The following is a 72,089-nucleotide window of genomic DNA, read 5'->3' as shown; positions in this document are numbered from 1 at the left end:
GAAAAACTGTTTTATTAAAGGAATAATACAGTTTTTCATTTTCGTAATATGTTGTATTATAAATTAGATAAAGATCAAATCAATAAATTACCTTATTTAATTTATATATCAGAAACACCATCCTATCGTTCTTGGCGGGAACAAACAAGATCACGCAAAATCACGCATGTGCACCACCTGCCTGTAATCATATGCCGACATTGTATGAATTTCTAAGTCTCAACAATCCTGGATGTCAGGCGAGCAGCTTGAGTTGTTTTACTATTGGTCAGTTGCGTCTTTTGTGGATTAATTTGCGTTATCTCTATGAACTGCTTCTCGTTTCTATACATGTGTCTGTTGATCCATTATTGAAATACCATTCCTCCTTTTTTTACAGTTTGAGGCAAAGATTCAGATGTAGCTACTGTGGCTATTTTGTTAGGTTCTATTGAAAATGTGTCGTGTTTTTTCTTTTTGTTCCACAATCAATCAGAGGATTTGTGTCCTTGTTTTCGCAGCCTAACACTTAAAAGACGATTGCGTCTTTTTCTTAATGTTAAGTTGATCATTGTCTTTATTTTCATTTGAGTGTCCCATGAAGGCTATCAAATAACTTGTTATTCTTCCCTCTCATGTGTCCTCTTCTAGAAGTTTTACTTTAATATGTTAGGTTCAGGAAATTGATAGCCGCGTTCAATTGCCACTCTAAAATTTTCATATTTATCAGAAAGTCCACAAAGGACAAGAATGGAAAAAGTCATCGATAATAAAGGGGTTGAGACAATCTAAAAGTGAGGGGTTGCAAAACAAAAAAAAAAAAAAAAAAAAACAAAACTGTCCCGCATTGGTGTGCACTTTTACCCTTGTGTCGGTGGAAACAAGGTGTAAAACCATAGGCTAGAAAATGAATAAGCTCGTTATTAGGATAAAGCTCTTTCTTTCGACTGGACTCTTGTCATCTGTTTCCATTTTAAAGAAGACATAACATAATAGCTAACTACAGAAAAACACAACAGGGAACACATGCATCAAATTCTGCAAATTTATCAAGTGTTCTAAAGAAGGCATCTAAATAATTTTTCATACTTTGATTTCGCTTCATTTTCATTTGAAGTAACTGTTCCATAAGTCTTACTTTAGTAAGTAGTCCTTTCGGCTGATGTATTTCTTTTAACTTGTCCCACGCTTTCTTTGATGTGTGACATCTTTTAACGTAAATTCTTTCTTAGGATTTTATACTTAAAATAATTGTTGCTAAAGCCTTTTGAATTTTATTGCTCCATTCTAAATCAGATTCATCATTTGGTTCTTCAAGATATTTTCAAAGGTCCTTTTGGATCAAAAGCATTTTCATTTTCCAGCAATCATATTTGCTTATATCTAGAACAGAAATCGGCAAACTATGGGACGCAGGACGATTTTCAGTGGCACTTTAATTCAATAGAAATGTAGTAAAAATTTTATTTTAATTATTAATTATAGTTAAATGGAAGCCATAGTTCAGTGTAGGCCGTGGTATATTAAAAATGTTACTCTCGACTTTCCGCCATGTTGAACACCACAAAATAACCAGCATGTTTAAAAATGCGCTGATCTCACGGAATAACCGCTTATGATGAATTACTCAGCGGTCCTACCCGTTGGAATTTCCAAATATGCCCTAATCTCAACACTATGAACTGAACTTTAATTTTTGAAATAAAAAAATGATGTTTTTTTCAATAAAACAGGTTGAATGGAGAATAAATCAATTTTCTACTTTACGTATTTTAATAATAATACAAAAATAACTATTAAGAAATAAGTGTTTTGTTAATTGTTAAAGCGGAATAAACTAAAACTAACAAGTAAGAGAATTAATTTTTTTAACATTTTATAATAATGTGTCATATGAAAATGCAATTGGAGAAACCGGGAGCTATAGGGGTTTCCTATTAATCACTTAATCGGTAAGTCTGGCAAAGACCACTCACGTTATCTGCGGATGGTTTTTGACTATGCGGAGGCCAAAGGTCGCAAGATCTTTGTGTGAGGCCCGGAAATTGGTTTAAAGAGAAAAGTGTAAAATTTGTTAAGGTCAACAGTAAAGAAAAGTAAAGAAAACAAGTTGTATAAGTGTCGAGTAGGAGACTCCGGACTTTGACGTTGATGCTCATAAAGAGTAGCGGAAAAAACAAAATTTTAGATAAAGAAAATTCAAAAAGGAAAATATTAAAAATTTAAGACGCAGTTTAGAAAGCAAAACGAAACTAGAAAAATTTTAGAGTTAGCATGGGTGTCATCATCACCGATTAAACGCGATCAGAATCTAAAAGATGATGTCGGGTAGACCATCTCTAGCCGACCTTTCCCGCGCCCGAAACGGAGCTCCATTTACACCTGGAGACAAGTGGGAGACTAATTAGGAAGCGAAGAGAAGAAAGTTTAGCCAATTAGCAACAAATGAATCTCGAAAAACTTATAAAAACTCCGACTTGAAGGTCAAAAAAGGAGTCTTCCTCTCGAGTTCACCTGTTGTGATCGTCGCCCTCTTTTCTTTGTGCTCGCGCTTGTCGCTGTCCTGTGTTTTACATTTCTACAACGAACCTTAACTTGCTGCTGCCTCGGGGCTAGCCCATCGCGAGAAAAAGAAGTTGTCGAAGACGTCGAACAGATAAAACTGTGAAGCTTAGAATCTTCACTATATGTAAGCATGAACATCAGAAAAAAAAATAAACGGTTTCTTTGTGAAACACTTGTTTCTTCCTGCCTCCTCAAAACCGCCACCCGCATACGTATAGACCTTAGCCATCCCGACGGTTGGGAATAGAAAAAAAAACCATTTCGGCGAACTTAAATTTGTCCTGACAGGATGATGACACCAGTTAGGATAAGTTTAGGATAAATTAGATCGCGTCCTAACTCGCGATTCTTATCGCGATTTAGGAGTAGGAGGGCTCGTTGTTAAATGGGGGGATCGTAGATACGTCGACAGGGTGACAGGTTCCTGAGTAACAACAGGTAGACAGGTTACAAACAAAACAAATTTAATATAAAACATAAAGAGGTTGATTACTCAGGGGACGTTACGCTTTATACTACTAATAACTAATGAGCCGAGAGAGTTTACAAATACTGTCCTAAGATGATCCTCGTGATGATTACTCGCTGTTCATGGATCCTGTTTATGCATCGTCCTGAAGACATTCGCGGATCTAGCTGAGAATCGGAAGTTTTGTAGTCCGTCGGGGAGCTGGCAGGTAGAACTTCGTCTGTAGATGTTCGCCTCGACGATCGAGTACAGTCCCTTTTTATATGCGTTTTCGTGGGAGAATCGACTGATGCAATTTATGATGTAATGCGTTCTAAGTTCGATTTGTGTCCGGGTGTTTCAGATACGAGCTGTCAAGAAGCGGATGTATCGACGATTTATTGACATTTTCTATCCGTTATTGTGGTTCGAATCACCTCATAAATTTCGTCTGTTTGACAGCTATTATTATGACTAATTATCTGGTTTGACTAATGTCAGGGTTTAGGTTACGACCTGAGTAATAATTGTTGACCTGGGGGATATTTGAGCGGTTTTATCTGCTGTGAGATAAGCAGAGGGTCAGGGGTTATCCTCGCTGACCACTTACACTGCACGGGTTGGCAAAACCCGATCTCGTTGTCGTTTCGGATGGCTAGGAGGGCAAGAAAAAAGTGAGTGGGGAGGTGCGTCGGTAAGTCGACAGGCGTCTTGGATTGACAGGAGACAGGTTAACAAATGAAACATTTATTGAATACCTAGAATAACATATAAGGCGATTACAAAGTATTCTACGATAGACTGAGATTAAATGCGGTTAACATACGCTTGAATGCAACTACAGTATATGCAAGTTTACAGATTCTACAGACGGCTATGCGTTAAGCCTATTGCCGCTGCGGGAGGGAGAGTTTACAATGGTCCTAACAAAATACCTCGATGGGGTGAAATTGGACGATAATATTCGATGTATGGCGGTCGCCGACGATGTGGAAGAGTTGCTGTAGGTCTTCTCCGACGGGACTTCGTTCCTGGGCATGGAGACGGACACAAGTACAATAATAACTTCCTATGTGAGCGCTCAAAGTTCCGGTTGCGCGAGCTTTTATAGAGTTAGTGTGGGAAGCTGTCGGTTGTTGACGATGACTTGCGAATTCCTGACAGCTAAGTGTCAACTTTCCCACCTAACTGTTGTTAGTTGCGCGAGGAATTGTTTCTCTCGGAGATTGTTTACACTAATTTGTGAGGAAAAAAAAATGAAAGTTTTCTTTCATTTACACCGATTTTCCCGCTAAAATCCGCGGTCTCACACTGCTAAGAAATCGCGAAAAATAGGGTGTGTGTGAATTTTTCCCACTTTGTCATCCTTTTTCGCTTTGACCTTTACTCGGGAATCGGATTAAAATATTACTTTAATTCCTTAAATTAATTGCCCCTCGAATGTCACACAATGATTATTCCAAGTTAGTCAAAACATTATAGGCAATTTTTAATGTCGATTATTGTGAATTGCCTTCTCTTTTAAAATGATTCTAATTTGATTGTGATCACCTCAGAAGTCTTTCTACTATTTAAGTGAAAAATTACCCAATTTTTATCTTCCAAGAATATATGTAAATTTTAAGAATAGTAATTATTAAATATGATCGAATTTTAAGATTTTAAATATAGAATTCTCTCAAATCTATGTAGATTTTCGAAATTTAAATAGACTAGTTTTAAATTTTAACAAATGATGCATTTTCCTTATTTTATTTTGATATTTAGATGAATAGTAAAGTCACCTTTACACAAATACATAAAAGTTTTAAATCTAAATTTTCCCAAATATTCATATTTTCATAGTACAATAAATCGAAAATATAATAAAAATATATCCCATGTTAAATATTATTAATATAGTACAGTACATTAAATGTTTGTATAACGAAACATATATTTATTTCACAATTAAACTATCTCCATGATTAGTCTTTCTTAATTTAAATCGATATTATAGTACTATAACAGACCATTTAACTGTTAGATGCCATAATAGATAATTCCAAACGCGTTACTTTAAATATAATAATAATACACGGTTCTTTAACAATAAACTTCCTTAAATTATTTACATTCTGCCAGTTTAATTCTTTAGTCAACATAATAAAACGCTTTCATTTAATTCTTACCTGAATTACTTTTGGAAAACCCAATTAAAAGCGTACAAATTATACTAAAGATAATCATTCTGCATTTTCTACTTTTCATAAAGTGATATTACTGGTACTTATTGTTTAGTTGTACATTAAATATGATAAGAATGACATACAAGGTTACAGATGGTCAATACAGAGAAAATATTTATTTGATTCATCTGAATCGTAGAAAAAATTTATTGGCAGAAGAAACATAATTTAGAAAAGTTTATTAGAAAATTTACCGAATATATATGGCATGAATTTTTCTTATATCATTTCTAAATTTAATTAAACTACTTTTAATTTATTAAATAAAAAAAAACAGTAATCTTTGCAAGTTTGCTTTTTTTGTTTAATTAGCTGCATGCTAATAAAATTTATCGAATTTTCAGCTACACTGTAAATAAAAGCTTCTTATTGTAACTGTCTACAGTATATTGTGCCATTTGTATAATATTGTGAGATTTCCCGCCCTATCTAGAATTTTTACATGCTGATGTTAATTAATTTCCCTCTTTTCTCCGAGTTTTCTCCGGAGAGGTCAAGAGGATGACCCATTTGTTTTCCCTTTTTAACATGACGCAGTAAAGAAGTGACCTCATTTTACGCCAGATGTCCCGGGTGTCCGGGAAAATTCCTCCCCTCCCACCGAGGTTTTTGCTATCTGTATCCACCTTCGGAGGACGTCGTTTTAACCAATTATCATGTAAGATAACCAAGTCCCTCGAGAAAGAGTAAGAAAAGGGTCACCTTGCTGAGAGGTTCGAACTAAACTTTCCCACCTGCGACTAAACCGATGATTCATAAAAGAACAACAATCACCATATAACTTCCAACATAGAGCCAGTGGCGTAGCGTAGTGGGGGCGGCACTTTTAGGGGGCGGCATTTTCTCACAATAAATAATAATAATATCTTGTAAAAATTTGAACCATTTCATTTCATATTTTTGTCGCACCTACGATTCGGACCGATTGAAATAAGCACGGAAATTTTCATTACTTATTCTGTGACGAAACTGGAGAATCCCCTTTCTAAATGAATGTATAATAATGACATCTTGCTCATTGTAGCGACTGACAACACCGTCTGTACTGACTTGTAGGAATTTTCCGTATTTTATTTAAGGGGGCGGCGAAATTTTCCTCCACTCCGGGCGGCTGACACCCACGCTACGCCACTGCATAGAGCTTAACCTTCCGATCCTTCCATCCAGTCGTGGAGAACTAGAAACTTCGATTCGGGACAATTGATATCAACAATTCTTAGTCACATGTGCGCCCATCATCTGATGAATTACTCACCCTCCGTCCAGTCGGATATAAAAAGGGGTCCGATCACGGCCTCCGGGCGGACATCAACAGCGGACATTCACCAGGTACTTTGGCCCGCCATACATTGACCGGAAGACATTGACTGCCGACTGCGGACTTCGACGGAAAGACACCGGCCGTCCCGCCATATTTGCCAACGCTCATTCCCAGCCGACTCCGCCCTAACTTCCGACACACCTCTCGATCCGTGAGGATTCCACCGTCCCCGCATGGGTTGGATCAATTATCAGAGGTACAGATTTAAATTGTAAGCTCTTTCTCGGAATCGGTTTTAAGATAGATCTAGAAATTAGTTTATTGTACGGTTCAAACGACCCGCGCTGTAGTGTATCGACGCGCCGATTGGTCCGTTGGACTTACGAGCGCTTTACATCTTTGTATAGTATCTAGTAAGGATGCACCGATAAGCAAAAGGGCCGATTACCGATTACCGATTAATCGGTCACGCATTATCGGCCGATACCGATTAATCGGCCGATTAGTGTTAATATTTTATTGTATTAATAGGTAATTATATCATGATTATTATCACATGAAATTATATATTCTTAATAAAACTATAAAGTTTTATACGATAAAAATAATTTTATAATAATTTGTTATAAAAATAATTTTCAATATGAAGCTATTTTTTTTCTTTTACTGAGATTCTACGTAATTAAATTAAAATGATAAATTATTATTTTAAAAAACTTTTAAATTTTAATTAATAGCCAAATCCAAACCCCTCACGGCTTCCAGTATTGCTTGCAAATTTTTTACGAAATATAAAAACGAGAATATTTCTAAGTTCAATTTGTGCCTGGCTTCTATATCGAGAGGTGGAAAAAAATGCTAAAACTTTGACCACTAAAAACATGATAAATCATCTGAAAAAATGTCATCGTGAAAACTTTTTAAAATAAACTTAAAAGATGAAAAAGAAGTTCCGAAACGAAAGAAGCTGGATGTTTATCAGTAACAACGGAAACTCATATCCAAAGACATGCCACTTTAACTCAATTAATAGAGAAGAAAAAATTGTGGGATATAAATTATCAACGATTCAAAGACGTTCATTACTTGATTAGAGAAATGATAAGTGTAGATATACAGTCATACTCTGTTGTGTCTGATTTAGAATTTCAAAGATTACTAAAAAAATCGTTCCTAATTATAAGATTCCCAACAAAAAATATGTTTCTGAAAATATCACCCTTGATATATTTCAAAAAGTTCAGTCAAAAATTCAGAAAGCTATTGATGATGCAAAATATATTTCTTTAACAGCTGATATTTGGACAGCAACTACAAATAATTCTCCATTTTTAAATGTAACAGCCCCACTGGTCGAAGGATGATTTTCAGCAAGAAAGAAAGCTGTTTTGTGAATTATTAATAGCATGGTTATATAATTATTACCTTTGAAGGTTCCCACAAGCTACACGAATCAGTGAACAGATAAACTTTGTTCTTGAATAGTATAAGTTGAAAAGTGAAAAGATATTCTTAGTATTGAGAGATTCTGGAGCAAACATGGTAGCTGGAATCAGGAATTGAAACTTAGAGGCATTGTCATGCTTTACACATACACTACAGCTGACACTAAATGAATGCAAATTTTCTCAACGAGATGTGAAAACTATAATCACAATTAATAGAAATATTGTCACAACATTTTAATCGTTCTGTTGTAACTATAAGCAAAATTGGAAGATTTGCAAGACAAGTTATGTTTGCAGAAACAAATTAATTCAAGATGGAATTCTCGCTGGAATTCTACATACTACATGTTGCAAAAAAAAAATTTGGAACAGCAAAAAGTCCTTGTCACGTATGATATAGATAATAAAATTTCCACGTTGAGCACATATTAGTGGTCTCTCGTTGAAAAACTTGTTTTACTTTTAAAACCACTCGAAGAAATTACTGTGGAAGCCAGCAACCGAGAAACCACCTCATCTTCAATAATTCACACAATACAGACTCTGAAATTATTCTTATTATCAAAAGCAAAGGGCAGTAGTTCCTTTAGTGACATTAATACTACAATAGGACTAGAAAATTCGATTTAAAAAAAAATTTCAGCATATATAGAAAACAAGTCTTTATGTTTGTCATCTTTATTAGATTCAAGATTCAAAGTAAAATTTCAAAAAAAAAAAAAGATATGGTAGAGGAAATAAAAAGATGGACAATCGATAGCTTAGATAATGTTGATAATTCAAAATCTCAAGAATTAAATCCTGAAGCTTCTATTTCTGGAGATGATCAAGATGGAGGAGAATCTCTAAGTTTTTCTAATTTATTTGATGAATTAGCTTCTGGTAAACGAAAAAATGAATAAGAGCATGTTTTTAAAAAGGAAGAAAAGAACGAAACAAACGAACAAGCGTTTCGATCAAGAATTAGAAAAATATTTACATTTATCTCTTATACAAAGTCATAGTGACCCATTTTTGTAGTGAAGTTCAAAAGAACTTTTTCCTAATTTTAGCAAAATAGCTATGAAATATCTAAGTGCAAGAAATGGGCTATGCTCTGAAAATGATGAAATTCTCATGTTTTTGCATCACAATTTAAGGGTTTTAAAGTTTGAATATTAAATTTTTATTGGTTTTATATATTTAAAGTTTAAGTTTTAAATAAAGCGATAGCTTTGAATAGGTTATATTATACCTTATAATATGTATTAATAAAAGAAATAATTTAACTTAAAATCTTCATAATATTCAGTTTCTGTTATATATAATAAATATATAACAGAAATTTATTATTTTTTATTACTAGCCTTATACCTGACATTCTAACAAAAATATTAAAATGCAAAATTGGCCGATTATTTAAACCGATTCATCGGTGAAATGGCCGATACTGATTAATCGGAGAAATGGCCGATATGGCCGATTACCGATTACTTACGGATTAATCCGTGCATCCTTAGTATCTAGTTTGACGTATATACCCGTGTAGCCATACTTGTATACTCCTATATTATCGTAGTATTAAATGTTTGTTTATGTTAAACCCCTGTCTCTTTCTTGATTACGGACAACCTGGACACTTTACTCCCGGCTTCCCCACTCACCCCTTTGCCTTCCACTCGAAATTTCGCCATCCAGTGACCCCGTGACGGATCTCTCCGATCCGAGCCGATAAGTGGGGCCTGAAGCCCGCAGCTTTTACCCCCCCGGTTCTCACAATTTTATCAAAAGCATTGTAAATTATTAATAAATCGATAATAGAAAACATTAGATCCCAACAAACTTCGCATCAATTTATTTTAAAAAATCACTGATTTAAAAAGAAATATTAAGTAAAAATATTTCTAAATCCTTCAGTTTTTATGACGTAGTGTAAGGCCAGGAACACATGCGTAAAATTGTGTGGCAGAAAACTGAATCAAAAATCAGCTTTCGGTTCAGTTTCTGTTTCACGCTTTTATGCCAGAACACACATACGTAAAAATTCTGGCAGAATAGGAAACATCACTGCCACTAACAGTGCTATTTTTATTAATTTTTTCCTCTCATATATCTATCCCTTTATACCTTTCACTTTTTCTCCGCTTCCTCTGCTATAATATAGAAAATTTAAATTAATACACTTGTATTCCGAATTCAAATAAAGAACGTGTGATCTAAACACTAGGCCTATATATCGATTTTATAAGACCTACCTGTTGTTTGAAATTTTGCACTTACAGCCATCCATAAACGTTGTTTAAATACAGTGTCTTTATGCATGACACTGATGTGGTCGAACGGATTCGATAAACCCCTGTATTTCATTTATTTTTTGTTTTTTCGAGACCGTCACAATTGTAGGGTTAACCCTCGTTGCCGCCATTGTTAGAATAAAAAGCACGTGTCTACTTTGACGTCACAGAAAAGACTTCTCTTTATTGGAGGAATTTTGGCGTAAAAATTTTACGGCGTAAAAAGTAGAGACACGCTCTACTCTATTTTCAGTTCTGTTTCAGCCAAAATTTCAGAAAAATTTTTACGTTTTCTGTTTTATACTAGATTTTACGCTGAATTTTACGCATGTGTGTTCCTGGCCTAATACCCCGTTCGCACCGAACATTTCAATCTAGATTGTGACCAAGGTCGGCGACTATGCCTTGGTTCGAACACCCTCGGCCGTTTCAATCTCGACTGAAACGAGGTTCAATCGCGATTGACTCGAGAGAGTTCTTGAAACTAGATCCAGTCATAAGAGAGATCCCACAATCCCACGCGCGTGAGAAAATACAAGATGGCTACAGAACACGTGTCGGGCTATCGGCAAAGAAATAAAAAAGATGTTTGGAGAGACGATGACATCTGTCTATTATTAGATATATGGCAAGAAAAAGTATTTATTTCTAATCAAAACTTCCATTTTGTGTGTTGGTGTTTGTGACTTACCGAGTAGTTATGCCAGTTTTATCATCGCTTACAATAGCCGGGTTTTTCTCAAGCGAGTTACCTGTGCGAACGGCACGACGTTCGACTGGTGACAATCACAATCCAGATTGTAGGTAAATCGAGATCGAAGTGAGTCGTGGATTGTGTGCGAACGGGGTATTACGTTGGGGTTTAAATTCAAACACATTAGACACTATCTATGAAGGTGTCCTCCTCCCACAACTAACATACGCCTGCCAGGTGTGGGGTCATGCGCTAAATCGCAAATATCTTTGTGAAAAATTATTAAAATTCCAACGAAAAATCTGCATTAAAATGATAAAAGGATAGAGAACACTTTCAAGAGAGTCAACGTTGGTAATAGCCAATAAAATTCTTATACACATACTCATAAAAAGTAAAATGGAATTACACAACACAATAAAAACAAACAGATTAATAATAAATACAAAACATTATGAAATAGACTCTCCAGCCGATTTTCGCGCCCTTCCTCACCCGTCATACACACATGCACAAGCAGTAGTCAAATACACTTCTAACAAACGCTCCATCATATATACTGATGGCTTCAAATCAAAAAATGGTGTGGGTGCTGGTTTCTGTCACATCAAGGATGATAAAGTACTTCAATGTTCAACATTTAAGCTAGAAAATCACTGCACAATAACACAGGCAGAAATATTAGCCATCAATCACGCACTAAGATACATTCTAAAATATAAATATAACGACACACTCATATGTACAGACTCAAACGTATCAATTAAAATTTTGAGCACACCTAAAATTAGCAGTAAACTATACTACAACACTTATCTACTCTTTAAAGCAAGTTACACCAAACATAACACGCAAATCTCTTAGATAAAAAGCCATTCAGGTTGTGGCGGCAATGAGCTTGCCGACTTGCTTGCCACAACCGCTTATCTAAATGACACAATTAAATACAGTGACGTACCTGTGGTATTCGCTCGTTTACATCTCCAGCATTGGTCAATCAGGACATGGCAAACTCGTTAGCATGAAGATAATAAAGGAAATTACACACAAGTTCTTCCCGAAATTAGAAACTAGACACAACTGCAAAATTATAACCCATGATTTTCGGCTAACACAAATACTTACAGAACATGGCAAATTTAATAATTATCTAACTAGATTCAAAATTATAAATCAACCGAACTGTAACTGTGGAGAAAATGTACCCGACACTGTAGAACACATAATATATAATTGTGCTCTATTCGACCCTTGGCGGAGGTAACTCATTACACACTTCACAAACAAGTTAATTACCTGGCCCGTGGCACTAAGTGAACTCACACAGAACGAAGACGATCTTAAAATCTTCAAATGTTGCATTATAGAAAGCTTCAACAAATATGGACCAAACTAGACAAGTAACGTTTTCCTATGCTTACTGTACTTTGTATACTTTACTGTACTCTGTTTGTTGATCTGCACCTACCCACTACTGACTACTGTTTTCAACTATTTATAATTTGTTATGTTTTGTATTTGTTTGTGTTACTTGTATGTATATATAAATTTATATTTAAAAAAAATAAAAAAAAGGATTAATAATGGTAATAACAATAATGATAATATAATAATAATAATAAAAAATAAATAAAAATAAATAAATAAATAAATAAATATAATAATAATGAAATAAATAATACAATAAAAAAAATAAATAAAGAAAGAAAAAGCCAATTACAGTAGAGAGTCGTTAATCGGAACCCCGGTAATCGGAACGATTTTCAGTCGGACTATGTCGTGCTGAATCGAACGTTTTTGATACTAGATTTACTTCTAAAGTATAATTTTCATGTTTTTATATTTTTCAATATATTTATTTTCTTTGTACAAAAATAAAGAAATAATTTTAACGATACAATAGCCTCGATTATTCAGGCCGGATGGCCGAGCGGTCAAGGTTAGCAACCTGCCGCCCTGGGGGACCCGGGATCGAATCCGGACGGGTCGAAAAATCCCCAGGAATTTTTCGGGGGGTGGTCCGTCAGGATATGTCGGTCCCCGTCCCTCACCACCCGGCCGCCCCATTGTGGGCCTGGCCGAACCCATAATGGGCTTGCTATAAGAGGCCCTCTTAGTGCCCACTGGGCGGAAAGAGTTACAAAAAAAAAAAAAAAAAAAAAAAAAAAGCCTCGATTATTATTATAAAAATTTTCGTAAGGCTTAAAATCGACGAAAATTCAACGCAAAGCGACACGCAACGGATAAAAATTTCAACATCGGATAGGTTAAAATATTTCTTCGTACATAATCGGTAATCCGAACAAATCACTAATCTGAACAACCGCAGTCCCCAATTGATTCCGATTTACGACTCTCTACTTTACACTGTTTTGTGTTTCTTGTCTTTATATGTATATTACGTTTGGGTGTTGGTGTCTACAACTATATGTTACTTAAGTCTTAGTTTAGTATTTATTCTTGTATATAAGTTTAGATTTAGCCCTCTATTTTTATTTTGATTAGTATAACAAGCTATTTGTACAGTTCATGGAATGCTCAGAGGCTTGGTGATACTTCTACATCTCTCTCTGTCGGTATATTGCATGCTGTTGTCCCACAGACTACCGAATGGGCAGCTTCCCTATGCATTTGTGAGTCATTCTTGAAACCAAACCGCTTCAAAGAGACTTTGAAGAAAAGGCTCAAAAGGCAAAATAGCAAGACAGCAAACTCAATATCACCAAACACTTTGGTAATGTTCAGTTTGTTGTCTTCTGTGCTACTTAGTCTACAGCCCCTTCTCATCGTTTTCTCCAGAAAACTCAATATCACCAAAATATGCTGTCTTTACTAAATTCCTTGTCAAAAATATGGAATATGAAATATTGTTCACTTTGCAGTATGTCATTCAATTCAGATTAGTTTCAAAATACAGACGTTAAATAAGTAATTCTTTTAACAAAATTTATTTGCAATCTTGTTCAATTAACAACAGAAAAGAGATGAAAGCAATTTTATAGAAAATTCAAGAAACACTCGAGAAACATTAGGCAAAAATATGGAATATAGTAATTACAGACAAGGGCGTCGCCAGCCAATGGGCCAGGGGGAGGCAAGATGATATAAATTGATAGAGGATATGAATTGTATGTAGGTAAAATAAAAACGATTCATAAATTTTAAGAAGCTTAAGAAGATTATTTTAATTAAAACATGATCTTCTTGGGTTTTTCGCGCGGGAATTATAAATCGGGCAATAAATGACTTAGCATTTAAATAATTTTTTTCGCATGTCTAGGGAGGGGCAACTGCCCCTCTGCCCCCCTCTGGCGACGCTCTTGATTACAGACATAAGTATGGAATAAAGTAAATTAATACTACGTGAGACCACCTTTGGCCTTTATTACTGCTTTAATACGTCTCGGTATTGAAGTGATAACTTTTCACATGTCTGCAGATATTTCTGCCCAGCTGGTTCGAATAGCACTCTTCAGTTTGGACAATTAAGCCTGTTTTTTTGAACTGGTTCCTTCAAAACATTCCGCATATTCTCTATTAGATTTAAATCCGTGCTGTTTAGTGGCCAATCTAAATGTGAAATTTTATTGTTTTAAAATTATTTGCACACTGTTTTAGGGTGGGAATATGCATTGTCATCTTGATAGATAAATTCAGTCATCAAAGTGTTCCTCTGCTGTTTTTCGCAGAAAATTGTCTAAAATTTCCAAGTAAACTTCTACATTTACTGTAATGTTGACAATTTCTAAATTTTCAGGTCCTGCTGCAGTCATGATACCCCAAATCGTAACTCCATTAGAAATTTTGTTTTTGAAAGAAGGCATTCTGATAAAAAATTTTCATTAGGTTTTCTCCAAACTTTGCTACCATTGTTATCTCCGTATCTTATACACTAATGTGACTCAGCGGTGAACGTATCTTGTTTTCAATGCATTAAATCCCAATTCTAGTAGGCTTTTGTCCACTGCAGATGTAGTTTTTTATGCTTCTCAATCAGATATGGTTTCTGCTTTGCTTTTCTTGATATGTAGCCATGTTCATTTAACCTACTGCGAGTTATTTTTTTAGAATACATCTGTACCAGCTTTTTCCATTCAACATTCATCTCTCTGGGTGACCTAAATCTTCCTTCTTTAACGATTTTGACGAGCTCCCTGTCTTCTCGTTCGGTAGTTATGCAAGGGAGTCCGCATCTCCGTTGATTGAAGAGAGTTCTTTGTGCTTTATATTTAGCTGTAATTTTAGACACTGCACTTTATGTACATTGTATGTGTTTTGCAATTATCTGACGCTTTTCACTGTGCTTCTAATATGAAATTATCAACTGTTTCTTTGCAGTACTCAATTCTGAGTTTTTTGGCATAGTTTTAGAATGCAAACATTAAGCACCATTACAGTTTTGCAAATTCAATCTCAAAATGTGATATTAAGCAAAAACAGTGTCACTAAATTAATTTTAATATGGACCATGCTCATCATATACTAAACTTTTGTCCCTGCTCTGCTAGTATTCCATATTTTTGTCTCCACTCTTGAATAGTAAATGAATCATACATTTTTATAATGCATAAAACTGATTTCATTTCAGCACATGTTTATGCAAATATATCTTCTCAAACTTTGTGCGAGCAATCAACAAGCAAACATTTAATATATTTTTTTAAAACTTGCCTTTGAAATGCTGTGATGCAGGAATTTATAACATTATTCCATACTTTTGAACAGGGGTTGTATTAGCTTTTGAGCAGACATAAAATGCGCCTTTGTACTGTACAAAATTTTAAAATTGTATTTTAACCCTTAAAAGTAACCTTTCAAGGGTTAACAACAATAAGGAAAACTTAACTTCACGACATCACCGCCACGATCGCTAGTGTCAGAAGAATACGCAAGACAACCTGCACGTTGCAATTCGTTTCATAAGTTTGCCGTCTAGCTAGCGGGACATTCCGATTTTCAACGCGAGTGTTGAGTTCTGAAGTCATCAATTTGACGTCATCAATGACGTTCCAACTCGAGTACGAAGTGCTTAGTTCCCATAATTCCATTCTCAACAAGATGGATTCCATTCAAATGTCTTACCAATTACCTACAATCCATTGGAAAGTAGCAGTCAACATATCTGTTGAGTGCTGAGTGTGTTGAGACAGCGCTGACAACAGCGCCACTTCAACGTTGAAAAAAGGAACGACTTTTAACGAACGTTGAGATCAGCGCTGAGTCAGCGTTGAAAATTGGAATGTCCCGTATGCCATTTAGTCTACGGTGGTGTTTTTAAACACTATGTGCGCGAATCTAGTCTATAAGCCTTTTTTTTAACTCTTTCCGCCCTTTGGGCACTAAGAGGGCCTCTTTTAGTAGGCCCATTATGGGTTCGGCCAGGCCCACAATGGGGCGACCGGGTGGTGAGGGACGGGGCCCGATATATCCGAACGGACCACCCCCCGAAAAATTCCTGGGGATTATTCGACCCGTTCGGATTCGATCCCGGGTCCCCCAGAGCGGTAGGCTGCCACCTTTACCGCTCGGCCACCCGGCCGTCTAGTCTATAAGCCTAGAGATCCTATTGGTTGCTCGAAAGCCAATAAGAATTCAGCTGCTAAGAAAATTCGTAATGAAAATTAAGAATTTTCTTAAGCAAATTGGGTGGAAATTTTACAAGTACAGTAATAAATTTGAATTTGAAGTTATGCTGACTGTTACAAAAATAGTGTTGTCTAGAAACGGTTCTGTTTGTGTTTTAGAATAATGTATCATCAAGTCAACATTTTTTTCAAACAAAAATAAAGTAATAACTGACAAAAGATGGCGCAAGTTACACCCATTACTATTTTTGCAGATAACGTATTCAAATTGAATTTTTTTTTACTTTATAGTAAGCAATTCGATTAAATTTTAACAGTTAAACGAGAACATTTTGAAAATATTCCATCTCTAATTCCCAGACAACGCGCTGGATATGTCCATTAATCATTATTTTTTCTTTCATTGACAAGACTATGTCTTGTTTATAAAATCGTGGTGCCGTTACGGTTTCACACCTTAGAGGTATGAAGGAGTACATGTCAGGAGTTGATATTTGGCACAGAGTATTTGGTGCCCAAATCATGAGCACATAAAAAAACCAGACTTGTAGGTACTCAGGGGACCTAGAACCGAGTCAAAATAAAACACAAAATGGCGGCATCTTTCTATAACAGGCGCTAGTGCGAGATTTGCACATGCGTTGCTCGTCGGGAAGTTGAAAATGCGGACGTTGAGAAATCGAATTTTGAAAAATGAATCTTTGAAAAACCCATTTACCTGTCCAGTGTTGTTCCAGACATATCTCTGGTCTCTACCTGCTGACCTTGACTACTTGAACCGAGATATCTCGTTTCGGCATCGAAAAGTTTTTGAAACTACGTGGCGCCAGTCGTTATAATTTTATATTAAAACTAACTTCCGATATATATATTTTTTGTTTTTACATTTATTAATATATTTATTTTGTTTGTGCAAAATAAAAAAATAATTTCGGACGATACAATAGCCACGATTATTTTTTTCAAAAACGGGGAATGAACGGCTCCTGAGTTCCGAGATATAGTCTTGTCTCAAAAATGGTTTTGGTGTTTTACTTGTTTCGATTTCCGTATATATCGTGAGTTCTGCCAGGTACACAATATGGGTTGCCTAAGAGATGAAGTGAATGAACGAATCTCCGAAAAATTTCCGCCCCATTGTGGGCCTGGCCGAATCCATAATGGGCCTACTAAAAGAGGCCTTCTTAGTGCCCACAGGGCGGAAAGAGTTAACTTCCTATGTATCGTCTTCTGCTAATTATTAATACAGTACAGTACATACAATTACAGCCAAAGCCTTCAGTTTTTAAATCTCGCGATGACTTACTTCATCGTGAGATTTAAAAACTCACTGTTACACGTATACATTGTTTTAATTTTTAATCATAGTTAATTAAGAGTTCCTATTTGACTATTAGTGGTCATGACTGTGAGGCTCTGAAATATGAAATCACAGACCGAAAACCTTCAAGAATAAAAAGTAACTGGGAATTGGAGGAATTCCTTTGATTTCGTGAGTAACGTCTTATAAGATTGAATTCAAATAGACGGTAGTTCGTTCGTAATTACAGTCATTATTAATACAGTGAAACCACGTTTAACGAGCACCTTGCATAACAAACAAAGCAAATTGTAAAAAATGACTCGCTTAACGAGCGACGTTTCGCATAACGAGTGATGAAAAGAGGGAAAGTTCCGGATTGCGCGCATGCTCCATCAATCTGTGTTTAACACTCCCGCGAGCATCTTAGTATCGTTGGTGATAACGCATTTTTCTAAACTTGTGTTCACACATATATGTGACATATTATATATAAACATCAACAACCATAGCCCGTTATATAATAAACACGCTAAACGATATGCCAAATTCTTGGGCTATGTAAAGGCTATAATTAAATATTAGAAAATAAATAATTTGATTAGAGGTAGGCAGTTATGCTTCCATCTCGAATTAAATTTAATGACCAATTCCAAATTAAATTTCGATTTTTTTTTTCTTCTTTTGTAAATCGAATTCGCATTCCAGGTTGTTCATTTCGCGCTAAAAGAAAAGATAATGATGATTCATGCTCCTTAATTAACAATGTATATTGTATAAATTTCTGCGAATAAAAATTATACACAAAATATTTGAGTATTTTTTTCGGCATGGATCGCATTATAGTATTTTACATTAATTTATATGGGAAAAATTGTTTCGCTTAAGGAGGTCTCGCATTACGAGTAAGATTAAGATTCTGGAACGAATTATGCTTGTTAAGCGAGGTTCCACTGTATGCTAGATGGAATCACGTATAACGCGTCAAATCATGGTTCCCGCATGTATTTAGCGTGCAGCAGCTTCTCGTTGTGAAGATCGACATATCTACATGATGATTGTTATCTTTTGTGGCGTTTTCGAAGGCAATTTCTCGTTTACTATAATAATTATTATTCGTGCAAAGTGAATTTGAAGAAAAATCATTTATTTATTTAAATTTTATTAGGCTGAAATCTTGAAATTGTACACTACCCACTGTCGTCCGCCAGTTGGCCTTAGTTAATCTCGAGAACGGAGTTGGATAGATGAAAATAGAGATCAGACATGGAAAGCTTTGGCCGGAAACCCCGATTACATAAGAACTTCCAATTTAGTTCGGAAGTCATGTGGTTTTTCAAATTAAAATATTAAAAATCGCCACCCGGTATTATCTCTAACTTATAATTATATTAGATCAAATGTGTTATTTTATCTTAAGAAGTGATAGAGATGACGATTAAATTGTCATAATAGACAATGACGCAACACATTAGCGGCCACGGGAGACAGTTTGTGCCCAAAAATATGCATTATAACTTACAAATTATTCACGTTTTTTTTGTGCAGTAGGACGTTACAATGCGTTCAGACTTCAAAATTTGAAGGCAAATTACTGTCAAATATAAGCATTATCTCAAACAACACACAAATATAAATAATTTTTCATTTATAATATTTACAATTCTTTCTCTGTAACAACTTATTCAAAATTAAGACTGTAGCAGTTTGCAGTTTTTACAAGCAAACTACAGTAGTTCCAACCGACTACTGTAGCTGTTTAATTTTATCTGTGTGCAAGAGTTGCCAGATATCCCGGATTTATTCCGAATGTTACTCTGTACTTTATGTTAACCATATGTCTCTGAAATTCAAAAGAAATAATTTATACACAAAGAATAAAATATTTAAAATATATCTATTTACAAATACCTTTTCACAATTTTTGTACATATAACACTGTTACATAATTATAATTTACAAAATGATCTGTAAAATATAAAAATAATATTAATTTCACGATGATGATGACGACGACAATTTGATTTTTTTAGGATCGGGAGGTTTTTCATTTCCTTGATCTTTTTCTTCCTGTTGAAAAATAGTCTGTGGTTGTGTACTGAAAAAAAAAAAACATTTGCATTATATAATCAATAACCAAGTCTTGCATTAAAATTATATTCACTAATTATAACTTTAAGTTTATTTAAACTTCTTATTATTCTATAAGAAATTTAAATAATTTGATAAAATTATGACAGAAGATTAAAAAATATATATATATTCAGTGTGTAATTTCCTGTAATTAATGTGAAATATCTAAATATACGTGCCAGAAACATTCGATGATTTTTAAATTTTAATTCACAGGACATGGGTGGCCATTTACAAAATATTATTTTCAAGACATAATATGATACACATTCATTTTCCATTAAAAAAGATGTATCTGTTCAAAACAATAAATATTTACCAATTTCCCTGAAGTGTTATTTTAAAAACTGCCAGGTGTTTCTGGTGCACCTTGCACTAATAATCTTTTGAGTATGTATTTTATTTTTATTTTGAAATTTAAATAGTTCCTTATCAAATTAACAATGTAATAACAACTCTAAATGGTATCAAATTACATTATTAACAACTCATAATATAATAACTTTTACTAATGTAAACTGGGCCGGATTATCGAATAGGCAAAGTAGACAAATGTCTGGGGCCCGTAATTCGGAGGGGCCCGGCTTCAGTGCAGAAGATTTCTCTGTTCCAATTTCGAAACTCAAATCGAAATTCGATAGGACAGAAAAGGCTGTATTTAACAATTCTTACTAAGCTCCGCTCGACTAGCCATTACCTTAAAAAAAAAAAAAAAAAAAAAAAGGTCGACAGCTACCTGTGCGCTCAGAAGTAATGTACGCCACAGGATCTCTCGCGCCATCTAGAAATATTCCTAGGGCTGCGTCTCGTGGTAGTACTGATGTATGGATGGTTATGATTTATTTTCTAAATCTACACTTATACGTCGCGACATCACATATTCGATATAGCGTTCAAGTTGCTCGAGTGCGAAGATATTACAATTCAATAGTGTTTTATAAAAGAGTTAAAAAGTTATGGGTGACACTACGATATCCGCACCGGGTGTCACCCATGCTCGGCCATCCGGCCGTCAATGTCACATTATATAAGATTTGTTTAGATGCAACTTATTTAAATGGGGCCCTAATTTAAATTTTGTCTAGGGCCCGCTAGAGGCTTAATCCGGCGCTGAATGTAAACAACTTTAAAAAATTGTTATTACATTAACATATATTATTAAACTGTCCAGAAAGTTCATGCTAGTTTTGTAAGAAATTTGTCCTCCCAAATTCTAGATTAGTTAGTGAATCTGCTCAAGCTGTATTTTTTATATTGTCCAAAAAATTCAAGTTACTGCTGTGATGAGAACTTTTCAGAGACCAGAATAGGTGATAATCTGAAGATACAAAGAATCTGATAACATATCACAGTTAAAACTCCAATAATTTTTGTTGTGCAGTCTCTAACATTGTATAGGTCAGTGTTTCCCAAACTTTTTGAATTACCCTCCCTTTTATTGCATATATTTCATATATTTTTTTTTATTTCAAAATCAGTTTTTGTTCCCCTAGTCTTCCAACATCCCTACTGCCCCTTGAGTCTACTACTTACAAAGTGATAGCAATAAGTTAGGAAATCATTGATCTAGATAGAGCATGGCATCTATTGTATTGATTAATTAAGAAAAAGGGCTTGTTTCTAACAAAAATGCTAACAGTACACTATTCTTGAATGCTTACAGAACTTACTCACCCTTATATGTTTGATCAAGTTTGCATTTCTGATGGAAAATGGGATGCCTACTTCAAAACTATTAATTTATTAACTTCTTTACACTGAATGAGAACTAGGGATCAATTTGGGAGGGACCATGTGGAAAAAGCAACATTGATGATGAATTGATAATATTTAGTGAAATTATGGTTTTGTTAAATATGATAAAATCTTCATGTGAACAAACCACATCAAAGAATACACCTCAGATCAAACGTATTACATTAATACTAACTGTGAATGATATGACATTAACTAGTATTTCCTAACAAAAACCAATTCTAATTTTTTTGCTTTGTCTTGAGCTCTTCAAATAGTCTGCCATTTTTCTTTTACACAAAAAGACATAAAATGTCACTACTAAGTCATACCTTTTATGTTTTTCTTTTGGTCAAAACACAATGAAAGATGCTAACAGAAATAGAAGAGTAAAAGTATTTTCTACTCTGAGTTTCCATTCAGATTTTGATGACTGAAAACTTCTAAACAGGAAGTGACATCACTTTTCCATTTCTGCTTTCTGTTTCTAGAGCATTTTTCAACGATGTGGAAACCATTTCAAATAATCTTTGCCCTTGATATGATTATGATAACTGCTCCATACAGGATATTTCTCATAGTGCATAGTACTCTTTATATTATTATATTTTAAATTTTGGATAATTTATATAAATAATACTTCAAATAAACAATACATATCTCAAGAATACCACAAATTATAATTATAATAAATATTGTTAGTAGTATTTAATTCGGCAAAAATACTACAAAATCATTAAATGAAATATGTGTTATTTATGATAATGATATTTACCCGAAAGGACTATAGTAGTTTACTAAGTTTATAACTGAAAATTTTAGCCTTAACTTTACCAAGAATGGTTGATCCTGTACATCAATAATGACCAAATTAAGAATAAATTATGCTATACAACATGAGAGATAACAGTGATAATCAGAACATTGAAAACAATCATTCATGAGCATTTAATGAAGCTTGGTTATGTAAATAAATACAATGTATGCATTCAGTACAATTTGAAATTCTGAAAGAAATTCAATAGATTGTATAGTAAAAGATGATGGAAACAGAATTGTTTACAACAGGGCTTCCTAAACTATGGGTTGCAACCCCAAATGGGGTCAAAGTGAAATGCTGGAGTTGTGAAAATCAAATTGAAACGATTGAATTTGAAGAAATAATTGAATTTTTTCAGTAATGTAGAAACATAATTTACTTTCATTAATATTTGTATACTTAAAACAAATCCTAAAACTGGATTTTATGTATGTATGTATATTGTTTTGCTTGCAAATAAGTATACAGTAGAGAGTTGTTAATTCGAATCAATTGGGGACAGGAGTTGTTCAGATTAGTGATTTGTTCGGATAACCGATTATGTACGAAAAAATATATTAACCTGTCCGATGTTCAAATTTTTCTCCGTTGCGTGTCGCTTCGTGTTGAATTTTCGTCGATTTTAAGCCTAACGAAAATTTTTATAATAACAGTCGAGGCTATTGTATCGTTAAAAATTATTTCTTTATTTTGTACAAACAAAATAAATATATTGAAGAATATAAAAACATGAAAATTATACTTTAGAAGTAAATCTAGTATCAAAAACATTCGATTCAGCATGACACAGTCCAACTGAAAATCGTTCGGATAACCGGCGATTCGGATTACCGGGGTTCGGATTAACGACTCTCTACTGTAGTAGTTATGTGCAATATTTGTATGTTTTTATCTTATATTTAATACTCAGCCCGGGGTCGTGAAAAATCCCCATAATAAAATGGGATCATGAATGAAAAAAGTTCAGGAAGCACTGGTTTACAGCAACATTAATTGAAAAATGTCCTGGAGTAAGCAATACAAATCATTATCAACCATTTTCAAATTTAGTTTTCATCCAAAAACAAGTCACTTTCTATCTGATAAAATTAACAAGGAATAAAAATGAATTACACTCCACGTTGACTATTTAAATATATAATAACTACACTTAAGTGTTGTGGCATTACCTATTGTAATGCCACAACACTTAAGTGTAGTTATATATAACAAGAAATATTACATTCAAAGTGCTTACAAAACTATTTGATAATAGATTCAGTTAAGAGTTAATAAATCAATAATTTCAATTCAAAAATTCGCTTTCAAAATTGACAGATCAGTAAATAGACTGAAATTCCTGTTTATTTCACTTACCTGGAATATGCAGGAGTTACCCAATATGGATTTTCAGCAGCTTCTTTAGCATACTTCAAGATGGCTTCACGAGGATCAACGCTATCGTCTACTCTCTTTTTGAGACCGAGATTTCGAACAATATAAGAAGATAATGTATTTCCTGCAGATGCAAGTCTTCCTCCCTGTCCTATAATTATATAATAATATTGTACATTTAAATTTATTCAATAAAGAAATTTTTGATATTGTCTTTTTAATAATTTGTAAATATGTTAAATTTTTCCAATATTTTCTCTTACAATATAGAATTTAAATTTTTAACATACAAACTTGTAATTAAGAATGCATCAAATTATATGTATGGTAAAAATATAAATAACTATAATCATGACAGTTAAATTATTTTCTTTTATCTATGCTTCAAATTTTATCACATAAATAGTAAATAAGACATGTTTAAACAACATAAATATAATTTGAAAATTTATAAAACAGAAAATTTTTATTATTTTATGTTAAATCATTACTTCTTAATTATTTTGTAATGAAAAACACTGTCAAATTACAAAAATTACAGTTTGAGATAAAAGTTAAAGTGTTTTGATATGAATTAATGCTTCAATTATCATGCAGGTCTTCTAATTAAAATACATTGTACTCAAAATTGTAAAGTCTTTTTTGAATCACTCCGTATGACAAAACAGCAACTACTGTATTTTACGGACTATAAGACGCACTTTTTTCTTTGAAAAATTGCCTCCAAAATTCAGGTGCGTCTTATAGTCCGTAAAATACGGTAATATATAATTAACCCACAATCATATGTGGTAGCAGTAATTTTCTGCATGTACTAGTTTTTTCATGGTAATTTTTCAAAAAAATGACTTACTTAGCTGAACTTCCATGATATATTTCATACTATATGCTATCTTCTAAATCTGTAAAAATTTCAGAGAAAAAATTTTTCCCTGCTTATTACAGGCCTTAAAAACCCACTATGGAAATCTGCCATCTTGTGCCTGTCCTGTACAATTCTTTTTTCACATGGTCATATGCATAAGGTTGTGTGCTCTGACACTATTTTTCAATACAGTCAGTCATGAAAGCTTCTCAAGATTGCCACAAGAATAAGTCATGATATCGTGTTTGTTTGTCACATGGTGGTCCACAAGTCCCTATAAGACAGCTTGACCTTCAATGATCTAAATTTTTTGCAGCTTTATTTCATGCCCAAAAAATATTCTGATAAACATTTCAGCTCTCTCATCATTCATTTCCAACTGAACTCACTTCACATTAGGTCATATCTATTGCAAAATTGGGAAGGCTTCCTATATGAGAAGAATTAAGGACATTGTTCTGTAAACAAAACATCATGTAAACTGAACATTGCCACATGCAGATATTGTAAACTAAAAAACTTAAAATTTGGCACATGAGGAAAAGACATCACAGGATTTTCCAGAATAGTCAAATTTGAGGAATGGCAATTATATGCGGTGTAATTACGTGTTAAATCAGAAAAAATTGCTATCTTTTGCATATAGTCATGCTAAATGAAAACTACACATAATTGCAGGTTAATATAATGCTAGTTACTATTTTATAATGACACCATTAATATAACAAAGTAGCAATTAGCATTAATATTAGGTTAATGAATCATAATTTTCTCTTGCTAAAGAATGCTAACATGAATACATTTAAAGCTTCATTTCTTTTCAGATAAATATTAAAATTATTTTTTGTTGTCCTAGTTCAAAAACTTAGTTTTGATTATACCATACTTTCATTTTTTATTTTTTTAATACTTAAGAAACAGAAAACATCTTGAAACTTTGACTTTTTAAAATATAATGTTATCTCATTTGAGAAAATATATTATTCTTATTAATATTTAAAGTTAACATGCATATATCATATTTAATATTGAAAAAACACTTCATGCATTAATAACTTAAAATAATTTTTCCAATAAATATACAAACCTGGCCCCGTAACAGGTAAATCAGGACGATGAGACTTTACTGGATCTTTTCTATCCTTTTCCATTTGTTTCTTTGTACTTCTGCTACGCTCCACTCGAAATAATGGTAGGGCATGAGCTAAAAAAATAAACATTTTTATTATCATATAAGTCTAAATCCAATTCATTATTAACAAAACTGCCATACGTGTAATAATTTGTTCTTGAGCAACAATTTCTAATTTTTTCTCTCTTCGTTTTGGTTTCATTACACACAACTTTGCTCCTCTAAAATTATAAATAATTAAATGTTACAAAATGTTTCATAAATTTATTTTATTGCAGTTAAAGAATTTACTAAAAAAATTTTATAACTTTGTTTTTTCATAATGTTATAACTTTTGAATAATGTATTTCATTCTTATTAAAAATAAATTAAATCTACAGGCATTTTATATTATTATATTCAAGAAATAAATTGTGATTATTCTTTTTTAGCAATAAAATATATTTTTATTTTCATTGTTCTGTTTTCATTTACAAATTGATTTTTGAAATAATACTTTAAAACTAATTTGAAAATGAGAAAAATGGTGATTAAAACCCTTTCGTTAGAAATAAAAATTTTTCTTAGATCAAATATGAGAAAATTATTAATTATATTTATGCATAGAAATGCAACAAAAAAAAAATTATAATCCTAAATAGTCATTTAAACTAAGAGAAACTGAATAAATGTATTAAACTTCTGCACTTAATAAAGCTAAATATTTTTGCAACATAAAATTTAGCTTCATTAAACAATAAAAACACACAAAGATTAATTAATACATTAAACATTATTTTAGGTGATTTTAACTCTTTCAAATGTATAAACAATAATTTTATTAAGACTTGCTAAAACTTCTATACAAAGATTGCTTCAAAGCATTTTCCTTGAGATGGAACAATAACTACAATTGTATGCAAATAATCAATCAATCCATGCAATAATAATCATTTAATGAAGTAAATCATAACATACTATTATATGTATTATACAATTTCATTAATTATAAAACAGAACAATATTTAATAATTTTTATTGACTAGTAGCATAACTTTCTCATTTTTCTCATTAATAACTAATAATTGAAAAGTCTCTCAATAATAAATATCAATATTTTTCAGTAATTTTGATGACTCACTTTTCAGATTATAATAGCCCTTTATGTTCAAAAGCTATTGCATATTTTTACAATAGCCTTTGAATGTTATTAAAATGATTTAATAGAAATAAATATTTAACAAGGAGAATTATTTTAAAAATTTTTCTGATAACAAAAACAAAGAAGTATTAAAAGTTTTTCAAAAATATTTTAAAATAAAATTATAAAATAATTAATTTATATTACCTTTCACTATAATCAGGATTATAATAAATTTTCACTAAGCCATTTGAACATCCCAACATAATTTGATTAAGTTTTGGATGCCAAATACTGCGAATAATACTCTAAAATAAAAATAATTTGTATTAGTAATTTTGTCATAAAGAATCATTTTTAAATTCTTAATATACATATTTCCAGAATTCACAGCATTATACTTTATAGTATGTTAAATTAGATTATGTTACAGAGTATAAACTGTCTATAAAATAAATTCTTAAAATCCATCAACTTTTATAGATAAATATTTTTGAAAAATTATTTCTGTGTATACAGTCACCATCCATTTGACATTATTATTTAATTTTAATGTATTTACTACTGATAAAATCAGTCATTGGCTGAACCTGTTATAAAATCTGTGACTACAAATATTTATAACCTGTTATAAATTTGTGTTTTTAAATTTAAACTACAAAAATTTTTAAATAAATAATATTTTATATCCTATTGTACTGTATCATAATAGTAAACAATGCAATTAAAAACCTATAACATAAAGAAATGAAGAATATTATAATAAAATAATTTTCTTTTCATTTTATTTCATCCTAATAGTGGATTGCAAGAAATAATATTCATGATCAAAAGTCAATTCTCATGACTTTAACTTAAATTTGTATAAAAAGAAAAGTGATAATATACAGATAATTTACATTAGCAGCTGAGTTAAATAAAATGAAAAATTTCACCTACGGCATTTGTAACATCAATTTCATAAGAAATTTTTAAAGTATTTTTTTCTAAAAATACTAATTTTCCATAATTTTCTCCTTTCTGAAGAGATGTTCCTGTCATTATGATAGAATTATCTGGACTAAAATTGCAGTCTGTCCTAAATATTACAAAAAATTTAGTTTATTAAAATGCATTCAATAAATATTTTACTCTAATTAATTATTTACTTATTAATTAGAGAGAGTACACAGTTAATTTCTTTCTTTATTTATTCTTCTAAAAGAAGGCAAGACCTATGCATGACATGATGTAACAACTTTATTTAGTTTTTACAATGATGTACATTTCGATTTTCTTTGATTTTATATTTCACTGTTCTAGCATTTTAGCAGCTATAATTGATTTTAGACTGTAATAGTTGCATGTGGGCCTTTATTTGGGCCTTAAATTTCTTTGTTAAGATGCATATTCATGGAATTTAAACTTGTCTCAAATATAAATTATTGGTGGGGATATGTGCAGCTTTACTAAACAATTGATTACTAAATAGAGTACTAGAGCCCCACTCAAAATGTATATCACCATAAAAACTAGATATTGTTGTTGCTTCTGAGGTCTTGTATTAGTTTTATCATCTTAGAAGAACAAATAATAATAAAAAATTAATTAATTATACATAATATAAGTTGGTTCTTTTCTAAATTAAATTAATTCAAGTAAAAACAAAGAATTTAATTTAATTAAAAGAAATATTACATATTTTTCATATAATAGATATATTTTAATATAATAAAAGTATCATATACAAAAATTCTTGAACAGAACAATTCCAATATGATTTTTAATATTTTAATTTGTCTAATTTGTCAAACCCCTTTTCTTTTCCATTTAAAAAATATTCATCATCATCTCTTCATGCCACTGAGATAAATGAAATATTCATCTCTGCTCACAGTGTTTAATTTCTTTAGAGTTATTGGTGCAATTCACACAAGCTCCATTTCTATAACAATGGCATTTGATTGAATTTTCAAACTTTCTAATTCTAGATGCCTGACAATGGCTTATCAGCCAAAAACATTAGTATCTTTGGTTTTATCCTGGACATTACATAAACAGTTTGTTTTCTTTGATAATATTTGTTGCAAAATATATGTACAGTAAGATCCCGCTTAACACTGTCTTGATTAACGCTGATTCGATATAACACAGTCTACTGAAACCCTAAAAAAATGCTCAAAATTTACACTGATTCAAATTATCACAGCATTTCATTGATTTGTATATTATATGATTATTTACAAACATGAACCAATCAGCAAAAGGTGACAATTCACCATAGCACTATACTTTCCTTAAATCTAAGTTCGTTTTGTGCAATTTTGGTAAAATTATAACATCATGCATGCCATAGAAAATATCAACTTCGTTTAGCAGGAATTAACTGATAAATGCATAAACGGAGTGTGGAAAAAATTATGGCTGAAGGTATCCAAAAACTCTCAACAAAAAGAGCCTATTGCCGTATCGATTAGGTTGACCAAATTGTCAACCTAATCGATACAGCAGGACTAGGAGATGTAGACAAGCAGGATATTGAGGAGTTACTGCAGGTTTCTGGTGAAAGCCTTACCAACGATGACCTTCAACAAGGAATTCATGTAGAACTGGAAAATAGTGATTCTGAAAACGAAGAGCCCAAAGAACTTGCTATAGATTTCCTTAGTAAAAGTTTGGTAACAATAACTGAAATCATTGATCAAATTGTAGTGAACAATCCAGATTTTGAAAGGAGTGCAAAAGCAAAACGAGGCATTTTGGATGCAATCTTCTGCTACCAACATTTGCTTAAGAAAAGAAAAAAAGTGACAAATGAAACTACAAGATTTTATTGCAAAAAACAAGAATTTCAGAAGAGCCGGAACTTTCATGACAAAAAATGAACTTTACATTTCTATGTGCATTTGTTTGTGTTATTTAACATATATTTTGATGCAAATTAATATAAAAATAACTTAAAATTAAAGTAAAATGAACTTTATGACCAAAAATAAAAGTAAAATGAACTTTATGACCAAAAATAAAAGTAAAATGAACTTTATGACCAAAAATAAAAGTAAAATGAATTTTGCGACCAAAAATTTATTTTTGGTCGCATGTTCCCCTTTCCCTATTTACTCTATGTTAAAATGTCCTCATTTAACACTGTTTCATTTAGCACTTTGTCATCTAGGAACGCATCCCCTGCGTTAAGCAGGGTCTTACTGTATTAATGTTAATTTAATTATCTGAAAACAAGGAAAGATATATTGAAATTAACTCAACAATATAACACACACTACTCATTTACTACTTTTCCACAGCACATTTTAATATTTTATAAATTACAATAATTGCATTTTGAACTATTTATCTTCAAGTGAATTTAAATATTACAAAGCTATATTTTTACAGTTAACTAATTGAATACAACTGTATCATTGATGAATGTTGAACATTTAAAAAAAAACTGAAGATAAGTACATAATTCAAAAATGTTTACTTTTAAATGTGCTCTAACAAAATAATGAATAAATAAGTTTCATTATAAATAAATGTATAATTTCTTTTTAACACACACACAAAAACGAGAGCTAATTAAAAAAAAAGAAACACTTGAGTTCAAGCATTCATCTTCAAGAAAATTTGTAATCAAAAAGATCAAATACATTTCTTAATTTTTACGATAAATGTTAATTATATCTGCTGAATTCATCATCTGAATTTAAAAATATAAGTCATAGGTTAATTAATATATGCTTATCTACTTAAAATTATTATTATTTAATTAACTTTTTTTTATTTCTGACTTTCAACAAATATTGATATATGAAAAAAATTTTTTGATTCAGATAATGTTTTACTATTTAAATCAAAATAATGAATGCATTATTACTTTAGTTCTTAAGTATTATTTACATTTTAATTGTCTAAGTTGATAATATAAATTTTTTCTGTTTTTGGAGAATTTCATTATAAATTTTAGAAATGTTTAATTTTTATTATTAAAACATAAATAATTATTTTAGCTTTTACATACTCAGGAAACCTATTATAAAGTCCTTTAGCAACACTGACAGGTTGTTTGTAATTTCTTAAATCCCATAATTTTAATGTTTCATCACCTATTATAGAAAAAAACAGGTTATAATAAAAAGTATATAATTATAAATCATTAAATTTATTTCAAACTATTTCAAAATTACCTCCTCGAGTGGCAAAATTCAATCCATCATATGAAAAACTTATACAAGAAGTGTCCGTTCCTTTTTCGTGCGCAATTCTAATTAATATAGAAGTGTTCACCTAAAATCAAATCAGCATATTAGAAAATAAGCATTCATATTATTGTAAATTTTTTGTTGAAGGAAAATTTTTCTAGTTGGTTGCAAACATAAGATTGCACAAAACACATTCTCTCTACAGTGCTCCATAACCAGACGCATGATAACACAAGCTGCCAGTAGGGTCAGCTATGAATAATACACCCATACAAAACACAAACACAGGGAGCTATAAATTCATATAGATTAATGCATAGAAATGCAAAGCTGCCTGTTCCCTCCTCATTGTGTACATTGGAAACACTTCCAATGTACACAATACAGACATCATCATGATCCAAGAACCCTACACTATTAACAACATGATAGTCAGGTTCAACAACTGGGAAGTCTATCCAGCTCAGGACTCTGACTATCACATCAAGGCTGGTATTATCATAAGAAATAAAAACATTATCATCTGCCTTGTCTCCCAACACACCATAGAATACATTACCACTGTCTGTGTTACAGCCAATAACACTCACCTTCACATATGTTCCGTCTACATTCCAGACACCACTAACATTAAGACAGCCATAGAAGACATTCATCACCTCCCGAACTCATACAAAGATAAACTATCCTAATAGGAGGCATCCTCAATGCCAAGTCTGCAACCTGGCATAGTCCAAAAGATGACCCTTGAAATAACGTAGTTAATGAAACCATGGCCCAACACAACCTTACTCACTTGAATGCCAGCACCCTTCCGACCTACTCCTGTACCACAGAGGAAAGATGGATCGACCTAACATTAGGAAACAGTCACATCACCCCTAGGGTTGACCATTGTTACACTACCAACATAGATTCTGCCAGTGACCATAGGTATATCTCACCCAACTGAACACTACTAGTAATACTAATAATCATAGTTTTCATTATACTCATACTAACTGGAAATTATTTGCAACACCTTCAATAACATTTGGGCTGGTACCCCTCACCACAGTCACTATACTCAGGATGCCTTAGACCATCTTGTCACCAGGCTTACAAATACAATCATTAATTCTTACATTATTGTCTCCAAGGTCAAACATTGTAAACACAGAAAGGTTCCTTGGTGGACCACTGAGTTAGAAACCAAGAAAAAACTTGTTAGGAGATTAAGGAGGCAATTTAGGAATGAACAGGTCCCAGACATTAAAGTCACGCTTAGAGACCAGTACAGCACAAACATAATGCTTACAAAACCCTTATAGATAAAACAAGGACTAACACTTGGAAGGATTTCTATACCAACACTTGTGGTCGCAATACCCCTGGTCTGAACCATGCTACTTAGCTTATAAGGAAAAACACTGGATGGTGGAGGGGGTTTGCCCCTCACTATCCAGCTCCTTGATGGTCACTACACCAACAACATGGAAGAAACTATCATGCACATCCTCACCAGCCTTTATCCTTCAGATGACCCACAGCAGGATGACAATACACAAGCAGTCATCCGGAGTTCTACACTCACTCCACCTAATACAGACAATGACCACAACTTCACCTACATCGAGGTTTTGAATGCCATCTGCTCACTCACCGATAACAAAGCCCCAGGTCTTGACAGAATAACCTCTAGGATGATAAAACACGAGTTTGAGGCCAATCCTACAACATTTGTAATTCTCTTCAATATCTGCTTGAACAATTTGACACTAGCCTTTTTCCTACTCAGTGGAAAAAGGGTAGTGACAAATTGATCCCCAAACCCACCAGGGCTAACACTTACAAAAAAATACAGGCTGATCTGCCTTCTCCCAACTCTGGGAAAAGTGTTAGATGGTCTAATGATTAATAGGATCACATCTACGCAAGTGTAGAGTGATGGCATCTATGCAAGTGTAGAGCCCTGCATCAGAATCAGTTTGGCTTCTCTAAAATCAAAGGTACTGTAGATGCTATCCATCAGGTCATTAACTATATCCACCAGGCTAAACAAAACAATCAGCATACCACAATTATCACTGTTGACTTTAAAGGCACCTTCGATCACACTAGTAGCCTTTTATCCTGCGCACATTACATGCTCATCACTGCCCTCAAAATCTTTACAAACTTCTTCAGTCCTAATTGTAAAAGCCTTACTGTCCTTAATTCTAATATTAAGGTTAATTGTCTACTTGGACTTTACTTATTAATAGGACTTTATATTGGTGTTTAAAGATTGGCACAGTAATGGAAGTTAGTTCAGGAAAAAACAAAATTTGTTTATTATATCACCTGTAGTAATAATTTCTGTCATCAGCAATATTACTACCAAACACTAAAACAGGTAACAATAAGAAAACACATAAATAATCTGATTTGATCCCTTTTACAAGTTCTTAAATACCAAATTTCTGTTTTTATCTTCTCTATTTCCTCTGATAACTTTTCATCCTGCATCTTCTCAAACACCAGAAATTATTACTACAGGTGATATAATAAAGAAATTTTGTTTTTTCCTGAACTAACTTCCATTACTGTGCCAATCTTTAAACACCAGTATAAAGTCCTATTAATAAGTAAAGTCCAAGTAGACAATTAACAATAATTCTTCAGTCCTATCTTAGCAACAGGAGTGCAGGTGTTTATACAACACAAAATAACATAGTCATACCAATCACTCAAGGCTGTCCTCAGGGATCCAGGTCTGGTCCTGGTCTCTGAAACATAGCTTATAACTCTATCCTGCACTTAAACGAAACCCTGCCTCCTGTTTGCTGCATATAGGACTATGTGGATGACACAATTATCCTAGCTTCACACGGGAACAGTGAACACTTACAGGACATATGCAACAACATTCTCTATAACAATCACCAGTGGAATATTAAGCATAGGCAACCCATTAACACAGACAAATGCAAAAGCATGATAGTTGGTAGGAATGCATCACTCATAAGAAAGCTTACCCTTCGAATAGGTGTTCACAGAATAAAGCACACAACAGAAATTAAATATTTAGGTGTTATTCTTGACGAGAGACTTAACTTCACATCCCACATCAAATACATCACGGATAAAGCTAAAAAGATGGCCAATGCCCTCATTAGTATTGCTAGGAACATATGGGGACTTGGCCTAATGCTACTAAGCTTATTTACAGAGGTGCAATTCAGCCAGCACTCCTCTACACCATACAGGTCTGGGGCCACGTGGCTGCCAAAGTCCATAAAAACCATTATCTGTTCAACGAATTGCAGTTCTCCACATTTGTAAGGCTTATAGGATTGCACCCACTAGTGCCCTTTTGGTAATGTCAGGATTTACCCCTATCGCCTTAGAAATTAAATGCATTATTTGGCAGGAAAATCTTGTCACCTTACCCTGGTGAAATTATAATGACTCGGATGTCAACAAAATGATTAGAGTAGGTAAGATACCACCCTAATTTGACCTTGATCAATAGTATCAAAAAATTCAGCATCAACAAAAATACCCTCCCGACTTACAATTACCACTCCTCCCATCAACTTGCCCCTGACGTTTACTTCAAAGATCCAGGTGATCATCCCGTGTTTAGGATCTACACTGACGGTTCCAAGATGGGTGATGATGTGGTGCCGCTTTTGTAGTTTACTTCGACATAGGCTGTGAGCTTCACAATGCATGCTTCCATCTGGGTTCACACAGCTCAATAGCACAGGTGGAAACTTTAGCTATTTATATGAGTTTAATTCACATTAGGCATAGGAAGGACAAAAGGCACTACTTACACTGTTGCATTTATTCTAACAGTAGCATAGCTTTACACAGGATTGCAAAGTCTGATAGCTGCTTAAAACTTGTCCATTCCATACACCACATTCTCAGACACTTAAACAACAGCATTAGAATAGATTTCTAATGGATCCCAGGTCACGAGGGGAGTTCTCGGCCACGAAACCGCTGACCGTCTTGCCAAACAAGCTGCAAAGTCTTCAATCACTAGTACTTTCAGTTACATTCCTACCTTGTACATCAACAATCATATCAAGAAGTAAATCTTCATTCTCTGGCAAGACAGCTGGGACCATGACACCACTGGTAGGCTCACCTACACTTTCATCCCCAAGGTTGATGCGACTGCGATTCTTTGCCACTTTTACGCTAGTTACACCCTCACTCAGCTACTTACAGGACAAGACAACTTTAAGCAATACTTGCATAGATTTAACCTTGGGACAATCCACAATGCAATTGTGGTATTCAGGAGGATCAAACACCACTTCACTTAGTTTTTCGCTGCAATAGGTACAATCACATTAGGGATAGTTTAATGAGAGCTGCTATTCTTGAAGGGTACAACTGGCCTTGCAACCCGCACCAACTCGTTCACATGCATACAATGTTCCATCATCTACTCGCATTCATATCCCTTAGTGGAGCTCTTGAGAGCACTTACTCTGGGGGCACAGATGGCAATTAGCTTTTCCTTGCTTTGTTTACACTATTGATATTCAACTTTGATGAACCTTTCAACTTTGTATTTAATTCTTATTTTCTGTCTTCTTTTTCAGTCTAAATTTGGTTAGTCCTAGTTGTAAGTTAGATTAGGGACTCTTCGCTTGGTTTCTGATTAGGTTAAATTAGATTAGGGTTTGTTAACTTTAGTCATCTGGTTAGGTTTGTCCTAGGTTATGGTAGGTTAGTTTAGTTAGTGAGTAAGTTAACATTTAAAAAAAAAATAATAATAAATACATAAAAAAAAAAATTCACTCTTGCTCATTTGTCTCTGTTGTCCGTTCATCTCGTCTAATTTGTTGTGTTCATTTGCTTTCACACTGTCTGTCTAGCCGTTAAGTAGTATTAAGAGTCGTGATCGCGTTCAGTTTTATTAATATTAAGTAGATATAAGTCTTCCTACTAACAGCCTCTTGACACTAACTTCTACACTTAGCTATTCGTGGTGGCACTCAATTATTGGTGTTTGCTACACTCAGGTTCTCTTTTAGACCCTTCAGAAGACTATGGTCTTGCAGCCTAAAAACTGCATGCCATCATCAAACATAGAGGGTCCTGTAGCCTTATGTACACTGTTCAGAGTGATCCTACCATTCTCTACTGTCTATCTCCTCTCCCTCCTTCTTCCCCTCACCTTTCCCTTACCCTCTTTTCTGTCAGTTAAACACTTCATGTAAGGCCAAAGTCTTTCTTGTATGTATGTATGTAAATTTTTTGTATGAAAATTGTAACAAATATATACATAATGTAAATATATTAAAAAAAAGACATTTTAAATTAAAATATTTTATGCAATGACCTCATATTTAGTAACTGATTACATAAATTTACTTACATATGCTTTCCTATGATCCCACATTTGTATAGAACCATCTTGACAAGCACAAGCTACTAAATTACCATCTCTACTGTAATTACAGCTTAAAGGGTTTGCTTTTAATCCTGTAATCTGTCTTGGTTTAATAACTTTCATTTTCTTCGCATCATGAAAATCCCAAAGCCTTAATGTACTAATATAAATAATATATTAATCATAAATAAAAGTAATCTCAGTAATCTGCTAAAATAATAAAATATAACTGAAAAAATAAAAACTAGTTTGAAGCAAATTATAATTATCTGACAAGTAATATAAATCTTATAATTAAGTTTTTCAAGTAAATTATCATCATATTTTTTAAATTTTTATAAGAATAAATGCTTAATTTAGCGACTTGATAAACTACAGACTAAGTTAGTTTAGTATTTTATTGCTGAATTCAGTTTTTCTCTCATAATGAAACAAATTTTTAGTGATATATTCATAGGACTTTTTTTGTGAATTAAAAAACTCTTAGCCTATTTAATTTTTATTAAATAGATATGATTTTTGCAGTGTAATCATTAAAAGTATTTGGAAAAATTATTATTGTTTACTGAAAGCAATTTATAAATTTGACTGAAAATGTTTGCCTATCTTTAAATAAATGTTTCTCAGTAATCATAAAGCGATCAGTGATTAATTGATTACTTCTTTCTGTTGGATGCAGTTTCGATTATTATTGTTTACTTCATAACTCCATGTATCTGTTTATATCTGCAATTATCTTTGTGTGTGAACCCATTTGAGTATGCACACACTGTGTTTTTTAAAATAGTTCTGGCTCTCTCTTTTATAGTACTTTAGATATAATATTCACTGCATAATTTCTGTTGATCTAAATTATATTCAAAACGTGATGATAAATAACTGTAGTTGCATTTTTCTCATACATTTTACATAATTTAAATAAAGCACTTACCCGTCATTAGAACAAGTCAAAAATTCTCTCTTGTCTTTCGGATGCCAACATCCATCATTCAGCATTGTCACATGACCCTAGAAAAGTAATAACTTTTTAATTTTAAACATCAATTTTTCAATTTTAAATGTTAGCGTTAACATTTAAACATTAATTCGTGAAATATTATTTAATATTTAGAACATTAAACAATATTTCACAAATTATAAATTTTTTTATATGATTTCATATTCAATTTCCAATATAAACATTTATTTTGGTATTTATTATTACAAAATATAACTTAGTCATGTGTAGTTAAATATGAAAGAAACATTCAAATTATTTTAATATTCACATATAAATTCAAGGAACGACTATTAATTAAATATAGCTTTTAATTTTAATTGAGTGCTTAATTTTTCTTATTCATGATTTACTTTTAATAATCTAATCCTAATTTAAAAATAATTATTATAAATCGGAGTTCTCACAACTTTGTCAAAGAGTGCTAGCACAGAAGTTCCAATGCAATTGAAGTGTAAACTTCCAATAAGGCTGTCTATGCTAGTTCAATGGAAAAAAATGAAGCTGAGTGTGACCCTCAGACAGCATTTGATTTAGAGTAGGCAGCTGCTTTTGGATGGATGCACATATGAGGCACAATGACAAAAAGTGACAGAATGATATCACTTTTTTGCCATAGAAGTCAATTTTGTGCTGCTTTTCTCATGCAACCAAAGCCGACTGAATTCTATCTTTTGAGGCCATCACTACGAAGACATGTTTTTATTAGCTAATGTGAGAATCTGGAGTTATTGATTTGATTCCAGTAAAATTTTGTCATAATGAAATATGTTTTAAATTCATTTTATTCTAGTAGATTCTGTAATTTTTTGTTGCAAATTTTACTTGTTTTCAAGAACAATGCATTAATGAGGAAAATGAAACTTCCTTTCTGTTTGAAAAAGATATCATCACTTTCCTCGAAAGTAATAGCAAACATGAGATCTTGATACATCCCACCACAAAACTCATCCAGATTCTCTCACGTGTCAGAAGCATGGAGAAATTGTCTCCCATTCTTATTGGATAGAATTTCTTTATAAAAGCGTGAGGTCACCTCCAAAAAACTGGCTCTCACTTCCTCTCTCGCATACTTCTTGTTCATTTGAAGTTCTTGATCCAAATTAAAAAGTAAGGTGCTCCTGTGAAGTCATTCTGCTCCTGAAAGCATCGTACTACAATTTAAGGTAATATACCTTTGAATGTAAACTCTTTCTCTTGTTAGATTTGTGGGTTAGACTTAAAAATCCTCTTATAATTTAAACTTGAGAATACAGTTTTGTATTCATTTTCATATAAATCAAATTTCTATATATAAATATATTAATTTATTAAATAAATAAGTTATATTCTTAAATTGTTGTTGTTTTTACACCTAACTCCATTGTCGACTTAATTCTTAATTAATAAACCCTCCTAAAATTCCAGTCAAATTATTATTATATCTTCAGCCACTCGGAAGATAATAGAATTGTAAATTGAGACATGACCTTTTCTTTTTCTCAACTGATGTCAGGACAGAGGAAGAAAGATCTTACCAATCTTCCTTAATTTTAATATTTTCATCCTGTATGTGGAAAAGGAATTAATCCAGTATCCCCTGATCTCACATTAATAATGATTCATTTCACAGTCATGTGAGAACATAGAATTACATGTTGTTTTAATAGAGGAAGTTCAACACATTTAACTGAGATAATCAACATTAAAAAGAGGAGAGGATAAAAAATTTAACACAAATTCTACACAAATAATCATACATAATTTAATTCAAAGGACAAAAGAAACAAATCTTACTTGAAATAGTATTCTTTGTTGAAAGATCATAATCTAGGAATAAGTGAATTTTGCACACCAGTTCTTTCTTTATGTAAGAAATTGTGACCGTAGGGCCAGTAGCTCTTCGATACCACGTCAGGATGACACCACTGTATTCTTAGATCGATATAGAGATTGTAAATTCGCGCAAGCGGTTACATATGGGTTAGACCCAGAATGGAGTGAACAGAGAGAATGGCAAAAGAAATGCACTCGGAGAAATTTTTATAAATAAATAATACCCATTTATTTAGATGTAATTTTCAATTAGGTACAGATTATTTAGTTAGATTTCTTGCTATATGGATTGACAGGTTTTCTAGAATATCATAAGTATACATAATTTAGATAAGAACGCAACCATAATCAACTTTACAAAAAGATGAGAGAGAGAGAGCTTACAATTAGCCGCGGGTTAGATAAATACCTTAAGGTAATACAGTTGAACGTATTAACAGCAGGAAAGTCTCCAACTATCTTCGGAGTATTATAAGTTGTTCAGGAAGGAGGGTTGGAACCTTGACGATGATCAGTTCGACGAAACTTGAGTTGACGAGGGTGGACGGCGGCGGTAGATATCCAACAGAGCACGCACACACACACACACACAGAGCACGCACACACACACACACACACACACACACGTCAAGTGACAATTTCCATCATCTTACTCATCATACAGCCTTTTTATATTGAGAGGTGTTTTGCAGGCCCTTCCTTGATTTTGTCAGAGGAGACAATCTTCTTGGACCAATAAAGTGATGGGTGACATAGTCGTGACACAGAAATTTTACTCATCTTAACAAGCAACTCAACTCATGGGAATCAAGTTTAAACCAATCTTATCAAAGTTTTATCAGTTGATTTCCCATTAAACTAACCCTTTTTGGTTTACTTTGTTCCATTTTTGTATAAAATGTAGTTAAATATTTTAAGATCCCATTTCCAATTTTTAACAATTTTTTAAAATTTTAATTGGACTAATTCTGCTTTAATTAAGGAACGTTTTAACATTAGATGGCTAAGTAGCCTAAAAAGGAAGGTCTGGTCATCTAAGAAGTTTGTTCTAGAACAAGAATGAAAATAAATGGTGATCGTCTAAAAGAATTTTTTTTTTTCTGGAACGACTGTGTCTTTTTTAACTTTTTAAAAAGAATTTTAACATCCGACGGAGTTTCAAAATTAAATATTTAAATTAAAATTATATAAAAATGTTAAAGTCCACAATATAAAGATCCTGATCTTCACAAAATTATTTCTAATCCAAAATCTTCAGTCAAATCTTCTAGCTAAATAAAGCAAACCATACAAAACAGAATTTGTAAATGCAGTGATAACAGGTGTCATTCACCATCTCCAATATTGTATGCATGTGCCAAAACCTAAGCAGTTTGCTGATTACATGTTTCTGCAGCCACATAGAAAAGATGCATTTGCAACACAACTTTTCGTTGCTGTGCCACTTGCATGCATCCACCCTTACAGCATCTGTTCTTATTGTTAGGAGCAGCTGATTTATAGACATCTGGCTTTAAGTACATAAGCATACAACACTTCTGATGAAAAAAGAATGGCCCTAACTTATTCTATTTGAATCACCTTATCACAAAAGGACATTTTCCACCATACCCATAACAGGTTTGGCCAGGCTTACAATGGAAGCAAACAATTAATAAATTTAAGTAAAAAATAAAAAGAGCGAAAAAAAATGACTAAAGCAAGATGTTTACCTGTGTGAAACAAAGTAGCCAGATTTAAATTTTTATAAAGAGCCAACTAAGGTAAAAAAAAAGCCAGAAAAAAGCCAAAATTTATCATATATTTTATATACATTATACTTTAATTATACTTGAATGCTATTTTATTATGTTAATGTTTCTTTTTCAAAAAGCATATCTTCATGATTAAGGGAAGAAACTGGATCAGAGGAATACAGTTTCTCAGAAGTAAAATACTCTAACATTTTATGAGAAAAGACAAATTCTTTGCAACATATATTTGAGGACAAAAGTTGTGGCCTAATCCTAATAATTGCATCTAGAAGAGAAAGTTGCATTCCATTCTTTGCCTTATTCTTAAAATGAGTTAAAAGTGAAAACACCCTCTCGACTGTAGCATTGCTAATGGGCGTTATTAGGCAAATGAGGGCATAAGTCGCAAGTTCTTTGAATTGGGGATTTTGTAATATTTTTTGCCAAAAAAGCTCACTTTCATTGGATATTCCACATTTCTTAAATTGATCTTCGTCTATCCAATTGACAAAAGGTAATTTCCTGTATTGCTCTTCAATCATATTAAGATTGTCTTGTGCTAAATTCAAAAATGACAATTCAGAAAACTTTGGTCGTAAAGCTTGGTTTAAAATTATATTTGGGTTTAATTGCTCTAGATCTTGAAATAAATTCATTGTCGATGGAAGCCTTTGTAGAACTTGATTTAAAGCCTCTTCTAACATGTGAAAACATCTTTCTTTGATAGTTAGAAATCGTTGCATGATTTTTTCATCATTATTATTTACTTGCAGGTATTTATCTCATTCATTCAAAAAATTCATTCCAAAATCAACTTTAGTAATACTTTTCTTATAATTACCATCATAAAGTCTACTTTTTAAAGTTTTGTAGTGTAAAATAAACTTTCATGCAACTGCAGGCTCTGCTTTATTAAAGGTCTGCTTTATTTTGTTGAAAAAAGCCATTTAACCTTCCAAATTCTTGAACTATTGGAGTTGCAAATGGAAACAGAGATAATTAGTCTGATCCAAGATAATTTCTTTTAATAATATACAACTTAGAATTTAAAATATAAAACTTAGAATGTCTACTGGAAAAAATAAAATCAATTTGTTAAAAAAATAAAATTATCATGATGTTATTCGAAAAAAGCCAAAAAAAGCCAAAAAGCCAAACAAAATTTTTTACGGCAATCAGACTGAAAAAAAGCCAAATTTCGCAAAATTTGGCATCAAAAAAGCCAATCTGGCAACCCTGGTGTGAAAAAGTCGTATTTATATTTTTAATTATTAAAAGTAATAAATAATGAGGCCTGGCACACCTGGGCTGACAGTCAGAAGGCTTACATAATGTAAAAAATCCATTTATATCATAATAGATTTTTTATATTCAGACAAAGATAGTATATCAAAGAAATACAAAGCTAGGATACATATTGTGAAACTATTGACGTACGATAAATATTTCTACTGTATAGAGTCTCTACTTTAAGATCAATTAATACTAGGGGATTGATGGAATAAAGCAATGTAAAATTTGGGCAACCTGTCAAGCAAAGATCCTTTTGTAAGAACTTTCTGTGAAATGCTGACCTCTATTTAGCAAATCTGATGCAAATCTACAACCAACAATGGTGTTCTGTAGTTTTATCCACTCAGCTATTGATGGACACAATTAATAAAAGTATCAAAGTAAATTTGTACTAATCAATATCTTAAATTGTAAAATTTCAGGTTTCCAAATAAACATAAATCAAAAAAAAATTACATTTTATCCAATACAATTATTGCATTCAGAAATAAAAATATAATAAATTACCTTAGTTTTAGCCATATCTCTGATATACTGATCTCCTTTAGGGCATTCGAATAATTCAAATCCATCTCTATCCAAAACTTTCGCTTGAGCATTTCCAGATATTACCAATATTGCATCTCCAGTTATACTATATTGAAGATTTTTTATTGGATGGCTAAAAAAATAATATTAATACTTAATGAATGTCAGTATAATTTATAATTAAATTTTATACTGTAAAAATAAATTTATTAATATTTTATTAATATCACATTATGTAACAGAATCTGCTTCTCAATGGATTATGTAGTGTGACTCCAATTCACAAATACTCAATGCATGTGTAAGGAATCATAGAGAATAAGTTTTATTTAAATCAATTAGTAAATTGAAGTAATATTTTAGTGAAAAATTTAACACATTTCTGTCAAATTTATGGGAAGGGAAGTAAAACTTCCTTTGGGAGAGATGTTATCACACATCTCCAATGAACTTCTGTCTATTTGCATCAGAAATAATATCCCATCAGATGTTACGAATACTAAAACCCAACTGGAGAGGAATTTGGAATAAAAGAAGAGAGACATCACAATCTTGGAGAAGCCGACAATAATCCAGCGAGCAACTGCCATAGAGGGCAGACAACCATATAGAATGAACACTGCCACATAGAAGTGTGGAAGCCATTGGAAGAGCATAGCCCCGCTCCGGCTCTCCATCATCCGTCTCCCATTTTTCAGCCATCTCCATATCAGAAGCTCTACACATCGACCAGACTAAATATACTAGTGTGACAGAGGTATTATCATATAGATTATTGTAAACTCTCTCTCGGTATTTAGAAGTATAGTTAGTTTGTTTATTTAGTTGTTAGTTTATTTCCTTTTGTACTTCTTATGTATCCATTAAATTTTTATTGTTGTTTTAATCTGGATGTATGTTCAATGGATTTATATGGACATCCAAAACTGTCTATGATCAGAAGTACCCGTGACTCTCTCCATTCATTTTAAGACCCTCCCATTAAGCCATCCAGTGATCCCGCGAGCAGAACTAACAATTCTGACGACTAGAGGGTTTAAGCTGGATGCACACATGCGGTGCGGCAAGGATAAGTGGCAGAATGACATCACTTTTTCTCGCCGCAGAAGTCCGTTTTGTGCTGCTTTTCTCATGCCGCAAAAGTTGGTTGAATTCTATCTTTGGTGGCGATTGCTGTCAAGACGCGTTTCTATCAGCCAATAACAGTTTGTCTGGTAGTCATGTGAGAAAATACAACCACGTGGTGTTTTAATGGCGGAAAGTTCGATGCAATTAACCGAGATAACAAATATCAGAATAAAGAGGAAAGGATAATAAATTTAACACAAATTCTACACAAATAATCATATATAATTTAATTCAAAGAACAAAACAACCGAATCTTACTCGAAATAGTATTCTTTATCGAGAGATTTTAATCAAGGAATAAGCCTATTTTCTACACCAGTTCTTTCTCGATCCAAGAAAATATTTCTAATCCAAAATCTTTGTTTGAATCTTCGACAAAATCTTCTAGCTAAATAAAGCAAGCCGTACAAAAAAAATTTGTAAACATATGGATAGTGGCAATGTTGGTATTGTTCGCTGTCTTGAATACTAAACGCATGCACCAAAATGTAAGCGGATTGCCGCTTGTGTGGTTGTGCTGCCTGTTGTCACTGAATCTTGGAAAAGGCTCTGGGCTGATGTCTCTCCGGTGGACAGCCGACAACTTCCTTGTATCACAAAGCGACCACCTGGATTTGAGTTATCCAGAAATCTTTGGAGTGTGTTAAATCGGATTCGGACCAAACATGGGTTGTGCAGGGACAGTCTTTTTAGGTGGGGAAAAGTTGCATCCCCGCAGTGTGACTGTGGTGCTGAAAGACAGACTATACACCATATCTTGGAAGATTGTCCAGTAAGATCTTTTCCGGGACAACTGAGTGACTTCCTGATTGTGACTGAAAGTGCTTTAAACTATATTTCTAACTTAGATTTACATTTATGATTTGTTCTTTTTTGAATTAGATGTGTAGCCATACGCTAAATAAATAAATAAACAGCGAAGATGCGTTTTGCGACACCGCTTTTCTTTGCCGGGCCGCATGTGTGCATCCTCCTTTACCCTCGCACGTATTCTCACACATGAGAAGTGAATAACCTAATTGACACTTTTGTTTATTTTATTTTATTTCATTTAGAATCATTTGTTGACAGGTAAATAGGTATTCTGTAGCTTTTTTGTACCAAGAATACAAAAGCAGCTTATAATTAGCAAAATGCTCTTCAAAAGATTGTTTGCAAAGTATGAAATAAATTTTCAATATTCATTATAATTAAATGTATAAAATACTTTTCTATCCTACTAAATATCACTAATAGATGCATTATATCAGCCATTCTTAGACTTTTTTAGACATGACCCCTCAAGCTCTTTTGAAATTCTATACTAAAACAAGTTGAAAGGCCCAATGCAGGCATCAGGGCATGTTAAATTACAAATAAAAATAATGATATACTGAGTATTATATTGTAAAAATATAAAATTAAAATAAAATTTATATTGTTAATTTAAATAATAGCTAGGGTGCCCCTAGTGGCTGTTTTTGGCATACTACAACAGAAAGAGACTACCTACTATATAAAGCTGAAAAAATGGGCAATCAAATTTAGTTGATAAGTATCTTCTACACTTCTATCATAGCATCTACAATAAGTTCCAGTGTTCAAAACAGCTTATTTATTTTGTCAACTTGAAAGAACTATCATGGTTTTGATGTAAAACTTTTTTACATTGAAATAAAGGCAGTTTTACTCAAGAAAACTGAAAAGTTAATTAACTTTTCAATAATCTTAAACACAATGTTCACATTCAATTGTCATAAAGATTGTAAAAACTTTTCTGACAGCTATTTGAAAAAATTGATAAAAATTTCCAGATGCTGTTGCTGCATACCAAGGTGTGATAACTGTCCAAAAAAAATTGTCTTTCTCATTTCATTGAACTCTGGGACATCATCATTTCCTTCCTTTCCTTCCTAGGAGAAAAACTCAGTGATGCTAAGGCAGACATCTTTTATTCAGTTTATGATGTCTGATATGTGTCTCACCCTTCTAAACATCAGTCATCAATAGTATTCCCTCCAACTATACTCAATTTAAAATGGCTCCAGCTTTCACCTTGTCCTGCATATGTTAATAATGTAGAATTTGTATTCATGCTAATTGATGTAAATAAATTTTTGTGACTATTTCATGCACCTTTTATTTCTTAATGTCTTGCTTCCTGCTTCCTAGCTAAAATTAAGAAAAAAGAAAAGAATTATCCCTGCAGCAAAGACCTTTTATTCCCTCTAAAAAATGTTTAATCCACTCAGTTTCCAAAACTCCTATAAACCTCGTGACCCCATATTACATGTTTAATCTGTGCACCCTTTAAATGTGCTATGGTCTCCAGAAAGCCATTTGATTCTCATTTGAAAATGGCTGCATTACATAACACAGAAATGAAATTTATATATATTAATTTTATTAAATGTTTAACATAAACATTAAAATTATTCAAATATACACACCAACCGGAACACGATGTAACAAATAACAAATAGACATCAACAACTGCCATAAATAATTGGGCTATAATTTGGAAATAAATGATTTTGAATTACAAATGAATTTGACTCTAGAGGGAAGTGTTGTAATTCAAAATCATTTATGTCCAAATTATAGCCCAATTATTTATGGCAGTTGTGGATACTATTAAAATTATTAACATAAACATTAAAATTATATTTATTCTCACCATTCGCATGGTCTTAAGTTTCGAAATGACTGGTAGCTTGCATCCATTCCTGCAAAATCCCAAAATTTGACATCATAGTCATACCCTCCGGTAATCAAGCGGGCACCATTTGGATCCAGTGCAAGAGCAGAAACCTAAATTAATTAATATAAAATATTTATAACAGTATGAATCAACTGTTTTTAAGTATACTTTACAGCAGTGATTCTCAACCTTCTTAGCTCTGCGACCCCCCAAATAGTAAATATAAATAAAATTAATATTTCATGATCCCCTCACCCAAAGGAATAATAACCAATTAAGAAAACAATTTATTTTTGTGTGTTTCTAATGTAGGAATGTATGGAGAAAATTTTAAATGAAACACAAATGCAACCATCACATTAATTTCTTTCTTTACATGTGTACTTATTGTAAGTAAAATGTTTATAAGTTTATAATAAATGATTTTTTTCTCTTAAAATAATTTTATTATTGTTTCACAACCCCCCTTTAATATCACCGCGATCCCCTTGGGGTTGCGACCCCCAGGTTGAGAAACGCTGCTTTACAGTATACAGGCAGTCCTCTACTTACGAACACTCGACTTACAAACTTTCGAAGTTATGAACAAAGCCGACAGATGGCGGGTTAATATGAGCGTGAGTAGAGTACCTAGATATCAGAGTAGTGACACACGAGTCATCGCCGCCATGTTCTGTCGATCGACTGTCATCACGTGGTCTATGGTTTACATTAAGAAATGACGATTTTTTTTAGTTTAATAAAGCATTTTATTCGTAAAAATGCTTTATTAAACTAAAAAAAATCATCATTTCTTAATGTAAACCCATAGACCACGTGATGACAGTCGACAAAACATGGCGGAAATGACTCGTGTGTCGCTACTCTGATATCTAGGTACTCTAAGCATGAGAGGTAGGTGAGAGGCTCTTAGTTGAGTTTGGACTGTAGTCATGTGTCAATTGTGTGTGATGTCATTTGTTTACTATTAAAGTGCAGTTGGTTATTTTTTATGTACAGTCAAGTTTATTTTTGAAGTTTTACATTAAAAACAATTACAGTACATACATATGTACATTTGTAGTTGTTTTAAATGAGTAATTTTAATAAATAATGTACATGTGATTGATTTGAATTTATACTTCCCTTTAACAATCTTAATTCAACATTATTCAAGTAGCCTAAACATTACATAATTGTAAAAACCAACGTTGTATTTGAGTTTTTGCACCAAACATCGTCTTTTCGAGTTACGAACTTTTCGACTTGCAAGCGACCACTATGAACAGATTAAGTTCGTAAGTAGAGGACTGCCTGTATTGAATTTACCAGATAAAAGTCTAATAAAAAATTTATATATAATTAAACAATATGTATTATTATTTTATCAACTTCAATTCCATTTTTCTCAAATGAAACCAAAATCAGAATATAAAAACTAAAATTCATGAATTTGATATTAATCATTCCAACATTAAACAATATTATAAAAAAGACTAGAAATTAGAGATTAATCACAATGAATTATCTACCTCTTTTGAATAAATTATATGAAGAAATATATAATACATTTTCCTCATTTTTATTTTAATTTGCTGCAAGATACTCTAAAATTTCAAAAATATCTGTCATTGTCGTCATATATTCAATATTTCATTTACACAAAATATTACCCATTAAAACCAAATGTTTTAACTAAAAGGTTAAAAGCTTAGAATTTTAATCTCTACTTTAAAATATTTTGCATTTTAATCTTTGTATTTTCTTTCATTATTTCGCATATTTTGAAAAAATATACAAATAAGATCTCTGTAAGCTTAAAATTAAAAATAAATAATACTTGAAAATGAAATAAAACTACTTTAAAATTGTTTTTATAATCATGTAATTGTGATCAAATCAAATTCAAGAAAAAAATTCAAAAATATTTTAACCCTTTCCCGGTCAGGGTAATTGTTTCGCAAAACGGCCAGGGTACCGATTCATCGTTACCCTGTTAACAATCGATTTTTATAAAATTTATCAACAACAGATGTCAGCACTTGATGATATCGTCTTGTTTATCGTCTGTTTCACATATTTTTGTCCAGGTGGTGTTTTGTCAACTTAAAAAAATTTAATTATCGGTGTTTTTTTCTTAATTTTTCATTTTCTGGTAATTTTTTATTTCATTTTCAGCATATTCATGCAATAATAATACTATAATAAGTTCATTAATGCTATAATAAGTTTATTCAGCTATAATATGTTAATGCATCATAAATATTCAAGTTATGACCTTCAGTTCTGATATTTTATATATATTTTTAATTTTTAATTTTTTTTAAATCTAAAATATCAGCAAATGTTACATCTATTGCTACTGGTAATCATATGTTTATTACGAAAATATATAATATTGTTTGATATAAAATGAATAAAATATATTAGTTCATTCTATTAGTTGAAAGCAGGATAAAGTTCAGATTTCAAACAAATGTTTGATATAATGTGCGATTATTTCACAACGAATGAACGTACATGCATAAATGTTATATCAAATTGTACAGAACAATATTGTACGTCATATTGGCTCAGTGACAATAAGAATGAAGTAACCAGACAATGTTAATTTTGACAAATAGTAACAAATTTTCAAGTCTGAATGTCAGTTATCATATATTATTATTTTTTTCTCATAAATTTTTCAAACAAACTTTATTGAAAAATGTCGTATTTAAAACTAACTATATTGATAAATATATGTGATTTTTTCATATGAATAAAATAATAATTTAATTTTTAGTGAATTTTTAAAATAATATTGCCTGATTCACCTTTGACCTTGGCCATTTTACAAAATAAGGGGACGTGGCAAATGACAGGCTAAGGGTTAAAATATTAAATTTATAATGAATAACTTACAGATTTTTGTCCGTGATTAAGCTCGATTTCGTGGCTTGCGGGAATTTCCGAATATCTATTCTGTAAAAAATACAACTTAAATGTAATTAATGTCATAATCTCAATAATTCTCAATTTTTTATCCATTTTATATAAATTATAATTCATTAATAAATTAGTTAAATTAAAATTAATATATTCTTTAAGCATACAACTAAGTTATATTTGCCGATACTCTTTCGGTCTTTCAAATGAGCATTACTTTATTTATAATTTTACACTCAAAATTATACAAACAACGATGATTTGAAAACAGATATTAAAACAAACTGGAACAACACAATGCAATAAACTTACTCAGCTTACAGATTATATTTAAAGTATTCATTAGGAAAGTGCTTAATGATGAATGTAATAAGTAAAAGAAGAAAAACACTGACAAGGGGGTTGAATTTTGAATTTCTAGAGTATGCATATAATTGATGATTTATGCAAATTAACACAAATTATCCCGTACTCATTTAAATCCAAGAAATATGCTTTGCGAGTCGTTAATAAAATAAATTTTTTAGCTTATTTTATGCATTAATTTGTTCCAATTGAGTTTATTATCGGAAATTTTTTACAGCCACAAACCTGAATACATAACTACATTTTAATAAAACTATCCAGCTAGACAGAAACACAAAACAAAATATAGATCAAGATATGATAACTTCTCTAAATTTATTTGTAATTTATGTATTTAAAGTTGGTCATTACTTGAACTGGGAAATAATAAGAATACAAATGAAATCTGAAAAAATAATTGAAGAGATGATAATAAAACTTAACAATGAAGTTTTAAACAAAAGAAAAATTCATTCAAAAACATAGAGATGATAAAACAAAAATAATATAACAACAATATGTGTAACTTAAGGAATTATTTATATCTTATAAAGTTCATATAAATATAATAATTTGATAAATTTAATGTTCCTTACTAAATCTTCTTCTTCCTCATCATCATCATCATCACAGTTATCGTCATCATCTTTTCCTTCATTCGCATCAGGAACAAGCGTAGCCTTTTCAAGTTGTGCTTCTAAATTCTCTTCTTTTGGTACATCATTGTCTTTTTTTGCTAAAATTGAAACAAATGTTCTAGAAATACTAAAACTAAGGATATTAATCCTTCATTATATTTATTTTTAAAAAAATGTAATAAAATATATCTGACATTAATTTACAGAATTTTAACCAATTTGTCATTGTTTTCAAATGCATCACAAAAAAAATCCAGTAACAAGTTGCTTAATGTTCCTGGTAACATTTAAAACAGTGTGGGGCCATCTGTTGCATGATATTTTATTTAAAAACTTTTTATATTTTTAGCTATTATAAAATGGCAAAAAGCTTAATTTTCATGATAGGGATGGTTTTAAAAAATTGTAAATGCTAATAATGAGTAAACTTGTCATTAAGTCCAATCCTACTCAAGATACACGCGACCCCCTTTATCTCCCACCCCTTGAACCTTAAATCACCAAAATTTAATAGCATTAATCGCCTTAATAAACAAACCACCTTCAAAATTTCAGAAGATGAGACTTCATGTACGATCTCAAAACTTAATGACAGTGTGACATTGCTGAGCCTGAAAAGACCAAAGGCACAAAGTCAGAAAACAAAAATCTCATATCAAGACAATGCTTTTTTTTTCAATTTCAGCAGAATTATTCACAGAAAACTTTGTCCTGGAAGGACAAACTGTGGGTGGAAAATACTATATTGGTGTGCTGTTCAGGCTTCTAATGCACATTCATCAGATGTGGCCTCAATGACAAGAAAAGTCATCTTGTTTCCCGCTCCATGACAATGTTCCAGCACATTTGTCAGCACTAGAGCACAGTTTTTAGTAAAAGTGTTGTTGTGCTTCCATATTTTTCTTACTCTCCAGATCTTTCTCCAACAGACTTTTTCGTGTAGCATAAGTTAAAATTGAAGAGACATTAGTTTGATGATGTACCATCTATTCAAAAAAATGACACAGGGGATGAGGTTATTCCAAAAAAAAGGACTTCTTAGTAAGTTTTATATCATTATACAGTTGTTGCAAAGCACATTTACATAGCAAAGAGACATAATACATCCCTATGTTGAAAGACAACTATGAAAAAATTTATCTGTTTTTGTGTTTCTGTAATAAAATCAGTCTGGGAATTTTATCATCACACTGTATATGAAATTATGTATGAATACATTACACCTATTTTACACACAAACGGGCAAGATGACCTTTTACTTTAAATACCTTTTCATAAAATTACAATTATATTTTAAACAATATAAGCTAGGAGAAAGAAATATAAAAAAAAAAAGAATCCCAAAAATAATTACATTAAGTGATATAATAACAGTAAAAAGTAATTTTAATAACATTCTCAAAGTATAATCACAATAACAGAAAATTATAAACATTTTTTGTTTTATTTAAAACTTTTTCATTAATTCACTCTCAATCCTTTTTCTATATATTAGTTATATTCTGATACTTACAGCTTGACTGAAACTTTTCGGCAGCAATTCTTCTTGTGTGATCAAATAAAGATTCCAAATCAAATGTTCTAGCTTTCTTTCCTAATAAATGATAGTGTATCATGTAAAACAAATATATTAAAAACAAGGATATTTTTCTAAATATTAATTCAGTAATATCACAGCTAGACAAATATAACTATTCTTGACATTATAAAGCATTAATAATATTAAAAATTGTTAAGTTTTATTTTTTCATCTACAACAATTGAGTTGCAGATCAAATTGCATATTCCATTAATAAAGGATCACACACAATCCTTATGGGCATTACTCCTTGATGAAATTTTAATATGTTATAGTTCTTTACTGAACAAGTCTTAATGGGAATGAAACTTGAAAATAGTTTTTTTTTTTTTTTGCTCCAACTGTTTGAACATAGGGGAAATAAATATATGAATAATATACATATGGGATTATATATGCATGGAGGGTATACATATACGTAGAACGACAGACCACCTGTATGCCCCTTTAAAAATAAAGGAAAATGAGTTTCATCGAAAAAGCCTAAAAATTTTGATAAGTAAATTATGTATGCTCTGTCAAATGGTGATATTTTCAGCTTCCAGTTCTGGCAGAAATGGACTATCCAGGCCAAAAGCAATATTTTAAATGGAAAGTCATATTTTTGGGCTGCAGTTTGAAAAAATTGTAGATCTATAAATTCTCACTCTCATCCATCTAGAAGTCTGTCCTTCCTTAATCTCAAAAATGGTGTTAGATAGATGAAAGTCAAGACACTACATGGAAACATTAGAGGCAGAAGGCCCAGATTAACTATATACAAACTTCCAGTATAAAAGTCATGTATTTTTAATTCAAAAATTTTCCCCAGAAAAGAGTTAGACAGATGACCAGCATGACTCCACTGTTATCAAAAAAATATGATGTACACTGTACAGGTCCAAGGCTCTACTAAAATAGAGAGAACATATATTTTAAAAATTAAATAAATTAAAAATATTAAAAATTGCAACCCTGCATGCTGACAATGTCATAATAAATAATTGCTCATTTAATTTAGATTTAGATAAAATGCAAAAAAATTTGTCTAAAACATTTCTGAAAATGCATCCATCAAACATAAAATAATCTTGAAACTGGGATGAACTATCTTTGCAAAACCTTATTTCAAGCCATTCTGTGCTACAATATTTTTCAGCTGGCTGAATAACCAGTGTCAACAAATGTAAACATTACACTTGTGTTTACATTTTCATTTCAAGTAAGTTTTGATTTTTATTTACACAGCTGTCAAAGGTGTCAGTGATCCATATGGCCATGTCCTATGAAGTTCTTGGAGCAACAAATTCAAACAGAATAGGTGCTTGCATCAGTGAGAAAAGAGTTTGGTTTAAACAAATCTATATTAAAAACTACCATGTTTCATTACAAAATTACACTTCTGGCCTGTTTGGGAAGTTAAAAATATCACCATTCAATAGTTTACACCCGATTTATTTATCAAACTTTTTAGGATTTTTGATGAAACTCACTTGCCTTCATTTTAAAGAGGGGTATGGCTGTTCTGGGTCATCCTGTATAGGGAGGTACTGTATATAAATAGATAGTGCATATATGGATGATGTATGTATGGAAGACAAGTGGGAGATATATTTATAAACCTTTTATAAATACATCTCCCACTGTGTGTATATAGAATTGTATATAATATATACATTTGCATCTAGTGATTGAATTTTAGTAAATATTTTAGTATGAGTGAACATATTTGTGTATATGGATGGATGTGCTTGCTGTGCATATAGAGGGACCTTTTTTCCCATACACATTTGTTATTACAAACACAGATATGCAAACACACATTCACTCAAAATATTCTCATGTGTATGAGTTAATTACACATTTTTATCTGAAATCTTTCAATGTGATTAACTATAACATACTAAAATTTCAGCCAATTACCCACTAAATTTTACTAAACCCATAAAAATTGAGCAGGGTCCTTTTTAATTAAAACACTTTTTATTGTAAATATTGAGAAAAATTTAGAATTTATTTTCAATAAATCAAATCATATAATATGGTAAAAATCTCTGGTATTTTATACAGTATAGGTTAATTTACAGAACTTATATATTGTAGAATCCACTTATTATAATCAGAAATGTTTTTATTAGTTGTTTAATGTTATCAGAATCAGCAAGACCCAAAAATATATGAGTTAAAATAAACTTATAAAACTTTAATATAATCAGATTTCAGTTATTGTTATCATTATCTTCCAATAAATAGGCAAAATGCCTCAACATATGGCTTATAATACATGTTATCTTCATCAGTTTCAAATTGTTTTGATTACTGTTTGCTTTCAATACAATAGTTTAAACTGTTAAAACCAAATTACCAAAAGAGACTTTATAATTGTTTTTAACTTGACTATTTAACGTCAAAGTCAACAAAACTAGAATTTCTACTGGTCATCTTATATACTTAACCTGCTTAATGTTATCATTTGATCACTGTTATTGGTATAACAAGTCCTAAAACAATTACAATAAGCAGATTCTACTGTAATTGAAAAAATATTGTTTGTTTTTTTAATTTAAATTTTATATAAAACTGTAAAAAAAAGCTAGATTACATGATTATCAACTAATGCCTCAGATAATTAAAAACTTTAGTATAATTTTAAAAATTAATGCCATAAATATATATTAGTATAATTTTAAAAATTAATGCCATAAATATATATATATATATCTTACCAAATCCTGAAAATCCCATCACCTTATTCATGTCATCATTTTCTTCTTTCAAACTTGAAGTTTTTGCATTGCTAGCCTTTAATTTTTCCTGAATATCTTTCTTTCTCATTTCTATAATACAAATATATAAATAAATGTAAATAAATAAATATAAATATTAAAAACCATATATAGAATTATCATGGATTGTATAAGAAATCACACATAGTAGAACACCGATTATCTGAGGCAATGTAAACCGACGGCACCTTGGGCAACCAAAAATGCAAAAAATAAACAGTCACAACCACTTTTTCGTGAATACTCAGGATATATTATCTTCGTAATTGAAGTTTTAGACTATTGACAAAAATTAAATAAACTTGATTAAATTAAATAAATAAAAACTTGATCATTTTTAACATTGTGGATTTTTTACTTGTTTTTTACCTTTGTTTTTAAGAAGTATTGTCTTCAAAAAAACCATGTTAACTGTTACTTCTGTGGTGATGTAAAAGGATTAAGATAGACTCATAAATATTTAATTTTTGTAAACAGTCTAAAACTTCAATTACGAAGTAACAACCATTTCGGATTAAAAACTATAAATATAATATAAAAGATTTATATGGGATATCACTTTTAAGCTGTTTTTAGTGAATTCAATCAAATATAAGAACAATTTTACATCATTTATTAAACAGATGAATATGTACAATAACCTTAATAATAAAAATGTACATTATTATACTTAAGTTTTAAACTGAATAATTTGTATCACATTGAAGTTAAATGATAAAAGGTAACAAAAAGCAAATCATTTTAAACTTTCTTTTATCAATTACAGTATTTAAAAAAAGTAGTGTATTTACTTACAGGTTAGTCTCAGGTAATGCAGAACATGAAATAATCAAGATTCTACCGTATTTATATAATGTGCTTATATGTGTTTGTATATATCATGCAACCTCTTTTAATGGATATCTCATTAAAACAGACACCCGTCCATAATGAACAATTTTCCGATCCAATATATAAAAGTGCAACTTTGTTAGAATTAACCTCTCTTATTCACTAGAGATACAGACACACGGGAATAAGATTCAAGCTCCAAACAAGGGGTTTCGCACCCCTCTAGAATTTTAGACCCCCTTATACAAGCAAAAAGGTCAAAAGAATCATATCCATGCATGCAACCTTTCATGACATATTCACCTCTAACAGTCAGCTTTTAACATTTATCAATATACTCCTTATTCTCCACACTCCATGTTCTTGTATGTTTTGATGCCAGCCATCGCTCACACCTCAGTGTCCGGATGGGGGCAACCCCACATCCCCTAAAACTACATAACATCTACTATACAAGTACTATATGAACAGTCCAGTGGTCTACTCAAAGCCAGCATAGTCATGTAAGCTAAATAGTTAAACACGATAATCTTAGGGTAGTGATGCAACTTGTGACCTCGGGCTCTCGATTTTAGGGGGCCATATCTGACAAAGGGGTGCTCATAGAAATACAATTCCTTTGACTTTTTTGCTCCTACGGGGCTTGTTCTACAGTTCCAATAAGATCCCAACCATCTCATTCAGAGGTTGGACGTATCGTCTGCCAACCACTCCAGGGAACCCAGAATCGAATCAGGGTAGAAAAACCCAAGAATTTTTTTCTGGGTTTCTTGTGATTGCTGTTGATGAGAAGTTGAATCATCTTTGAAATGTTCAACAGTTAATAACAAGTGGCGCCTTTGGTTTATTTACTTGAAGCTTCCTGTCCTTTAAACGTTGAGTTTCTAAATCATATAGTACATTTATAATTCAAGGGATACAAATCCCTCATTCAGATTTCACAGCTTACCTTAAGGACATTATATATTAATAAGATAAAAGAAGAATACCTACATAAATGCTAAATTATTACATTATTTACCTCTTAACTGACGCATTTCTTCTAAATCGTCTTCCATATTTGTTAAAAATTAATTTACCGTAATAGGATTCACAGATTTGTTTTCAAGTTTCAAACAACACTTAAATTTTCAGAAAGGAAAATACGCCCTCTGGTGTTTATTGAATGTTTCGGAATTCTTGCGAATTTTGTATAAAATTTGGTACGCACAATACAGGAGCATTTTACGTATGCGTATCATATTATATTACAATACATAATATTTATTTACAGTCAGCACTTGAAATAAAATTAAAAATATGTGGATTGTTACTTTTGTACAGCTTTATTTACTTATTTTTTTATTTTTTTACATAAAACGTTGTTCTTTGTTTCGTTTAGTTGGATCATTTTTATTATTAATTTTGGCTATTTCCGCCTTTTCTTTCCTTTTGCTGTTTTTGCATGTCCATTATTTCGGGCAGGTCTGCGATGGGACGGCCGAGTGGTGAAGAACGGGGTCCGATATATCCGGACGGACCACTCTTCTAAAAATTCTTGAAGTTTTTTGATCCGTCCGGATTTGATCTTTATTTTTAACTCTTTCCGCCCTGTGGGCACTAAGAGGGCCTCCTTTAATAGGCCCATTATGGGTTCGGCCAGGCCCACAATGGGGCGACCGGGTGGTGAGGGACGGGACCCGACATATCCGAACGGATCATCCTCCGAAAAATTCCTGGGGATTCCTCGACCCGTTCGGATTCGAACCCGGGTCCCCCAGAGCGATAGGATGTCACCTTGACCGCTCGGCCATCCGGCCATCCGGATTTGATCTTAGGTCCTTCAAAGTGTCAGGCCGACGTCTTAACCGCTCGCAATCCAACCGTTCGGCCCTGTCCCTTTATCACCTGATCGCATTCATTGTGAGCACTGCCGAAACTATTAGACAGCCGGATGGCCGAGCGGTCAAGGGAGCAGCCTACCGCTATGGGGGTCCGGAATCGAATAATTTCCAGAAATTTTTCGGGGGATGGTCCATCCGGATATATCGGGCCCCATCCCTCACACTGTATTGTGGGCCTGGCCGAATCCATAATGGGCTTGCATAAAGAGGCCTTCTTAGTGCCCACATGGCGGAAAGTTTAAAAAAAAGCCGAAACTATTATAAGCATGACCAAAATGTCCCTCTTTTGCGCCCACCAATGGCCGAGTGGATAAAACCACTGACCACTAGTAGTTGATCGTGGGTTTGCGCTTGGCCAATGGGTTGACTACGTGGAGTTTCTTCACGTTTGTAACATCTAAATAGGAGCCAGTTTCCTTTAAAGAATCTTCCAGGGAGGCATCCTCCTCAACAGATCGCGCACGTTGCCGTATCCGAATAAACCAAATCAACCTTCTTTGCACCCACAAATGCTGTATTCTTAAAGACGTTATCCAATCAGTAGTCTAATCTTCCGTCGTTCCTTAACTCGGTGTTACGACAGCGGTAAGCGTTCGCATTCGTTCCTAAAATGAACACTTTCTTTAAGTCAGAGCTACCGAACGAATCAGATCTTCGAGACGTTCGTAGTAGCGTAATCAGAACCGATATTAGAGGGAAGACCGAAATAGAACATGTAACCTACATTCATTCCACTCCCGTATAAATGGTTATTTGGATAGTATTTCAGATTCTATTATTGTTCAAGAATCAAGGAATGCTTTTTAATTGCAAAGACTACAATATCGAATTTGAACTGGTCAAAAAATCCCAGGAATTTTTCGGGATATAACGGGCTCCTCCTTCACCTCCCGCCTGTCCATTATGAGGCTGCCGAACCTGTAATAGGTTTGATAAAATGTCCTATTAGTGATCACAAGGCAGAAAGAGTTTAAAGTTAAAACAAAACAAACTTCGGCGAAATACTTTTAAGATTCCTTATTCCGTTCAATTCCGGGTTCATTTGACCATCCCAGAGGCACGGTTACTCATTTTTCCATCCGAGTTTTCTTTAATAAGAAACTAACTGTTTTATTATATTATGCCAAAAAGTAAAATTTTAATTATATAAAAATGCATTTGTAATTGAAAATTCAATTGTATCAGCATTTCTCAGAAAAAGCAAAAAAAAAAAAAAAAAAGTTAGTAACAGAATTGCTCGACAGAGGTCTAAAATCGGGGATCGGCTTTGGGTAGGTAACATGCTGTTTCAATTCTGTGGAGTTGGCATGTATTGGTTTTGATTGTATACTTTAGATTACTGAAAGTCCAATAATGTGGAATGGCTTTCCAGCCTCCTTCGTCTAGACAAGGTATTTGCCATAATGTTTCATAACAACTGTTAGTTATATGACAAGACACTAGATTTTCGGAAAAATGTCAATTACATTAATCACGTGCTTTGCACATATTTATAAACTATACACGTGTTGTGTATCTTATAAATTGTTGCTTATATTCAAGTCAAATTTCAGAAACTTTTAATTAGATATATAAATATTAAAATGTATTTTTGACATTATATCTTCAGTCCAGTGTGTATAAAAATATATATTGATGCATAAAAGTTGATCAATGTAATTGAATAAAACAATAAATATCACATCTAATATCACTATTATTCTTCTATTGTTAATCTAATACTAAAACAATTAACATAAAAAATAAATTATCCTGTTCTAATTGCTTTATAGAGTTGAATTGAATTGTATACCTATGAAGTACTCAGAATTTACTTCCCCCACTTGTTTTTTTATTTACAATTTTTTAAAAAAATAATTAGGATTCAGTACGTGATATCTGAAGTAATTTCTTTGAAAATGTGAAGAGAAATATGGAAAGTATTAAAATAAAGCTATATGACGGATATACAGTATTGAATAAGGATGTATTGAGGGTTAATATTGCAATTGTTAATTTTATGTTTCACTAACTATTATTACAAATATTGAATGACATTACATAAGTCGTATTGCATACAAACAAATGTTTGTATGGTCATTATTATTATTATTTAAACTATATGACATCGTAATAAATTCAGTTTTCGTATTGACCGAAATTAATTTCGTCACAATAACTGGATTGATAACTATGCACACCAGCCCTGATGATCCAGTAAATAATTTTAATGTAACTTGAATGAGCATTTTAGATCATGCACAAGATCTGCTTCAGGTCAATAACATTATAAATTAGAATGCATAAAATTAATTTCAAATTTTTTAAAATGTTGGAATAAAATATAAAATTGATAAATAAAGATTCAGTTGCCCTTAAGATGTATAAAATTAAAACAATATGAATTAGTTAATATTATTTTTGTGATATATTTATTTCTTATATTTGTATCTTTTTATACAAAAGCAACCAAATCTTTATTTATTCAATTTTATATCTATATATTTTGTTCCAACATTTTGAAAAATTTTGAAATTAGTCCTGTGCTTTCCAATTTAGAATGTTATTGATCTGAAGCATATCTTGTATAAGATCAAAAACATTTGTAGAATTTACATTAAAATTATTTGCTGGATTGTCAAGGTTTCTTTGGTGTACTTAAATTTTTGCATTATTTTATTCTTTAAATAAAAATATAAGTACTGAAGTCAGTTAACTTACTCGATTGAAAGCTTAGTTTTATAAATGGAATGAAATATTATGCTTTTTTGATATTGGGATTAAACAGCAAAATTTGATTTCCAAAAAAAACATTGATCTTATGAGAAAATTATTTTATGTAAATTGTCTTTATAATGTACAGTACACTATCTTTTTATCATATTTAGAATGAAAAATATTCAGTTTATAAGTTATTCTTTTACAGATGTATTTATTGAATTAATTTTTTATTCAATAATTTATTTTTAGAAATTCAAAATAGGAAGATTTTAGAAGAGCTTCAACAACATAAAAAGCAGTTAATGTTAAAACAACAAAGTCAGACAACTCTGGGGTAAGAAAATTGTACATATTTACCATTTAAAGTTATATTATTTGCATGTAAATAGTAACTATCAAAAAATACAACTAAAGGAAATAATTTATTCTATTAAATTTGTAAATTATCCCTCATTGTCCAGCTGCCTGTTGTGGGCCTGGTCAAACCCACAATGGGCTTCAAAAATAGCCCTTTTAGTTTCATGGGGCAGAAAGAGTATTCAAAAAATTTCATGACTGCTTACTGCATGTTATGGTCAGTAGGGATTGGAAATTGTGATATGAAATTGAGTTAAAATATGCATATAATAATTGCTTAAAATTCAACAATAAGTTATGTAATTTTCCTGGCTGTTAAGAGATTTTATTATTAAAAAAACTTTTATATTATTAATTATTCTAAAATGGCAAAGTGCTTAATTTTGAGGGTAGAGACGAGATTTATAAAAATTGTAAATATTAATAATGAGTAAAATTTTCATTAAGTCAGATTCCTCTTGACATATGATAAATTCCCTCCCTATTGCCCTACCCTCTTGACCTTTAACTCCCAAAATTTAACAGAATCAATGCCCCTTACATACAAACTATCATGCCAAATTTAATTTCTTAATGTTTTCTCCATTCAGAAATACTGAACAAAATGGATGCCAACACAATTTTTTCCCCCCTTTTTTTTTTTTAATTTTTTGGGTTCAGGAGATTTCAAAATATGGAGATTTGCAAAAACCTTAGACGGTCAAATTTGACCTGATTCCGATACTTTCCCTTATTGTGTAAACACAACAGCCAGGAAAATAAAAGGCCAGAATACAGGGTGATTCAATATTGTTGGATAAAACTTTACATGATGATCGATTATTCATATATAATATTCAATAAAAAATGTTAATACACTTTGGTTCAATTGTCAAAGATAACCAAGTTAGAGGGAAATCGATATTTTAAATCATTCACAGTGTTAAGTGTAGTTAGCACTGAAAAACAACAAAACAAATTGGCAGCTGTCATATTATTTGCAAAAGTGTTAGTTTTGTATTTGGCAATGCTTAGTATTTTAGTTAGTATTATACAAACAGTAACATTTCTTGTGTTCAAAAAATGAGTTGAAATAGACAACATTTTGTTCTGTGTTGTGGTTTTGAAGTGAGCTCTTCAAAATATCAGTAGCAGTACAGTGGTTACTTTTCACATAATCCAGATATGAGACTGTTTCATAATTATTCAAGCAATAATTATGAAACAGTGTCATATCTTTTAACTCAGGTGCACTGATGCATATTTACTGTCTTTGGAGGTGAAGCTAAAACTAAATTTAATTCCTTACATAATATAACTTTTCTTGCAGAATTTTTGAACCCTTTCTTTATGTTAGATATAATGTATCAGTATTGGAAAATTGCAACTGGATATTTTCAGTGATTAAACGAGCCAAAAACTTCTGGTGTAGAAAATAATCATTTACTTATAAAAATAGAAAGTGGATATGAAGTTTTTAATTATATTTTTCTCCTAAACAAATTTTTTTTATTCCAGAACTACTACCACCACTACTACAGCAGTAAGTACCTTGATTTATTTTATTAAATATTTTTTTCATAATTATCTTTAATATACCATAATCATTTTATTAAAGCCATCAACCATGTCTATTGAAGCCCATGCTCTTACATCATCTCAGAGAGCAGCTCTTCAGGTAAGAAGAAAAGTGTAATCATTTACATGTATATGTTATGGACAAAGTGATTAATCAGGCATTATTCATAATGACCAAAAAGGGTGCGCAGTCTAATAAATATTGATTAATTTATCAAATTGATCAGTCATTATGAATATTGCTATCACCTAGTCGGGCAAAGTGATGATAATAAGTTGAGGAGTGATCATCCGACATACGCTAGCCAATTGGCACTCTGAGTTGCATGTGCGTATCGTGTTTAGTACTGAATTTTAAATTTGATTTAAAAAAAACTCCACTTATTTCATTTAGAAATATTTATTTTTTGTGAATTATTTCAAAGTACTATTAACTGATATTCTTCTGGTAACGTAGAAGTAATTTTCATTTTTGACTCTTTCACTTTTTGTATCATTGACAAATACACTGATTTTGTAAAAATTTGATTGTTCTCATCTTTTTCTGCTATTAACTCGTTTAATCGGTTGTTGAAGCGATTACTCATATCACTTAATGAATCATTAAGTGAACTTGTTTAATCGGTTGTTGAAGCGATTATTCATATCACTTTATGAATCATTAAGTGATATGAATAATCGCTTCAACAACCGATTAAACGAGTTAATATTTTGATTGTTACTCCATGATTGTTACTTTTGTCAAAGAAAAAAGATTAACTACTGGTCACATAAATTTAAAATTCGGTACTAAATGCAATACACATGCGCAACTAAGATGTAAGTTCTGATTGGCTAACATATGTCGGATGATCACTCCACATATTATTATCACTTTGCCCAACTAGGTGATAGCAGTATTCATAATGACCGGTCAATTTGATAAATTATTGAAATTTATTACAATGCCTGATTTTGTTGGTCATTATTCATAATGCCCATATTAATCACTTTGTCCATAACAAATACAGTAGAACCTCGCTTAACAAGCATAATTCGTACCAGAGTCTTACTCGTTAAGCGAAACAATTTTTCCCATAGAAAGTAATGTAAAATGCAATAATGTGTTCCATGCCAAAAAAAATACTCAAATATTTTATGTATAATGTTTATTCAAAGAAAATTATACAATAAACATTGTTAAGGAGCGTGAATCATCATCTTTTCTTCTAGCGTGGAATGAACCAACCTGAAATGTGAATTCAATTTGCAGAAAACAAAAAAATCAGATAATAAACATGCCAAACGATATGCCAAATTTATGGGCTACGTAAAGGCTATAATTAAATATTAGAAATGAATTAATTTGACTAGATGTAGGCAGTTATGCTTCCATTTCTTATTAAATTTAATAATTATAAATAATTAATTTTTAATTTAGACATTTCTGGAATTTAATTTGGAATCGATCATTAAATTTAATATGAGATGGAAGCATTACTGCCTACTTCTAGTCAAATTAATTAATTTCTAATATTTAATTATAGCCTTTACGTAGCCCAAAAATTTGGCATATCGTTTGGCGTGTTTATTATATAACGGGCTAGGGTTGTTAATGTTTATATGTAATATGTGTGATCACGAGTTTGGAAAAATGTGTAATCACAAGTGACACTAAGATGCTAGCTGAACGAGTGCTAAACACGGACTGATGGAGCATACGCACAATCCGGGACTTCCCCTCTCCTCGCCACTCATTATGCGAAACATCGCTTGTTAAGCGAGTCATTTTTCACAATTTATTTTGCTCGTTGTGCAAGGTACTTGTTAAGCGAGGTTCCACTGTATATTAAATATTAAACACTAATCTCTTTGAAAATTATTTTTGCAAAATTAGTATAAGCTAAATTAATTTTACATTAAAAGAAAATTAGTGTAAATAAAAAAAAAATTAATAATGAAGTTACCACAATTTTATGCAGATAACTCATGGTGGAGTGTAACCCATCATGCATAACATACCACACAACAGCATTACTTTTTGCTGTTTTTCTAACAAAATTTAAACCAATGACTCATTTCCAATTTGATTTATTTGCTTCATTTTTTCAACTGTTCAGTGTAGTCGAAAAAATGAAGCAAATAAATCAAATCATGTATAACGAAACAAAGCAAGCGAGTAATGTATATGTAAAATTTAAATTATTATTAAATAACTTTCAAGACAGTAGCAAAAATTTTTGCATAACATTGTGTAAATATTGATGAATGGAATAATTTCAGTGTCCATCATTGGATGGCCTGACAATTATGTTCTATTGAGTCTATACCATATAAGGAAGCTTGTTTTTGAATGAATGGATAAAACATCGTTATTAATATTTTATGATAACTAATACAGTTAAGGAGATTCTGTATTAAAAATTCTGTGTTTTGTTTTGAAATTATATAGTGAATTACTGAATTTTTATTTTTGTTTTAGCAATTTCCTTTGGCTAATTTGCAGAAAATTATGGTAACTTTTTCAAATTTTTTTTTTTTAGCTATTATATTAGAGTTTAAAAATGTATCTAGTAGAAGAATATTAAAAAAAATTACATAAATTATTTTTCTTTATTTAGATTATAATCTTCTTATTAATAATTAAACTGTCATTAAATTTTTTAGTGCCTAATGTATGTTAGTAATATAATTTACCTTATGTACTGTTTTATATTTATCAAATTACTAAATTAATTTATTAAATTTTGCAGCATGCACATGCTAATTCTGTAGGCTACTTCATCACACAAGATTCTTCTTTTGGAAACCTTATATTGCCAGTATTACCACGTCTTGAAAAATAGAAATAAATAAAAATATTCAATATTACTTGTGACTTGAAATATGTTTAAAAATGAGTAAATGTTTTTTTTTTTTAATTTTTGAAACACATTGTCAAATTTGTTTGAAAATTTACAAAGTAAAATTTATAAAATCAAAGTAACATATCGAGTATAAACGTCAACTTCCAAGTCAAGTAAATAGATTATAAGTTTTAATACTTTAATAATAATATAGGAAGTTTCTTAAATTTAGCTTTAAACAACATAGGACATAAATATGCATGGGTGCTTGAGGTGCAAGTCTCTGCACTCCTCAGATATGCAGGTCCTAATAAAATTAATTTTGACAAAAAGTAAAAAAAAAAAAAAAAAAAAAAACAGGAATCTTCCTACATAAAAATTACAATAAATACGAATCGTGCAAAGATACTTGGGATGGATACAAAAAGAAATTGGACTCCACTCCAGGTAAGAAAATATTAAACCTTGCTGTAATAAATAAAGTGGAGAAACCATCTTTCTGCTTTATGCAGGTTTCTATATTCCTTTTACAACTAATGACTAAATGATAACAATCCACAAAATTATTGTGACCATGAATAATGCTGGGCAGTAATTTTTAATTTAAATTACCGTAAGAATCGTTTATCGCTCTCTATCTTCTATATATATAAAAACGAATGTATGTGTATCTGTGTGCCTGTGTGTCTGTCTGTCCATGCATTACCACACCATTTATCCTATTGCCATGAAACTTTGGGAAGTTGTTTAATACACTCCCGCGAAGGTTTGTGGCATATGTGAAGACCACCATTTCCCCCCTTTCAAAAATATATTTATATATGGATTAAGGCTTTCATGTCTAACAGATGGCGCTAACTTCCAACGACTTAAGTTTGCTTTTGTGTGAGAATGGACTAAACAGATCATTTTCTATCTATCTATATAAATAAAATATAACGTTTGTTCATACCGATTCCTTTGAAATTTTGACACAACGTTGCATTCGAATACGCACGTGTTTTTATATAATATACATGTCGAAATTCCCCCTACTGGGGGAGATGAATGGGATTAAGGCTTACCGTGAAGAACTCGGCTTCTATTATACTATTTTACATGCGGTTTTTTGCGTTTTTGATTGCGTTTTAATAGGTTACGTCAACAGAATATACACTAAAAAGGGATTTTTCGATATTCCCTTGCGAGGGAGAGGGACAGGATTAAGGCTTACTGTGAAGAACTCTGCTTTTATTTATACTATTTTAGACGCGTTTTTGATTGCGTTTTAATAGGGTACGTCAAGAGAATGTACTGTACGCTAAGAAGGGATTTTTTGAAATTTACCCCACGGGGGAAATGTTATACATTTATAATAGATACATTTTGAGCCACAACAACGCGTGGCCGGGTCAGCTAGTATTAAGATAAAAAATTTGAATTGAAATCACGTGATTCCGGTTCAGGCTGGAAGTTCGTGTATAATTGGGGCCTAAGACCCTAAGGTTTCCATATCCGGTCCCGATTTTCATCGATCTAACTCGTTCTCCCGATTGACGAAGGACGGATGACAGCGGGAATTAATTTCTACAGCTACAACTGGAATTGTTACAATAAAATATAAACAATGTAGGAGACTATTGAAGGCCTATAACAGGAACAATTTAATAAATAAATTTACACCTAACTGTTGCCATCAAGTTTTGGTGGTACTCGTATTTAATTTTTTAAATTGTTACTGTTTAAAAAAAAGATGTGACGTATTACCTATCATTAATTATTTAGCCTACAAAATTTATTTTATTTCATTGGATGATTATTTTTTTATGGGAAAATTTATAACGTGATTGATTGTTCGTACTGCTACATCACGTAGAAAGTTCGGATTTAAAGATATCAGATTTACAATAAAATCGGGCAATACAGAGAATTTCCCAAATCATGTCTAAAATTTCATTTGCAATTTATTTGTTAATAATTTCCAGTTTTATCGGTTTCATAAGAACAGAAGATAATGTTAAAAATGCCAAGAAAGCTTCAAAAGGTAGTTCATCTAGACATATTAATTTGTGCAATTTAGAATTAAGTAAGTACTTTTATACTATTAATAATACGTTAATTATTCTTTAATTTCGTAAATCCACTAATTATATTTATATACACAGGGATAAACATTTTAATAATTATTTTTACGATAAGAAAATGTTTAACGTGAGGTAAAGATGATATCTACAACAACATAATTTAGATCTTTTAACTTATTAAGAATAAAGTAAACAATTTTGGTGAATTGAAACTTATGTTTATATATTTTTTCCTATTATTAAAAATATTAAACAGTAGATGAATCAAGTCTTGAAATATTTCTATTGACAACCATCTGTTTATACTCTCATTCTTCAAATATTTTAGGCATACTCTATACCAGCGTATAGAGTATGCGTAAGGGTGTCCGAAGGGGGTCAAAATTCGAAATTTACTACCTCCAAATTGCGGGGAAAATATTTATGTAATTAAAAAAGAAAAAATGCTTATAATGGAAACAAATATTTGGTTTAATGCTGTTCTTTATGATGATTTAGAAAAATCATAAAGAACAGCATTGAACCAAATATTTGTTTCCATTTTAAACATTTATCAGGTTCATAATTAGTAGCCTTAAAGGCTTCACGAAAGCTTTCGGACCCCGCTTTAACACTGCGTATAAAACTTCGAAATCTATCAAATATTGCTTTTAATAATTTATAAAATCCTAGTATAGTAATCTCTCGATATAACGGATAAAAGTTTGTCCTATAGGAAAAAATTTAAAACCTTTTCAATTCGCGAATGGTAAAAGGTTGGAACAACGAGTACGGATTTTCGGCAATAGCAGATATTCCCTTTCCCCAATTAATCCGTAAAAATCGAAGGTTTATTGTTTTTAAACATTCAATGCGGGTGCCATTACTTGATCACGGATTCTCCAACACTTGTCTACACACAAAACTGAACATTAATACGTTTATATATTCATTAAAAATACATGAATATAAGAGTAAAATTTCTGAATTATTTTCTTCGTGTTTGAACTGTTTAAATGCTTAAAAATTAAAATTCGATTTAATAACTTGAAGGGCTTTGTGCAACGTTTTATCAATGTGGAGCATGCAACTGAACCGTGAAAGTTTCTCAGATGATGGATCGATAATACACAAATCCAAATTTGTTAATTACTTTTATTTTTCAGATGAACATGAAAATAATGAAAATAAACAAGAAGATTGTTCTCATCAAGCAGATACTCATCGTAAGTAGGCCAAATACAGTACAAATAAGTAGGTAATAATATTTAGGCAATAAAAATTTTTCGGAGAAAATGAGGAAGAGCATTATATGCCTAAAAAAAGATGCAACATCCAGTTTTGTGCTTATGGTGCTGTAAATTTTCAGTTGAGAAAAACAATTCACATATCAAACCTGTAAGAAATAGGCAGTAGAAAACACAAATGCTTTCTACGTTCTGTTTTAATCAGTTTAAACTAACCAAATGTGCGGCTGCAGGCCGTGCATGTTAAACGCCTTTCATAAAGATCAAAATAAAAATAAAAAACTGCCGTGCAATGTAAATTGACAGCAATAGGAAACTTGATTCACGCGTAGTAGCGAGCAACCAGCTTAAGGCTAGAAATTGGCCCATAGATTTTTACAGGACACACTTTAACCTCGAATATCTAGCCCAAAAAATCGAATTTCCGAAATTCCGGCTTCGTCACGACATCGGACTCGATTACAGACCAAACGCTTTCTGTCTTATGCAGAGCTCTATTCAATAAAATAACAAATGATAGACATCTGTATCAAACAGCCATAACATAGATAATACATATACTGGGGGAAAAGCAAAATTCCCGTGAAATAAGTGTATGTGGAGAATGGATAAGGTACTTATTGTGTAGTGTGTTATGACATCCATGTGTCTATAGTTTTTTCTTGTATGGATGTCATAACACACTACACAAAAGTCTTGAAACATTAGGGCTTCACAACAGCACATATATCACACTATAGAAGGCTACAATACTACATACATGTCGTGTAATCAGGGAATTCTTATACACGGGGTCTAGGGCTAATTGAAGTCCAATGTGGCCCCATTTTTTGTTAGATTAAGAATCTTTAAATTGGGGTTTAAAATTTATTCTTAATAACATCAAAATCAAGAGTTGAAATGAAAAGTTTGTTATTCAACACCATTTCATAAATAAATATGTTGAATAACAAACTTTATATCGATAAGTGCTCATTGTTAATGAAAAAGTATTAAAAATTTATGATGATAATCAATTTTTGTGGGCCGTCGACACTTATGGCCCAGGGCTTAAGTCCTATTAGTCCCTATGTCGATCCGCCCCTCACACGAATACATATACAAATAGTAAACACATTAATTGATTGCTCTGCAGTTATGCCTCGACTCTGGTCTGGTATAGCCCTATGCACCGATATATACATTAATCCTAGATCCGCTTCTTCAGTTGTTACATTACGGATTTTCACCACAAAGGAAATACCCGAAGAAACGAATCTTGGACTGCTGTGATGAATTTTCATCTTCGGTGCTTGGGTCTGTTTACGAGGATCGTCTCAAACATTTGAACACGCATCCAACAAAGTGAACACATTAAATACATCTTGTAGACATTTTGCATGTGAATAACTGTTAAACGAATGAGATTATGATAAAATTGATGTTTACGTTATTTCTGGATGGATTTTAGGCTTAATTGATATATGATATCACCTCCCTATTTGAAAATTGCGAGCTGCATTCAAGATGGCGACCGAAAACGCTACCCTCACCGAAAGGTAGATTATTATCTTGGCACGTGGCAAGTCAATTTTGTTAACATTGCTCGAAACGAAAGGGTGTTTGCAGACTTTCTTCATCCTATATAAATTTAGTAGGGCAAAACTCGCTTGTTGATAAATGATTGATATAACATTTCCCATCAAAGTACTGTATTTGTACGAATACGAGTACTTGCCACACATTTAAGCTTTTCCTTTCGAAATCAAATCTCGTAACGAAGTAGATTTCGAATGGGGGGAAAGATTGAAAGCTATTTAGGTATTAATACTTATATTTATATTTTTATTCTTTCATTTATTATTATTCGTACATTCATAAGCATAAGCCGAATTTGACATTTTATTCATTTTTTCATAAAATTTATTATTTGTCTGAAGTTAATCGATAAACTTAGCTTACGCTTAGGCTTGTCACAACGCCTTCTTCACTACAAAAAGCATGTTTACATATTGTGAGGTTGTCGATCCGAGCAATGCCGTATCCTACGTGGGAACTTTAGGCACAGAGATAACTCTCCAGTTACAAACAATTATCCCGGCTTAATGTAACTAAAGTAATAAGCTTACAGTTACAACAGTCGACAATCTGTAGGCGAAGACGGGTCTTCCAATTTGTTTCTTCCTTCGAAGGGTGAATGTCCTACTGGAACAACCCTTTTGGGAAGTCGAAGGCCCCGGGGTGTTGAAAGGAGAAAGTCCGTCACGAAGTCGAACTGTAATTCAGTTTGATGTCGGGATGCAGAGGCGATTTCTTTTTCAGCGTATGGTGCCATACAATAGGAAGACCGAGAGAAGCTCCTTGTGTCCTCGGAATTATCATTTATTAACTTTCTATAACCCAGATCGATCATTCCGATTGGCCGATCATACTCATCTCCGCTTTCTAATTGGTCTTCCCTCGTTACCAGGTGTAACGAGATCGGAACCCAGATCGCAGGATGAGTCAACATCGTCTGTCGATTCGATCCCAAACGAAGATGGTCGATCTTAGGATTTACATCATTCTATTGTTAAAATATGAGAAGTACTCTCTCTTCTTATAATTCCATCAAACCTGTCCTGATATTGGGATGAAGTTTCTACCTTTTGCTTAAGCAGTTTTATAAATCTTATTTTAAACTAGAAAACAAAATTTTTTTCTTATTTTTAGTGTGGTTCCGGAACCTCACAACATCACGTGACCCATACATTACACGAAAGTAATTAATTACAATAATTTTAAAAACACAAAACTTTTTGTAAGACACTGTACAAAAATGTATATATTTGTACAATTATTAATATACAATTACGTACAGTACGTGATTTGTATATGTACTGTACAGTACTATACATAATCGTTTAACTCGATGAACCTTCTCGAGGATGATGTTCATACAAATACGTAAGAATACATTTTAATTTGTTAATTATTGTGATTTTCTTTTTTAATTTTGGAATTTGTTGCCAGGTAGGATAAATTTATGATAATGCTGTAGTGCAAGATATAATGAAGAAATAAATATTTAATCAGAAATACACTAAGTATTAGCTAGAAAAACGAAACTGAATTCTCCAACTCAATTAATTATAAACATGAAAATATTGTATTTAATTACATTTAGAAGAAACTGAGTTTTCAAATAATCGTAAGCGCCGCGTACGGAGTAGATTTCACTTTTTTCCCCTATTACATGTTCTTTGCAACGTTCACGTGTTATACGATTTGATATAAATGATAAACAATTTATTTTTAATCTGTATATTAGTTTAATCCAATATTAAAAACAAGAAATTTATGAAAGGATGTAATTTTTAAGTATTTATTGAATTTTATTTATTTTTTTCAGACGGAGGATGTCACTCGGAATTTACTCCCCTTCACAGTTTCCTCATCGTTTTTACTTTTATTTTTAGTACAGTTTTCTTTTTCAGTGGATAGAATAGATTTTCATTGTTAAAACTTTTAGTTTTAAGCATAATTTTGTGAATTTTAACAGTATTTTCAGTTTGATATCTTCTTTATCCAGATCTATTTGGATTTTAAAGAATGATAATGGATTTTAAACTTGAGATCTATATTGTACAGTGGCGTGCCGTCATTGGAAGCGGTGGAAGCGAAGCTTCCACCTTCCAATGACCTTCCCTTGTATTTTCTAAAATATAAATTTTCATATTTTAACGTACTTTGAATTAATTAAA

At 31.8% G+C, this 72,089-nt stretch overlaps 2 protein-coding genes across 3 annotated transcripts; one reads left to right on the top strand and one right to left on the bottom strand.

Annotated features, from left to right (window-relative positions):
- Window positions 1-19,659: 19,659 nt before the first annotated feature.
- Window positions 19,660-56,911, bottom strand: LOC136985366 (WD repeat-containing protein 70). Its single transcript, XM_067282637.1, has 17 exons — window positions 56,778-56,911; window positions 54,866-54,976; window positions 52,095-52,175; window positions 50,540-50,679; window positions 49,575-49,634; window positions 46,668-46,801; window positions 42,863-43,016; window positions 37,449-37,525; window positions 36,503-36,677; window positions 31,126-31,225; window positions 30,960-31,044; window positions 27,899-28,037; window positions 27,167-27,267; window positions 25,981-26,060; window positions 25,795-25,911; window positions 23,825-23,993; window positions 19,660-19,879 (listed from the first exon to the last, which is right to left on the bottom strand). Exons 1-17 carry the CDS (start codon window positions 56,812-56,814, stop codon window positions 19,777-19,779), a joined length of 1,863 nt encoding a protein of 620 aa, XP_067138738.1. The 5' UTR covers window positions 56,815-56,911; the 3' UTR covers window positions 19,660-19,776.
- A 1,981-nt stretch (window positions 56,912-58,892) lies between these two features.
- On the top strand, window positions 58,893-65,103 carry LOC136985353 (SOSS complex subunit C). Of its 2 annotated transcripts, XM_067282620.1 has the most exons (6): window positions 58,893-59,030; window positions 60,589-60,673; window positions 62,194-62,218; window positions 62,294-62,353; window positions 64,715-64,747; window positions 64,986-65,103. In XM_067282620.1, the coding sequence occupies exons 1-6, from the start codon at window positions 59,000-59,002 to the stop codon at window positions 65,076-65,078; spliced, it is 327 nt and encodes a 108-aa protein (XP_067138721.1). In that variant the 5' UTR covers window positions 58,893-58,999; the 3' UTR covers window positions 65,079-65,103. The 2 variants fall into 2 exon arrangements, with proteins under 2 accessions (XP_067138721.1, XP_067138722.1); XM_067282621.1 differs by lacking the exon at window positions 64,715-64,747.
- Window positions 65,104-72,089: the final 6,986 nt, after the last annotated feature.

This window comes from Centruroides vittatus, unplaced genomic scaffold, assembly GCF_030686945.1.
Source record: "Centruroides vittatus isolate TY-2023 unplaced genomic scaffold, ASM3068694v2 contig_962, whole genome shotgun sequence".
Lineage (NCBI taxonomy): Eukaryota > Metazoa > Arthropoda > Arachnida > Scorpiones > Buthidae > Centruroides > Centruroides vittatus.
Note: the sequence above shows the minus strand (reverse complement) of the source record. Positions and strands in the feature narration are given on the sequence as shown.

Bases quoted from the DNA above. Each gene is read 5' to 3' on its own strand.
- LOC136985366 (XM_067282637.1), bottom strand. From the start codon at position 56,814: ATGGAAGACGATTTAGAAGAAATGCGTCAGTTAAGAG. The intron at 27,268-27,898 runs GTAGGTGAAATT...TTTTTATTTTAG, and splicing joins AAATTGATGTTACAAATGCC to AGTATTATTCGCAGTATTTG. The intron at 23,994-25,794 runs GTTTGTATATTT...ATATAATTATAG, and splicing joins TTTACCTGTTACGGGGCCAG to GACAGGGAGGAAGACTTGCA.
- LOC136985353 (XM_067282620.1), top strand. From the start codon at position 59,000: ATGGCTTTCCAGCCTCCTTCGTCTAGACAAG. The intron at 62,219-62,293 runs GTAAGTACCTTG...ATTTTATTAAAG, and splicing joins CTACCACCACTACTACAGCA to CCATCAACCATGTCTATTGA. The intron at 62,354-64,714 runs GTAAGAAGAAAA...TTTTTGTTTTAG, and splicing joins CTCAGAGAGCAGCTCTTCAG to CAATTTCCTTTGGCTAATTT.